Below are 72,089 nucleotides of genomic sequence, written 5' to 3'. Positions count from 1 at the left end.
ATAGCACACTACACAAGTGTTGGTGCACAACAGACCATGGGAACTATAGTCTTATAATCTGATGAAGTCTGATCTACAAGGCCATGGAGTCCACCATAATTGAAGTCATAAACAGAGCTATTGGAAGCCTATAAACACACAACCCTACCAACTTCGGACTGTTCATGGGCAGATCATGTTTCCCAAACCTGCTAGACTGTTTGCAGGGCAGCCACACAGGACATACATCAATGAAATGAGCTACACATGTCCCACATACACTTTGAATAGGCCTTTCCCAACATCCCAGACACATGTCGTATCCACAAAATCAACAACCTGTGCATAAATATGTATTGTCATTGGATGGATTGGCAACTGTGCCACAGATAGATCACACAAGGTAGGAATTGTGGAGCCCTGTTCAAGCTCGTAACACCTGCTGTCCCCCATGTTTCAGTCCTGGGATTGCATAAAACTAAGTGCACACACAGTACCATGTCTAGTCTGATGATGTCAGCATCTCACAAATATAGCAGTGGAAATGAAAGCTCCCAGTAAAGCATATAGCGCATCATGTTAATGCGTATCTCTCCAGTATCATAACATAGGTAGGGTTTTTTAATCCTGCAATTGCTGTGTGTGTGTGTGGGGCTATGTGTCTGTGTGGTTTCTTTTGAGAGTATTGCCCTTTTTGGAGACTAGACAAACACCTTAAAAGTGTTACATTCCTGTTTGGCAGGTCTGATGATGTTAGCATCCTACAAATATAGCAGTGGAAACTAAAACTCCCAGTAAAGCATATAGCGTGCCGTGTTAATGCGTATTTCTCCAGTATCATAGCATAGTTAGGTAGTGGTTTGAATCCTGCAATTGCTGTGTATGTTTCTGTGTGAATTCCTTTGAGTATTGCCCTTTTTGGAGACTAGGAAAACACCTTAAAAGTGTTATATTCCTGTTTGGCAAGTCTGATGATGTCATCATCCTACAAATATAGCAGTGGAAATGAAAACCCCAAATAAAACATATAGCTCATCGTGTTAATGCATATTTCTCTAGTATCACACCATAGTTAAGTAGGCGTTTGAATCCTGCAATTGCTGTGTGTGTATGTTTCTGTGTGAATTCCTTTGAGAGTATTGCCCTTTTTGGAGACTAGGCAAACGCCTTAAAAGTGTTATATTCCTGTTTGGCAAGTCTGGTGATGTCAGCATCCTACAAATACAGCAGTGGAAATGAAAACTCCCAGTAAAGCATATAGCGCGTTATGTTAATGCGTATCTCTCTAGTATCATAACATAGTTCCATAGGGGATTGAATCCTGCAATTGCTGAGTGTGTTTGTGTGATACTGTTGGGCAATGTGTTGTGTGTTTAGCTTTTACTACTGTATGACATATCAGTATAACAACAGTATGTGCATTGCACACTTCAGGTATCTGTGTGGCAAATACATATATGTACATGTGACCTCAATTAGTTCAAAGGTGTGAAGCCTGCTTTCTACATGAATACATCTGTTACCTATGACAGATTGTGCTGCTGCTTCTCAGACCTTCGGTCACATATGTATGTTTGTGACAAGGCCAGCCACTGTAGTGATCTGTGGCCTAGGTCATCTGTGCCACACACACCCATGACAGTTTCTATAGAATAGTGTGAGTGAGGATTCATGCCTTGGGTATATTTCAGACATGTTCAAACCCAACAAAGTCTGTCAATAATGGACATTCATTATAGGTGTACAACAACTTTGTGGATATGCATACAGACCCCTTATTGGTTATGTGATACACCAGTGGACTTCAGAATACCTATGGAAATGTGAATACCAAAGGACAGATGACATAACACTTGGTCATATGTACACATCTCGAACCCGTTCTACATGTTTGGGGCTACTACCTATGTGGTACTGTCGGGATACAATGTTCAATAAATGTGGATGACTATGCTATATTTGGCTTACAGCTTTACAGCATGGGTTGGACAACAGGTATCTGTCTGTATGATACCCTTGTGGAGGATAAGTGTCTCATCCAGAGAATGCATTGTAGGCCACTATATGCCTTTTCAGATGTGGATGGACATATCTCTAGTTTGTTTGCTTGTACCTAAGAGGGCTATATGCCAAACAGGAGTGGTCCCAGGAATGGGTGGCGGTCAATACCACTGGTTACTGGTATAGTATAGTACCGGATGGATCCAAATTCTACTGAGTTTCCTACATCTGTGTGTCAGTTGTCAAGACATCATCTAATGACTGGTTATAGTCAGGCTGTTGAGGTTGTGTACACTACCAGAATGCAAACCAATGGCAGATAGTAACAGTATCACCCACAGCACAGTGTCAAACCATGTCATACAAACATGTGTACCCAAGTTAAAACATATGTGTATTAAAATGCATACTGGCCACCAATAGAAACAATGAAGTCTTGACACTGTGTAATACAGGGCATGTCACCCTTCCCATGTGTCCACTATGCATGTACATGCAGACAGTGCACCTCCACCATGGTCACAAATGTACACCTGCAAATCTATACTGCACACATCACACACGTACTGTCCACTCACCAACACATGCTGCCAAAACTACACACATCAGCCAAGTGGCACATGGGCGGACAATACATTTTTGGAATTTGCACTGTTGTAAACAATACTACATTGATAATCATAGCTTTAATGCATCATGCCTGCTCAGATATACCTACAGGGATATCATTACACTGTACTGTTGACAACATGGTAACATTGCTACACTGTTATAAAGTCACCCTGTGCATCAGCACCATGTTAGCCTGTTCCTGCATCAATGTTACAGATGACAGGAGGTGGCACAGTTTCATAATATGCACAGGGTGTGTTGTTGGTTTGCCAGAGCCAGACATTGACCCATCCAATCGACATGTATTTGTGTGTGTGTGTGTGTGTGTGTGTGTGTGTGTGTGTGTGTGTGTGTGAGGGACAACAGTACAGCATGGGTCAATGTTGATGTAATGTGTGTGTGTATGTGTTAGCCCTAGGTGTTTGGATTATGTGTATGTGTCTGCATGCACACAGTTCCACCATGTGGCTGCCATATACGGGAGGTTGTGGAACAGCCACAGACTGTACCTGCCAGGCTGTACAAATCACCATCTCTGGGCATGGACACAGTACCTGTGCCTGGCAGGTGTGCAACGGACAGTATCGGGTACTAAGCCAGACTGGGTACTATCATAGAGGCAGAGGGATGTTGACTGGACCCATGTCCCTGCTGGGACTAGCCAGAGCCACATGCATGTGGTCTTCTATGACGGTCTATTGATAGCCCTGACCCAACATTGCTGGGGCTGGTACTGCCACTATGGGAGTGGCTGTGACTTGTGTGTCATCCGCGATGACTGCCAGCTGATGATGTTGCTGGCATACGTCCATGTCGACGTCTTGGCCATCCTGCAGTGTCCTGGCACATGGACATTACATTGCGGAGGACATCTAATGTCTCCTCCCAACGTCTATCAATGACCTCAGTGCAGTGACGCACTGCACCCGCAAGGTCACGGATACTGTCATTGATAGCGGTGTTATGGGCCTTCTGCACCCTCAGTCCCTGTCTGGTGTACCGTTCCATATGTGCCTGTGCCTGCATTACAGCCCAGAACATACCTGAGGTTGTAAGACCTGTGGGGGCACGTCTGCCAGGGGCATTATGACCAGCAGTGCTCCCACGAGAACCCCTGGACATCCGCCTATGTGGTACCATTCCAGGAATCTGGGTATGGCTGCTGTGAGGGGTTGCATGTGCCATAGATACCACACTATCCTGATCAATGCCTACTGTATGCTGTCCCTCAACTAAGGCCATTGGTAATGAGGGATGTATTGGCAGTATGAATGTGCACATAGATGGTGTGGAAAGCTGTGTACTGTCGATTGGTGGAACAATGACAGACCCTGTCAAACCTGCCTGTGCCACAACACATGTTTCATCATCTCCATTATCTGTGGCAGTGTCTTCAGGTTCCCTGCTGCACTCAACCAACACAACCTCAGCACCTGTGAGAGGGAGACAGGAAACACACTTTATAATCTGTACATGATGTTAGCACACATGCACACATGCACACATGCACACATGAACACATGCACACATGCACACATGCACACATGCACACTTGCACACATGAACACAAATACATTACTCACTAAAGTTGACACACACACACACACACACACACACGCACACACACACACACACACACACACACACACACACACACACACACACACACACACACCAACAGCAATCCAAAACATACCCATTAGTGGTTGATGGTGGAGTACAGTATAACAAGCCAAAGAGTCCTATCACACGTGTCAGCGTGCAAGATGTGTGTTGCTCAACAGCATGCAGTGCGAGTGTAAAGAGTCCTTGTTAATAGCAGTATACATGTGTTTGATGCATGTGTGTTGTTCAATGATTGGCCTCACCCTGGAACACAATGTATACATGGACACAACATTGCTGTGCAAGTATTAAATGCTTTTCAATGTCCTGTGCACCATCACTCATAGTTATACATACCATGGCTGGATGCACACAACTGTTAGGTGTATAGCAATGAATGCTATGTGTTGTACTGTAGTTACTGTAACTGAATGTAGTGTAGTACCATGAGCCATCATCAGGCAGCATCATATGGTCACTCAAGGCCACTAATGTGTGTCACACTGGCAACTATCTTGCTGTACCTGAACTGCAGCACTGTGGCTACATTAACCATTTCACAGGCAGTTGTTACATGGGTATGTAAGGTGTTCAATAGGGAGCATTGCCTAACATGAATGTCTTGTTTGTTGAAGAGTTTTGCAATGCCCCATGATAGGCCTCTACCTCTCAGGTATAATATGTGTGCTGTGTGGATGACATTTGGGATACTGGAGTCTGACCTTACAGCAGGTGTCTACATATGCCATGTGTATCATATTGACATGTAATGTGTATGACAAGGTGGTGTATGTTGTGTTCATGTGTATTGACTCTGCCTATACAATGTCCACTACAGTGTACCACAATTGTTTGGGATGTTCTGTGTATAACATGTGTTTGAGGCAGCCACTCATGCTACTGTGATGTGCATAGTCCCACATAAAACTTGCAGAGCATGCATTATGTGTAGGTGTTGTACATGTGTAAATGGCCTAAAACCCACCTATGACATGCACATGTTATTTGCCATATGAAATGTAGAACACTCACCAGCATGGGTCTGCTGTCTTGCTGTCACACCAGAGGGACCTACAAGGATATGAGACAGTTTGTCAGTGTCAACAACTGTGGCATTGCTGCTGTGACTTTGCTATTTTACAGTAGTACAATGGTTGACAGTCACAGGCATACAGATTATGTTCAAAATTATTAGTATTGCACAACACCAGGCTCCACATCTTCCAAATACACAGTACACATCTGACATATGCATGTTCTAACAATTGAGCTATTAGTAGTCTACAGATATGGCATGTTACCCGCACGCTCGGAGTCAACTTGCTGGGTGACTCCAGCCTCCATGATGACACATGTTTGTTGTAGTGGTTGGCCAGGAGCCACCACGCTGAGGAGCAGCTCTTCCACTCTGGTGAGGGGCGTGTGTGATGCTGCACCACCACCTGTGGCAAGCTGTTGTCTGCGGACATCAGAGGCATGCTGCCGGACATGTCTAATTAAATCACTGCAGTGATGGCGTCCGGTTATACATGCCTATGTCATTAACCCGACGGACAACATCCTGCCACAGTGCAGTGCACTCATGCTGGTCCTGGCTGGTTCTGGAGAACAGCAGGCTGTGATGTAATAGTGTGGATATGATTAATTCCTCCTCTTCAGGGGAATAGGCAGGGTTGTGATGATGAGACATGTCCCTGGAAGAAAATAAGACAATTATTGTGAGCAAGTCTTGTGGCACACTTAACATTCTAAAGTACAGATATCAATGAAATGCCATATATAGCAACATATTGGCTGTCAGTAGATACACACTTGTAATACCACACATCAGTGCTCAGCCCACAACTGCCTAACAGTGCCTGGCACGTTCTGTATATTAAACCATGTTCTGCACAGCAACAAAGTGAAACCAGTATGTAAGACTATACAACAGCACATGGCACACTGTATGTGACACAATGCACCACCTAGCCACAGGAGGTATATATGAAGCTAATGCATACAGAAATTTGTCATCCATTGAAATGATTGTAAAGTACAGTTGCAGTACTACCAGTACACCATACTACTTGTTGATAGCAAATCCCTAAGTAACATATGTGCACATTCATCAATATAGGTGGCATACTGCTGTACTACACTATACATGTTGCTAGATATGCACTTATATCCTGTAACACACATACGACCCAGGCCATGTTACAGGCATACCCACACACACATCATACATACCTACAAGACACAAAGGTATGGCAACCCAGATGAGCTTTACCTGTGTACCATACAGTACTGTGTGTCAGCACTTACAAAACCTTATGCCTGATGTATGTAATGTGTGGGGACTACAGGTAACAAACAAAATAGTGTTTCAAAGCAATGTGGATGTACAGGCCTACAGCTTCAGGTAGTACTACAGTTCATATGGGATTTGTATTCACTAGTGTCAACAATCAATGAGCATACATGTACTGCTTTAGCCTACAATGGCACACTTCAGTCAACACCATAGGACTATGTCACACCATATACCATACTGCTTATGCTGCCTAGCAATAGCATACATATCTTTTGCTGGGATCAGAGCTAGAACACTACATACCATGATATAAGCATTTACCCACTAGGCTATCACACATATACACAACGTTGACACATTCACCTACACATTCACCATCACACTCAGTCAACCTCACATAGCAATTAATGCAACATGTACATGTGTGTGTGTATATCAGGTCATAGGTAGCTCATAGGCTATTAGGTGTAAGGCCTATAGAAGCCTAGCCTTATGGTACCCTGCCCTTCAACACCCATGTAATTTAAGTTAATGTGCCCCTGTCATGCAGAGCCACAGAGGTGATTCCCGGGTTGTATTTCCTATGTCACATCCATTCATCATGATTATTAATGACGACTGCTAATGAGGACCTTTCTTTGCTATTGACAGGTAGTTAGTTCCAGGGTGTGGTATGTATCTGAGATGAGAATGTACCACTCCAGCATGTTCTGCTTTTTGACGTTACAAAGTTTAGATCAGTACAATGTGTAGCTTGTAGGGATTTTGATCTGATGACATGGAGCATGTCCAACATCTGTGGGTTTGGCATAGATTTGTATGTTAGGCAGAGGTTTGCTCTGGGTGTGCAATATGTGACACAGTGTAGCTGTGGTTTTGTAAGACAGTCTGCACAGGGCATCTGTTTGAGTCTGGTAATACTCTTTGTGGTGTTTGTGCCTGACGTCTACAGTTGCTGTAGATGTCTTCTGAGGTACATACCAAAAGGCCCATTGTACTCTATAATGGGTTTTATGACTGATGAGTAGAGTGGAACACGGACCTCTCATTCCATGTATGACACACCTTTTGTGATGACATGTGGACTGTACACAGTTTACATGACTAGTGTGGCACTGTGATTATCAAAAGGGACACTACTGTCCACCTGTGTCCCGTGGTCTGTTATCACACTTTTGGTGTTGCGTAGACTACCACCTATGTGGTAGTTCATGGGTACAGGGCTTTTAACAAAAGGGATGGCAATACATTTACAACATTGAGCTTGAGCGTACATATAAACATCCATTGATGTACATATAGATTTACATTTAGGCACATATATAGTCCACCTTTCATGGTGGGAATATTAATTATGCAAGGGTTGAGAGAGATACAGTTATGCAATAATTTGCACAGTCTTGTGCAGAATGCATTGAGGGTATTCTCAGGCCATGTATCTTTAGCAGGACTCCCTGTCTGGAAGACTATAAACTTAGCAAATCATACCCACAGCGTTTAAACACCACATGTCATATACCAGCACTGTATGCTGTCTTGTTTGCCACACACTACAACCTACATGAAAATATGCACATAACAACCTTCACCAACATATATATGTCCACCCTTCACAAACAGTTGAAGTATGTACTTGCTCTATGTACATGTTAAGATGTTAATATATCTGACACATAAATATCTCTACATATGTGTGTGCCATACACACACAAGGTACACACTGTTGTACGTCTGTAGACCTCACTGATGACCTGTTGGGCCTTGCTACAACATGAACAGTTGTCACACGTGTGCATGGCAGTAATATTACAGGGAGTATTTATAGCTGCTAATGCTACATTACTATACTAGCCTGGTACAGCAGTTGCCAATGCTAAGCTACAAATTATATGACTATCATGCATGTGTTACTCTGTCACATCCATGTTTATATAGCTGTTTTCACTACTCCACCAGACAGCCATTATACACAGTACTGTACAGAACATAGATGACATGATTGGATGTTTGACTTTAATGCTGAACTACATATGTCACAGTTATGTCCCACTGCACACAGCTACACACTAATTTGTCCATGGCAGTGGTCATGCATGGTATCAGTGCATACATACCTACTGCTGCCATATATGCATGTTTCAAAGTATTTACAGTACTCTTCATAAACATCTACTACTTGCCGGTAATCACATTTCTGTCACATACTTGTTTGTTACTTTCAGGTCCGTCTGTTTTTTTTTTTTGACAATTATTTTTTTTTTTTGGTGTTGTCTAAGTAGAGATTGCTTCTACTTAATTCCCTTTCTTATTAATTAAGTTTTTTTTTTACTTAATTAATATATTTGGTGGCTGATTCACTAGAGTATTTTTACTCATTTAAACTTTTGAGTTATTAAGTAATAGCTACTATTTACTCATCCACAAGTTCTGTGAAGCGTTATCAGGTGCAATGCAATGATTGCATGTGGGGATATCAAGTACAGTCTGCTTTTACAGGTATCTGCATATGTGCATGTGATGACCTCTGCACCAATTGGTGCCCAGCATTTGGTAAATGCATACAGCCTGCTGTGTAGTAATTGCAGTACTCACTGTCATAGCAACCCAATGCTATAAATTGCTAAGTTTTAGAGGCATAGCCCTTTCAGATTTTCAGAGTGGGGCCCATGCTTGTTTGCTGTGTACACTGTTGTTTAAGTCAGAAGGTTGGTATACTTCTTATATCTGAAGCTAGAGGTGTGGACAGTGATGTACATGTTGTACTCAGACCTGACTGTTGCCATTTCTAGTACAGAGCTATCAGTGTAGAGTTTAACTCACCCCTACAAATGCTTACACAAGATATATGTGAATATGTAGTTTCTTTTCTACTTATGTAATTGACTGCCATACAAAAGTAGTTATTGAGAAGTATTCTTTTGACACATGAACTGTTTGTGGACTGTCATACTGTGCTAACTGATGTATTCACTTCTGCAGGGGTTGTGTACTTTTTATTGTTGACATTAGCACAGGAGTCTCAGGTAAACTGGACAATTCCACTACTGAGTATGCCTTCCTACATCCTTGGTTGACCCTAAACACACGTATATTTAAAATATTGGGGGGGATGCAGATATACAGAGAGCATTACGTCTTATTGTGTGAGTGTTATCTTACTGGACTTAATGGATTGGTGTGTACCTGTTGGTTTATCAAGGCAGGTGGTCTGTCTGCACAGGTCCTAACTGTGAACCTATCCAGATGGTAGCCAGATGTTAGCCTGTTATTCTTTGTCTGTGCAACCCACAGGTGTTTTCAACACTGGTACAATGGCATTGTTACAGTCAGTTGCTACCAGTACATGGCTAGATCCTTTGGTATTTCTGTGTTGTACTCCTACATAAGGGTATGCTTGTGGAAGTCCACACAAAGCTGTTTGCAGAGTGTGTAACAGCAGATGAGCTGATATGCCTGTGTGTTTGTGCCTCTGCCAGGCCTATGAAACACTCAGATACATATTTGTTTGGAGTCAGGGATAGGTAGTTAAAAGTGAGGTACACCTTCCAACTAATAGAGACAGTAAGTGTAGACTTGAGTGAAGCAGTGCATATGGATTTGTACTCCTTTTATGAAGTACAAGTGGTGTCTACTGTTATTATTGTGATTATTCATTGTGTAATACAACACCTCTCTGACTAATGCCAGCACTTTTCAGAGGGATTCAGAGGGACAAAACTAAAATATGTTTCACAATCAGAAAGTATGGTCTTTGCCCTAATCAGATATGCCAGTGTTTACCCTGCTATGATACTGTGTGGGGGTTGTAAAGTTCCTCAATAACATTATTTGCTGCTAGAATTGCTGCTTTTCTTATCACATTCATGTAATGCAATTCCACAATAATTGCTGGTAAAGATCTACAGAACAAGGTTTGTGTTACGGCCTTCCTATTTTTCATTTACATTCACTCATTGTTTTGCATGATATATTTATTTCAGCACCAAATTATTGTATATCTGTTGTGGCTTAGTGGTACTTCATGCAGTCAAGTGTGTCCAAGGTCTGGGATTTGAGACTGACAGAGGTGTTTTATTTTGCTGCTGAACAGAACAAGGGCCCTGACATACATAGTGATTAAGGCACTTTTAAGCAGTTGTAAGCGGGTTTGCGCGAGTTTGCGTGACGCTTAGAGATGCTTAGCTAAGCGCACACATGCGCACACTCGCTCAAACCCACTAACTACTGCTTAAAAGTGCTCAATCCCGCTAACCCCCGTGCTAATTTCTTTGAAAGAAAAGAAAATGGGGAGATAGGAAACTGGTGAAAAAGGGGGCACAAAGAGGGAAAGACAGTAGGAAAACCAGCTCAGGATGTGCAGAACAGGTGTAGGGAAGGTCCATAGCTGCCCATTTCTTTACCAGCAACAACTGTGCATATGTTACAAATTTGGAGTGAAATTTAAAACCTTCCACCCCTGAGGGAGAGGTGAGGACAACAAAGTATGTTGTACTGCCAATTCTAATTATCAGTTTACATGTCCAGCAGACATGTGCGAAATGGGCAGCTATGTATGGGGCGTAATTTTTTAGTGGGTACAGATTGCCCTTTTTTTTCAGGTGAGAGTGGAATGTGAAATAGAGGAAGTAGGTATATTTGGGGAGGTAGGTTGGGGAGGTAAACAGACAAGACAAACAAGACGCATACAGGGGCGGAGTATGACACATGGGATGGGTGAACACAATTGACGGGGACGGATGTTTGGAAATCGCAAGCCCATGAGCCCACAGATGGTAACAGTGGGACTGAGATCCCCACCCATGGGCAGTCACCACTGAACCTTCACAGACCTGAGGGTGGCTGTGCTGGGGACTGGTTAGGAAGGGCAGGCTCACCCGTGAGTCGCGCCACTCTTGCCTCAAATTGGCGTAGGGGATCAGCGACTAAACACTGGATCTCCCTACGCACCACAACCCGGACCCTTCGGAGGGTGACAGGTGGCCCTTCCCCGCCCACGCTTGCAGGCGGGGGACAAGCCCCATCCCCTACAGCACTTCCACCTGAAGGTGGCACAGGACCAATGGAGGAGGGTATCCCGGGCTGGGCACCAGACCTGCTGGTGCCAGGTGCAATCACCAGCTTAGGAGGGACAGTGGGTCCGATGGGACCGGCCTTCCCATATGTTCTTTGATTAGGTGTGTTTAATTTCTACATAGACAACAGCATTCCAAATTAGTTGTAACAGCATGCAGTAATATTCCCTTTATCCCAACACACCAGGGTTACAACAGTTGAACAGCAAGCATAACACATGCATATATAGAATGACAGTGGACATTACAACAGCATGCAGAGATGATTGGTGGCAACAGGCCACCAAGATTGTGGTGTTTGAACAAGGCACATGCATCAAAGAAAATGCAGATTTGTATAGAACAATAGGACATATGTCCCAACAAATGTTTTGAGATTAGACATACTGATTGAGGTGTGGAATTGCATTGTTTATGCACATGGAGTAGGGTGTAAAAAGAAACCTCCATTAACATCTTATTAGTACTTTTACTCTACACTACATTCCTATTGACTGCAGGTGTATATCCCTTACATGTATTCATCCACTTTATATGGGACTGCACAACTGTGGGTTGACAGCACTTAATACAACAGTACTATTTATTTAATGCAAGGGTACAACAATATTTCAAAGTAAGTGACACAGACACATTCCAAGTATTACACCTTTATTAATTACATTAAACACTCTTTTCTACAGGCTCTCTCCTTTATTTGATATTACAGTGCATACGGAAGACCTATTCAGGACATATTATATCTTTATTGATAGGTTACAACACTCTTTTTCAGGCTCGCTCACTTATTTTATATGGCAGTACATGCAGAGATAGTATTCCAGACTTATTTTACCTTTATTAATGGGTTACTACACTCTATTTTTGGCTCTCTGACTTATGTTATATAACAGTACATGCAGAGAATTTATTCAGGGCATTTCATATCTGTATTATTGGGCTACAACACTTTTTTCATTGTCTCTCACATATATTATATAACAATACATGCAGAACAATTACTAACCTGCCTTGTGGCACAGCCTTAGCAGCCTATCTCCATAGGCTTACTGATTTGCAGCACGGACACCTGCAGCTGTGAAGTGAATGAAGGGATATTGAGACATACCTATCCATTATTTAGACTATATTAGCATGTCTTACATACTGCATTCCATGGCTACCTACTCAGTAGTGGGGCATCTTGCATATGACGGGCCTCCTGGATCCATTGGTTCAGTAGGTCCTGCTTCCGTCTCTTCAAGTCTGCATGGTGGTGATTGACATGCTCACCAGTCCGAGGGATGCCTGTGGCACTGGTGAGTTCATGAGCCAACCGGTTCCAAGCCTCTGCCTTATACTCTGTCCCTTGGAACTGGCCCTGCAGGAGTCGAGACTCATGACAATGGCCTAGGAGCCAAACCATGTATTTTGACTGCTTGATGCCCCAGCATTGCGCATGAAAGTGAGTACCCTCTCCAGCACCAGGCATTCTAACTGCAGATTGGAGCTACAATCAGTTATTGCGAGTATACCCATCTATGGAGCTTAAATATGCCGCATTTCCCACACTTTTTTGTGATTGGCCATTTTTGAAAATTCTCGGCTGACTGCAGACCTGCTTAGCAATGGTTAATCTACCATTTATAAGTATATCTATGTTAACAGTGGATGTTTATCCTAAGCTGTCATGGCTTAGTAGTTCAGTATTTTGATTATGGTGCACAGTGTCCCAGGTTCGGAACTTTTCATTGCATTTTATTTTACTACTGTGCAGACAGGCTAGGGGTGTGGCTGTGTTTAGGCAACTTTGCTCAACGTTGCTCCACGTTGCTCCATGTTGCCCGACGTTGCTCGACGTTGCTCCACGTTGCCCTACGGTGCACTGGTTAGCGTGGTGCGCAGCTCTGCGCAAACTTATTGCGCTGGGTAAAGTGCTGCTTAGCTGTGTGCAACTAGATTGCGCTGGGTAAAGTGCTGCTTAGCTGTGGGCAACTAGATTGCACTGTGTATAGTGCTGCTTAGCTGTGGGCAACTAGATTGTGCTGGGTAAAGTGCTGCTTAGCGACGGGCATTTATATGTCAAGATCCTTCTTACATTTCTATATATACATTTTGTTCACTGATACATAAGCCATTTCAATGCTTTTTAGTAACATTTTAGTCATATATATGTCAGAAATTATTTCATATGCTAATTTAAAACATAAAATTGAGAGGGGAGTTGTGGGACTCATACCATGAATGCCTCCTCTTTGTGCGAAGGCTCTACCACTAAGCTATTGCTATTTGGATTGATTTGCATAAGCATTTGTTATCATGCTCTTCAATGTCGACATTGCTAACTCTAGCTAAGCTATGGTCACACCCGTGCAAACACGCGCAAATACGGGCAGCTATATCAGGAATTAGAAAGAAAAAAAATTATATTTTACATTTTATAACTCTACTGGGGGTTTACAATGTGAGGGAGTGTAGTGTTGGGTATGTTGACATTTGAGCGGACTCGCTCATGTGTGTTGACATTTTACAATTCAGACACTTGCAGTGGCGTGGACCTTAGGACTGCTCGGCAGTCAGACATGCCCCCTACCTTCCTGCATGGTCTGTGTTAGACTTGGAGTGGAGTCAGCGTGCCCTCATGAATATGCATGGCATGCTGACGTCAGACCGTTCAACTGCAGTTTCCAAGTAAGACTTACTTAGTCTTACACGGAGGTTTCGTGAATCCGGGGGATTGTATACAGCTTCATGATTTTAGTTTATGCATACATAGTATATTACATTTAATTTTTCCTTTTGCATGTTTTTAGGGTACATGCAGTTTTCCTAATGCTTGTTATTAACCTGCAGTAGCTATGAATTCCCACTAGATGTCATGAGAGGGTTAGTTTGTGGCTTCTATGAGAGGTATCGTAAGCATGGATATACTTTATCCATGCAGAAGGTTATTAAAATATACAGTTTTATTTTCGAATTTAGAGTTTTTAAATTGTCCATAACAGTTTTAAAAAATATATTTGTCATAATGAATCAAGGAAAGCATTTTTCAATTTTACTTGCAAAAGCAGTCTCCATCAAAAGTTAATATTTAAAATTATATCTATTCTTGTCAATGGGTTGAACAACCCCATGAAAAAGAGTAATGTCAACAAATATTTAATGCTGCATAAAGCAGATTTTGCATTCATTCAGGAATCCTACTTAGTAACAGAAGATCTAAACAAATTAACCTTTAAGGATTATAAGATCTTGATAAGTTCAAACTAAAACCACAAATGAAGAGGTGTCCTAATTTTACACAGAGAATTAATGAGAATTCCAGAAATAGTTGACTCATGCTCAAGCAATGTTGGTATGCTTGCTTTAGTCATACTAAAACTAGATAAAAGCATGTACACCTTTGCAAACACCTACTGAATACTGGGCATTGGGAATAAAACTGTGAAATAAATAAATTTAGACACCATAACATTAAAGTTTAAAGGAGAGTTACTATTAGCAGCTGATTTTAATTGTATATTGTCCTCCACTGATACCACAAGTTCGAAGCCCTTCAAGATGTCCCCTGTTGCCAAGTACTTGAACAGCTGCATAAAAGACAGAAATCTTATTGACCTTGATGATATAAAAATATTATCCTCCCTGAAGTACTCTCACTACTCTTACAGATTTGGCACACAGACCAACATAAACAAAATCTTTGTAACCAGTTCTTTACTGGTCAAAACTGATAATGTAATCCTGACATCATACCGTAGGTCTGAAATAATGCTATCACCTTCAGTGTAACACTTAATGCTGACCCTTAAACTTCTGCCAAAGAATACCTGCTTATCTAGTAACAGTACAAGGATTTAAAAATGGTTTCTAGGTGAAAAAAAGCTATATCTATATGCCAATAATAATGAAGAGTTTTTAGATATTATCCTATGGGACACTTTAAAAGTAGTCTTACATGCTAAAGTCAAAAGATGGTATATAAATAAAGGAATGAGTGGGATACAAAAAAGACATTGATGAACTAAAACTAAGGGCAGGATTCACAAAGCCTCCGTGTAAGAGTTATAACTCATACACGGAGGCTGCAGTTAAACGGAGTGATGTCAGCATGCTTTGCATATTCATGAGAGCATGCTGAATCACACCTAAGGCTAACACGGTCCGTGTAAGACAGTAGGGGGCGTGTCCATAGGCCGAGCCCTGTAAGCGGACACACCCCCAGAAGAGGAAAAGTGCCCAAAGTAAGCACCCACGACAGAGTCCACGGAAATGTGAATAAACAGAACACAACACATGCCCCCACAGACTATGAACAGAAAACATATAAATAAACATGTTATATATTTTTTTAAATTGTAAAAATGTTTAACCGTGAGTGTGCTCATTTGCGCAGGCATGCCCGTAGCGCAGCTACAGTTAGCAGTCAGTGGGAAAGCATATAAGAACTAAATATGCAAAGTATGCCAGGAAGCAATAGCGTAGCGGTAGAGATGTTGACTGAAGAGCAGGCATTCATGGTTCGAGCACCCACAACACCAATTTTTATTTTTAGCAAAATAAGCACGAAACAAGTCCCTGACAAATATGTACACATAAAACCACATTTTATGTAAAATGTAATGAAATAGCCCATTTATATTGAAGAAATGTGAGGTAACAAAAGAATAAAAAATGACAGATGTGCCCATAGCTGAGCTACAGTTTAACAGGGTGAGTGCATCTGCCCGTAGGTGAGCAGTGGTTTAACTGGTGCAAAATGAGTGCCCGTAGCTGAGCAGTCGTTTAACATGCTAAATCTATGTGCACCTAACTGAGCTGAGCGTAATATGCGTGCTGATAGCCAAATGAGGCTTAAACCAGCGTACCCCGTTTGCGCGGAGCTGCGCACCGCGCAAACAAGCTAACCGACGGGCAACGTTGAGCAAGCCGTATCAAAACTGCCTTTACACAGACACACCCCTCAGCATGTCTAGAGAGTCATGAAAAATAAAAAGCAGTGGCCAGGGTCGAACCCAGGATACTATACACCATAGTCAAGGTACCAAACCACTAAGCCATGACAGCAGTACCTAGAAATGCAATAATAGCTAATATATAGGAATGAATACAAACTGGAGCATGACAATGCAGGTTTACTGAAGTTGATTCAATTCCAAAATGGCCAATCACAGATATGTGCGGGAAAAATGGACTATATAAGCCCCATAGGCGGGAATACACAGCATAAGCGATTGTAGAACTGAACTGCAGGCAAAATGACAGGAGTAGGAGAGGGTAGTTGCTTTCGAGCACAGAGGTGGGGCATTGAGGAGTCCAGGTACAAGGTCTGGCTCCTAGTCCACAATCATGAGGCCCAACTCATGCAGGGCCAGGTCCTCTGGGGAGCATACAGGGCTGAGGCGTGGGACCGGTTGGCTCATGATCTCACCAGTGCCACAGGGATTCCAAGGACTGGTGAGCAGGTCCGTCACTACTATGCGGACCTGAAGAGATGCAAGCAGGACCAACTGAACCTTTGGATCCAGGAGGCCCGGCAAACGCCCGACGCCCCACTACTGAGTAAGTTACATTTAATTATGTATGTAAGAAATTAAACTAGCTGATATTATGGAGATGTGTATTCCAATATTACTTCATTTATATTACAGCTGCAGGTGTCCGTTCTGCGAACCGCAGAGCCTATGGCGATAGGCTGGTGCGGTTGCGCCACCAGGCAGGTCAGTAATCCACTACCAGTAACTGTAAAGAAATATAAAAGTATGACAGTCAGCAAAAGAGTGCAGTGTAGCCACTAAGGAATAAAATGCGCAAGTAACAGTGTGAAAGTGTCTGCAAGTATTGCTTGATTACAAAAGTGTGTTTCAGCCTGTAAGTTAAACCAAAAAATGAAAATGTCTGACATAAATTCTGAAATAAAAATGCCCCACCTGTAAGAAAATAGTACACAACCTGCAGCAGGCTGAAAAGTATAGCTGCAGAAGATGATGAAACCACATGTGTGAAATATATCCCTGTTGAAATACTGAAACATGATAGAAGTGAGACTGCTGGAAAGGATTGTAATAACTACAGGTAAAACATGTCAATAAAGCCAAGAAGTAAGTTCCATCCTGAATAGTAAAATGAAAGCAAGTGAGAGAGTGTGAGAAAGTGTCATGAATCCAGCAATACAGTAGTAATAACCCCTGAATAAAGTATACTGCAGTCAAGACAGAATGAAATGCATGTGAGAATCAAAACCAAACAGCAAAATCTGTTCAAAGTGTTGCTGCATCTGGAATGTGTATCCCAAAATCTGGATATGTTGCTCTCAGTCTGCAATATGCAGATAGGATGATTGTCTGATATACCAAACACCCACACTTTTCTACAGCTATATAAAGCAAATGTAGCAGGATGATGTAGCTGAACAAAGCTAGATATGAATGTGTATGAAGAACAATAAAATGTATATTGATGTTGCAGTAACAGTCCTATCACCAAGTTGAAATAGTTATCATATAGGAAACTGCAGTTAGAACAGTAGTGTGTATATATCTGTAGCTATTAGAAATGTACAGCATATGTATTGGTATTTGAAGGTGTTAATATTATTTTCTTCACCCCACCCTATAACCACATATAACCCATTCCACGTGAAAATGGTATGTGCAATCACAATTAACACCCCTGGATGTTTGTCCTGTTGGGTCATATATATTTCCATGTCCGTTGATGCATCTGCCCTGTTCATACATCCAAACCTGATGGCCTGTTGCCATCAATCAACCCTGCATGTTGTTGGACTGTGTATTGCTGTTCAAATTATGCATGTGTTATGCACGCTGTTCAATGGTGTGAATATCTGGGTGTTTGGTTAATGGGAATACTAATGCATGCTGTTACAACTAATTGTGAATGGTATTATATGTCACTAACCCAAACTGTCATGACATAATGCAAAACATAGGACGACAGGGAAGGCGGGTTCCAGCGGACCCACCTCTCCCACCTCAGCTGGCGAGTGCACCTGGCACTAGTGCCAAGTCCGGACCCTCCTCCGGTGGCCCTGTGCCACCTGCGGGTGGAAGCACTGCAGGGGATGGGGCTTACCCCCCCTCTGCAAGTGTGGCCGGAGGAGAACCACCGCTCACCCTCCATAGCGTACGGACTGTGGTGCGTAGGGAGATTCGGGACTCTGTTCTCGAGCCCATATGCCAGCTTGAGGCATGGGTGGCACAACTAACGGGCATGCCTGTTGCCCGGCCTACACAGCCCCCAGCACATCCCCGTCCTGGGCAATGAAGGAACTGTGGCAACTGCCTATGGGTGGGGATATCAGTTCCACTGTTGCCATCTGTGGGCTCATGGGCTCTGGATATCCAAACCTCCGTCCCCGTCAATTGTGTAACCCCCCCACACGTGTCATACACCGCCCCTGTATGCGTCTTATTTGTCTTGTCTGTTTACCTACCCAACCTACCTCCCCAGCTGTACCGACTTCCTTCACCTGACATACCACTCTCACCTGAAAAAAAAAAAAAAAGGGCACTCTGTACCCACAAAAAAATCATGCCCCATACATAGCTGCCCATTCCGCACACATGTCTGCTGGACATGGAATCTATCAATTACAATTGGCTGTACACCAAGTATTATTGTTGTCCTGACACCTCTCTCAGGGGCGGAAGGTTTCAAATGTCACACAAAATTACATACATATGCACAGCTGTTGCTAATGAAGAAATGGGCAGCTATGGGCCTTACCTACATCCCTCCTGCAAATCCCAAGCTTGTTTCCCCACTGTCTTACCCTCTTTGTGAACCCTTTTTCACCACTTTCCTGTCTCCCCATTTTCTTTTCTTTCAAAGAAAATAGTGCGGGTGTGCGCCAGAGTAAGCACTGTTAAGCGGTTGTAAGCGGGTGTGCACTTGTGCGCGTGGAACTAACCGCCAGTGTGCATGTGTGAGCTCCGCGCAAACCAGCGCTAACCCGGTTACAACTGCTTAAAAGTGCCTTAGTCACTTTGATTGACAGGTCCTGTACTCAGTTCAAAAGCAAAATAAAATCCCACTGTCAGTCCCGAACCCAGGAAATACTAGTCTGTATGACCTACCACTAAGCCATGACTCTTATACAAGAACATTGTGCTAAAATAAATATAACATGTAATAGTAGGGATGAATGTAAAGGGAATATAGGATGTGTAGTACCCAAAGCATGTCATGTAGAATTACTGTCAAAACTACTGGATTCCCACAATAGTACTGTGTGAACACAAACAGCCATGCTAGTTGGTAGCTTGTAGGTAATAATGTCAGTTAAAGTACATATATAAATGTATGTATATGTACATATATATATATATATATATATATATATATATATATATATATATATATATATATATATATATAGTTGTAGGAGTCATTGTGCATACACACTTACTACAGGGAACATGAGAGAGGAATGGAGAAATGTGAATCTACAACACAGCCTGAATCATGAGAGAGATACTAACCTTTACACTCACAGAACACTGTCCACAGCATACCAGCATAGTCCCCGCCCTTACAATCTGAAAGGGCAACGCCTATCCCACATACCCTTTTATAGCACTGACCTGAAATCACAGTGAGAACTGCAATCAGTACACAACTGGCTGTATGCAATTAGCAAATGCTGGCTTACAATTGGTGCAGAGGCCATCACATGGACCTATGCAGATACCTACAAAAGCATCCAGTACTAACACTCCACACATGCAATACATTCATTGCACTGTCTGGAAGCAGACAGAGGGAGAGAGAAAAGTGAGAGAGAGAGAGAGAGAGAGCAAAAAAAAAAATTATACACTGTGACTGTGTCACCCGAAGCTGTCAGCAGTGACAGTAGCAGCAGCAAGCAGAAGCAGTGGTAACGCAACCAGCTGCGACAAACACAGGTAATGCAAAGTAGCAGGTTAATAGTGTGCATGCTGTGAACCCTCCAAATGTGTCATAGGTCTGTATCTATAGGTATGTCCATGTGATATGTTGTGTGTACGTAGTTCCACCAAAAGGGGATGACCATACATTACATGTCAATCAGTCTTAGGCCATGATCCTGGCAGCAGTTGTCTGTGCGTTGCCCCCAGCAATGGCTGTAGTGACTGCTTTGAAAGGTCAGCCAGGTTCAAAAGGCAGGATCAGCCCATCACAAAGGCAGACTGGCTGGGAACAAGTGTCTGTAGGTACCCGATATCACTGCATATGCATCCCATACTGCATAATTCCATAACTTAGCAGACCAGGATGGTTATGCATATGATGTGGTGGTTCCCAGGGTCAGTCGAGGTGCCTCCTTAGTGGTGTGGGACCACTGTCGCTGTATTCCACTGTCTAGGTACATATCCTGTAGTATGGCCAAGATAAATTATCAGTGTTATATGCGGTTGTATGCCCTCTCGGAGTGCAGGTAGCACACATCCAGGGATACCATGAGGTCACAATGATGCTGTGTGTTCTGCTCTGCTGAGGGCAGCCCTCACCTGGACATGTGAGATGATAGGGAGGTTACATACAGCTGTGATAAATATTTCAACTGGTGGGGGAGAAGGAGGGGGGATACGCGCACTGAACATGTCTGCAAGACTGTTGCCAATATCCGTGTGTTTGTTGAATGTTAAGTAGGTGTGTATTAACACAGAGCATATCTGAGGCATGTGGTCCATATGTGTAACATAACTGAAGAAGGCCTTGTGGTCATCCATAGTGTTTGTGGCCATTTCCCTCCCAGAGTAGGCCGTGGCCGTTGTTATGATGGACCGTAGCATAGTACCAGTGCTGACCACAGATGCCTTCCATTAATGTGAATGCGCTCTGTCCTGCAGTAGTCTCCTGCTATTGTTATACAATCTGCCTCTGTCTGGGGTCCACCATAACCTTTGTGCATAGGGTCTGGGTTAGAAATGTGTGTGCAAGTTCCATGCAATCTGTGGCATGTCCGTGGTAAGCATTTGCAAAGGGGTCAGCAGTGTGGGTTGTGGCTTCCACTGGAAGTGTGCTGCATGGATACCATCTCAGTCCCAGCAAGTGAATAACTGTCTAATCACATACATATCAAAGTAGTCTACTGTGCTGGTGGTGGTGGTGGGATATGTATATCCAGGCCGAGTAACTTCTGTCCACATCACAGTAGTGGATGGCGTCCCACATACAGTACCTTGGGATGAACCCCCAGAGTGAGGTTGTGCATTGGACCTGTCAGTGTGTGCTGACCGATGGGGCATGCTACTATGTTGTGTGGAATGTGGCAGGTATTGTTGCACAGGTGTTGGCTGAGCACTGATATCTGGCCATGTACCTGTGTATCCACCACGACACACACACATGCAACGTATGGGAATAGTAGTATATCACTACACATGATTATCATGTATAGTATGTGTGCCATATATTGCTGACATAGTCTGCTGATATCCTGTTTGTGTTCTCTTCCAGGGAGATGGTGCGTCAGTGTAATCCCGCCTACTCTGTAGCAGAAGACGAGGAGATCCACCAGAGCCTGGTGCGGGAGTATGACATCCTGTTTCCCCGCACCAGTCAGAATCAGCAGGAGAGGGCTGCACTGTGGCAAGACCTTATCCGTAGGGTAAATGATATTGGCATGCATAACAGGACATATGAGCAGGTACAACATCACTGCAGTGATTTAATCCGAAGTGTCCATCAGCGTGCATCAGATATCCACAGGCAACAGGTTGCCACAGGAGGTGGGGTGGCCACACATCCCCCCTCACCAGACTGGAGGGGCTACTCCTAAGTGTTGTGGCTCCAGCCCCGGAACAGCAACAGCAGTACACCTGCATTATGATGGAGGCTGGTTCCACACAGCAGCACGACATGGAGCGTGCAGGTAATATGCCATATGTACACTTGACTGTTCTGTACACTGTATCATATGCAATATCAATGGCACAGTTGTGCCCACTGACATTAATCTCATCATTTCTGCAGGTCCCTCCAGGGTTACAGCAAGGCAGGCCATCCATGCTGGTGAGTGTGTTTAACATAACCTATAATAGTCCTGATAATGCTAGTAACAGTAGTGTAACTCAGTAGTGCTCTGTGTGTATACTGCGGGGTGTGCGTGTGTGCATGTGTGCAGGTGTGCCTGTGCCCATGTGTGCATGTGTGCAGGTGTGCCTGTGTCCACGTGTGCATGTGTGCATGTGTGCCTGTGTCCACGTGTGCATGTGTGCATGTGTGCATGTGTGCCTGTGTCCACATGTGCATGTGTGCATGTGTGCATGTGTACACATGACCACGTGTGCATGTGTGCATGTGTGCATGTGTCCATGTGTGCATGTGACCACGTGTGCATGTGTGCATGTGTGCCGTGTCCATGTGTGCATGTGTGCATGTGTCCACGTGTGCATGTGTCCATGTGTGCATGTGTGCCTGTGTGCATGTGTGCATGTGTGCATGTGCGCCTGTGTGCATGTGTCCACGTGTGCATGTCTGCATGTGTGCCTGTGTCCATGTGTGCATGTGTGCCTGTGTCCATGTGTGCATGTGTGCATGTGTGTAGAAGTGCATCACTGGTAACAATGTCTGGAGGCTGTAAACTGTGTTTCCTGTCTTCCTTCCACAGGTTCTGGTGCTGCTCTGGTGACCTGCAGCAGGGAACCTGAATCTTGTGCCACGGGTACTGGTAATGATGATATTTGTGTAATGGTACAGGAAGGTGTGTCAGGGTCCGCCATTGGTCAGCCAATTGACAGTACACAGCTGTCAACCCCATCATTGCGCACAGTCATCCTGCCATTACATCCTTTGTCACCATTGTCCCTAGGTGATGGACAGGATACAGTGGGCATAGACCAGGGTAATGTGGTACCTGTGGCACATGCGTCCCCACACAGCAGCCATGGGCAGGGTCCTCCGATGGTACCACACAGACAGTTGCCCATGGGTTCTCGTGGGAGCATCCGTGGCCGTACTGCCTCTGGCCGATGTGCCCAAAGAGGTCTGTCAACCTCAGCTATGTTTCAGACTGTCATGCAGGCACAGTCGCGTATGGAAAGGTACACCAGACAGGGTCTGAGGGAGCTGAGAGCATGTCGCACAGACATGACAGACAGTATGCATGACATTGCGGATGCTATCCGTAATTTCACCGATGTCATAGACAGACGTTGTGGGGACATATTACAGCAGTTCCACAACCAGATGTCCATGAGCCAGGGCAATGGTGGGCGTTTGCGGCATCGACGTGGCCGTATGCCGGCAACAGCAGCAGCTGGCAGTCGGCGCGGACGACAGGCTCGTGCATGCCTCCATAGTGCCAGCAGCAGCCCCAGCAATGCTGGGTCTGTGCTGTCATTGGAACGCCCCAGGAGACCACGTGCACGTGGCTCTGGACAGTCCCAACAGGGACCTGTGTCCAGTCAACACACTCCCGCTTCTGATGACAGTACCCAGTCTGTCTTAGTACTGGATATGGTCCGTAGCACCCCTGCCAGGCACAGGTACTGTGTCCGTGCCCACAGACACTGATCTGTATGACCTGCCAGGTGCAGTCTGTGGCTGTCCACAAACCCCTGTATATGGCAGCCATGAGGTGGAACTGTGTGCGTGCATACACACATGCGAAATGTTAACACCTAGGGCAACCACATACATGCACACACTGCACCAACACTGCCCCACCCTGTACTGCTGCCCCTCACCAACACACATACACACACATGTCAATTGGTGGTATCAGTGGCTGACTCAGGCATACCTAATCCACACCCTGTGCATATGATGACACTGTGCCACCTCCTGCAATCTCCAACATCATTGCGGGAACAGGTAAACACGTTGCTGATGCACAGGGTGACTACATAGAAGTGTATTAGTAGTATCATGTTGGTAACAGTACAGTGTGCTGCTATGACTGTGTGTATATCCCAGCATGCCTGCTGCAGTAACTGTATGAATGTCCTGAATTGTTATCTGCACCCATAGTACATACCAAAGTGTAACAGCTGCACATAATTGCATGCCGGTGGTAAGGTTGTCAACAGATAGCCGCATACATGGGTAGCACAGGGGGAAGCTAACGCAAGTAGTGATATGCAATGGTGGACATGTACAGTAATGGTGTCAAGTTGCCCACAACGACTATGCAATGTGGATGTTCGCACATGTAGATATGTGTGCAGTACCAATGTAATCCAAATCACAAATAACTATGACATAATATCAGTTCTACCATGGGCATCTGCGCTGTGTATTCCTGGGTACATGTTGATAGTGCCTACATATTTGCATTGTTACTTACTGTTATTGTTACCCCTTCTTTGTTGTACAATGCACTACTTCCAGCCCTGTTTACTGTAGCTTTGTTTGCATGCATGTTCGCTTGGTGTTCCCTGGAACACTGCTTGCACCTGCAATGCAGAGTTACAGTGCTTCTGTAGACTCCTAGTGACATCTGCATAGCGTACGATACATATGTCAACTTTACACATGACAGAACGTCACTGTCTGTCCTGTATGCATGTACGTTGCCTGTGACACATTGCACATGTCTTACCTGGCATTTACCCACGTGTGCAGTCATATATGCCAGTGCTATGAAACAGTAGCGGTACACCCACACATACACACCTTCAGTATGTTGTTCCCCATTGGCCCTATGTGTTGGTACTCACCATGGCAATCACACTACTAGGGTAGCATGTGCAAAGGTAACCTGTGAATCACCTCTATGGTCCAGTTGTGGTTTATGTGAGTCATGTGGCAATGTCACAGCTGCCACATGTATGCAGTCAGCCATCATCCTTGGCCAGGAACGTACAGCACATGTGTGGGATGCCACCACACAGCCAATCTGGGGACTGGGCTCTCTGAACCCAGTAATGCCATACTCTGTCAGGTGGCATGTCATATATACTACATCCTGGACAAACTTCAACCCCAATCCCTGCTGCTACTATTGATAAAACCCCTGAAGATGTTTCTGATAGTTTTGACCAATTCTTTACTGAGACATTTCAGGCCCTAGCTAGCCATCTACCTCCTAGCTCCCCTGGTCTTGAAAGTAGCACCCCTAGAAACCTACTTGCGTTCAGCTGCCAACCAGTCACCACTTCACTTCTCCGTACCTTGATTGAAACAGTGAAACCCACTACACTTTCTGCTGATCAACTCCCTGCCGAATACCTATCAAAATCAGATGATGCTATTGCTTACCCCGTCTCAAAAGTAATCAAACCAACCATGGTAGAATCTAAATTTCCCACCATCTGGAATATATCATATGTAATCCCACTTCACAAAGGAGGCAGCTCTACTGAATTCTCCAGTTATAGGCCAATAGCTATACTCTCTCCACTTGCAAAGATTATGGAAACTTTATTCATAGACAATTCATGCACCACCTAATCCAAAATCGCCTTATGGCAGACACTCAGCATGGCTTCAGTCCTCATCACAGCACTACTTCAGGCCTCCTAGCCTTTACTAACACCATAAACCATACTTGCAACACTAATTATATATCCTCAGCCCTCTTTTTGGATCTTTCCAAGGCATACGATATGGTTGATCACCAACTTGTAATCCACACCCTGCAAACATTCTGTCTAGATACTGGAGCCTTCCAATGGTTTCAATCCTACCTGCATGGTCGACAGCAGGCTGGCCTCTGTCAGAACAAACTCTCTAACCTTCTACCTAACACCCTCAGAGTACCACAAGGCTCTATACTAGGGCCCTTGCTGTTCTCCATCTTCATTAACGACCTTTATACTGTCATCCCAAAAGTCAGCTGTATCCAATATGCTGAAGACTCTACTCTGATCTGCTCAGCCACATCTCCAGTAGAGTTATGGTCGGCTACCCAGACCACCTTTAATACAATAGAAAACTGGCTTTCTGAACATCATCTGATCCTAAATCCCAAATAAACTAAACTGCTGTTATTTCACCAACACATAGGTCTACCGCTTTCACCTTTACCATAACATCAACTGATGGCACAATAATCTCCCCTGACCCATCTACTAAACTATTAGGTGTCATCATAGACAATAATCTCAAATGTGATCTACATGTTAACCAAATTATCAAAGCCATCAATAAAAAACTAGGGTCACTTTACAGAATAAAAGCCTTCCTAGCCCCTCCAGCTAAAGGTGCCATAGCTCGCTCACACCTTCTTTCAACCCTTCTGTTTGCATCCCCTCTACTCTTGAATATGAACAAGACTGTCCTTAACAAACACTCAATTTGCTACAACCACATTGCCAGGTTTGCCACTGGGCTGCCTTTTAGGACACATCATTGCATCAATCTAAATCATCTTGGTTGGCTTGCAATACCCAGCCCAATACAGTATAACCAACTGATTATGGCCTATAAAATCCTCTATAATACGGACAATACTCCTGCACTTCAAATAGTATCACCCCCTATAACAATCCTAGACCGCTTCAATCCTCTAACAAACTACTAATTCAGACTAGCTAATTTAATAACACAGCCGGTGATTCGCTCTTTGCAAACTCTGTAAGTAGATCCTGGAACTCACTTCCAGCTGATATTACCTTACTTTCCACCTTAGGTCAATTTAACACTAGACTCAAACAACATTTGTCACTTAACTGGCTATGTCAATGTATCAAGCCTGGCTAACTCGAATGTGCAAAATCTGTGAACCAGTTTACTGTGTAATTTAATTTAATCCTGACTTGTGATCAGGACTAACATTAACCTGTGGAACATGTTTAACTTGCTTACTTATGTAATCTCTGTAAATAATCTGTTTGTAATATGTAATGCTGGTATTATGTAATGCTGTATCTGCTTACCCTTGTAGCTTTTCTCCCCGGCCCTCCCCTGGAAATGGACATGCATCCAGTCGGACTATCCCGGTCAACAAATGTAGGATAAATAAATAAATAAATAAATAAAATATATTACAGTGTCTACAATACAAGTCAGACATTGACACACACTGACAGCATGCTGAACACACTGGGGCATACGTGGGGACTCAGAATAGCATCCTGCCTGAGCATCACACACCTCCGCAGCTGGCACACAGGCATATGTTCCGTCGGAACAGAGCACATGCCACACATGGCACACACATCCCCTGTGCCACACACTCACAGCCTGTAGGGCTACACAACACACCTGCTACAGAAGTGTCAGGTACCTGTCTTGGGTGCTGCACTGGGGTCCAGCTCAACAGGCTGTATCTGGTGAAGGTCACAGTGATATGCCTCAGGGGCACTATGGTCCAACACAGAACACATGCATACAGGTCAGTCAGAGGCATGGACACAAATGACTCACTCATTGACCATACCAGTATGGCTGACCTGAGACATACCTCCCTGGACTACATGATAGGGAACATAGAATGGATCTCTCAGCATGTGGCACAGGCCAGTATGAGCCTGATCTTGGTTGCCAACATACCCTCACCAGGTATGCTACCACTATATGTGGGAAGGGTGTTGTATGTCTACATTATGCTCAGTCTCCACTGTCATTCATAGGGTATCCGCTGGCTGTCAACGTGTGCTTACATGCTAGGGAAGCCACAATGATGTGCAAGGGTCATCTTGCACGTGACACCCATGGCCCGATGTATAATGGCAAAGCTCCTTGGTACACACATACTGCCTTATGCTGCAGGACATGGTTTACATAGCCACCTCCGTGGGTATCACACAGGTTAGGAGACTAACAGTGCTGCTACACAACAACAGCAGTGTACACCGGAAGATGCATGCACCAGACACTGTCCTCAGCACGGTGAACTGCAATGTCTGTGCAGTACCAGATTCCTGATTCATGACTCACAGGTGTTACCCATCACTGACAGGTTATGCCCCATACCATGCCTGTCGTCCCCTACACATGTAACACACATGGACAGGGGGGTGGTATCCCAAGGTACCACAGATACACACACCTCCAGGTTGTTGGCACAGCACAAAGCATCAGGGCCTAATCATGTGCAGCTAACAGTGTGTCGGACTGCCATCTGGTTCATAGCCTGGCACACACAACCCTCCCATACACAGGAAGACCACCTATCCTCCATAACAACACTGGCAATATGACAGTCTCAAGAACTGTGTTTATATGGCTGGACTGCATCCAGCCAAACATTGTGCGTGAGCATTACTGTAGCTACAACACACTAGTTGAAGGGTTCACAGCATGTGGTCACTGAATTGCAGTAGAATGACATGTTACCACTACCACAACAGGTGGGAACATGCAGCACCTGTACATCGACTACATGTACACTATATGGCCCAGACCAGATGTGTATCCCCTGCTGTAGGTATTTTACAATATACACCCACACTGTATAGAGACATACCACTTGCGGACCCTGCACAGTAAGACACAGTCATATTGGTATACATTGCAAATACCATTTATCCACTCGAGGCATGTGTCAGACATGGTAACTACTGCAGGTCACAGGTATTTATGTGTATGTGTCACACACATACATCATGTGTGCAATGCCATTGCTGGTTTAGGCAATGGCATGCATTGTTATGTACAAAGACCCACACAAGGTCATACTGTGTGACACAACCACACGTGGCAGTTGTGGGTTACCAAAACATACCTATCTGTACTCTGACAATGGTAATAGACACAGTAGCAGAGCGCACTATTGGCATTACTAGCCAACTAGCCCTGTTTGGCTGTGCTGATAGTGTGGTGACATCCCCTGTGTTTACTGGGGGAATATGCAGCATCTGGTGTATTGTAGTATTTGCCAAAAGGATCTGTTCTCTCACACTTGCATTTACACACACCCTACTACCCCCACACACATGCAGGATTCATTCCCCTTCCTAACTAAGTCATGACACATGAGAGAGACGCATTAGCAAAGCGCACTATTTGGATTACTAGATAGTTCCTCTTTTCTAGCTATACTTATAGGGTGCTGACAACATCAGTATTTTGACAGGGTAATGCGCATCAGATAGTGTGATCTCTTGATTGCCAAAGCTAACATGTTTTTCATACAGAAATGCACACACACAAACTCCCCACATCCAAACACACACACATGCCATTTACAGGTTTCAAACTCTTACCTAGCTACATTACGACACTCGGGAGAGACGCATTAGCAGAGTGTGCTATTCACATTACTGGGAGTCTTTCTTTCTCCTGCTGTACATATAGGGTGCTGACATCATCGGTGTTTATAAAGGGGAATGTGCATCCTGTAGTGTGTTCTCCCAGTTGCCAAAAGGGACATTTCCCTCACACAAGATTACACACACACTAACCCCCCTCATCCAAACACACACACTTGCCATTGGCAGGATTCAAACCACTACCTAACTATGTTATGACACTTGAGACAGATGCATTAGCAGAGCACGCTATTCGCATTACTGGGAGGCTTCCCTTCTCCTGCTGTACTTATAGGGTGCTAACATCATCTGTGTTTAGAAAGGGGAATGTGCATCCTGTAGTGTGTTCTCCCAGTTGCCAAAAGGGACATTTCCCTCACACAAAATTGCACAAACACTAACCCCCCTCATCCAAACACACACACTTGCCATTTGCAGGATTCAAACCACTATCTAACTATGTTATGACACTCAAAACGGACGCATTAGCGGAGCGCGCTATTCGCATTACTAGGAGGCTTCCCTTCTCCTGCTATACTTATAGGATGCTGACATCATCTGTGTTTAGAAAGGGGAATGTGCATCCTGTAGTGTGTTCTCCCAGTTGCCAAAAGGGACATTTCCCGCACACAAGATTGCACACACACTAACCCCTCTCATCCAAACACACACACTTGCTATTTGCAGGATTCAAACCACTAGTTAACTATGTTATGTCACTCGAGACGGACGCATTAGCAGAGCGCACTATTTACATTACTGAGAGGCTTTCCTTCTCCTGCTGTACTTATAGGGTGCTGACATCATCAGTGTTTAGAAAGGGGAATGTGCATCCTGTAGTGTATTCTCCTAGTTGGCAAAAGGGATACTTCTTTCAAACAGCCTTGAACACACACTAACCCCCACACACACTGAGCATGTACAGGATTCAAACCCCTACCTAACTATGTTATGACACTCGAGACGGACGCATTAGCAGAGCGCGTTATTCGCATTACTGGGAGGCTTCCCTTCTCCTGCTGTACTTATAGGGTGCTGACATCATCTGTGTTTAGAAAGGGGAACGTGCATCCTGTAGTGTGTTCTCCCAGTTGCCAAAAGGGACATTTCCCTCACACAAGATTGCACACACACTAACCCCCCTCATCCAAACACACACACTTGCCGGATTTGAACCCCTACCTAACTATATTATGACACTTGAGGGAGACACATTAGCAGAGCGCACTATCCGAATTACTGGGCATCTGTTCTGCACCTGCAGTATTTATAGGGTGCTGACATCTTTATTTCTACAGAGGTATGTACATGTAGTACTACCTGTCAGGTGGGGGATAGCATATATATGCATTTTCAGCCACCTACGTCAGGGTCAGATATACACATCACACTGGCAGGTTATGTTCTATACCATGCTTTGGGACCACAGGACCTGTAACACACAACACTGCCAGTCCAGAACACCACACCCACATCGAGGACGCACACTTAGCTTCCCTGGGAACAGTGCCAGGATATGCAGGTGTTCACATACACCATTCCAGTTGTTAACATCAGGTACAGGCATATTGTGTGTGAGAACTACTCAGGCCTCTATTACTTTACCCTACAGCCACTACAATGTGTGGGTCCATGTGCTATGGCAGAACCACACACCACAGCCACATGGGGGAATACATATTGCACCTGTCCATCTGCAACGTGGGTACTCACTGTTCCACACCAGAGGTAGATCACCATTGTTGATATCCGACCATACCCATCTTTCCCTGGACATCCATATGTACGGTTTGCATTGGTCATGCTATCCCACATATACCCATGGCTGCTCCACAACAAGACACCTGTCAGCTGTGCACCAGCCATATATGCGCCGTACAACAGACAGAGTGACCTAATACATTGCAGAGCTGTAGCCCACAGAGGGAGGACATCTGTGAACAGTTCCGGCACGGCACTTCATTCACACTTACTCATTACAACACAGTGTTGACAGTGGTATCGTCCCGAGAATGCAGATAGGGCTCCCCTCAGTCTGTTATTGATGGACACCTGCTGTCAGAGATCCTCAGCAACCCTCTCACAGCACACACCGACAACATGGCTGTGGCTTAGCACATTCAATCCCTGGGACTTCCACGGTGCCCCTGCTTGACAGAGACACAGCTCACTAGCCTCACATGTTGCCTTCTGTGACCTACTTTCCAGTGGCACAGTAGCCTACTATCCTGGGGATGCAGATGCCAAGCACACTCTGGCTGAGCTGTCATTCCCTAGGGCAACAAGCCTAGTATTGACCTCTACACCCATATGTTCAATTGTCGGATGCACAATATTTGTTGTGCTGTTCTACTATTTGCAGGTCTTTATTGCCATAGCATTCCCTGTTCCTATGACCAACTTGCGTATCTGTGGAAGATGTTTGCATATGATGGCGATCCACTATATCACTTATGTCTCTGTAGTCATTTACTGTGCGCACTGGGCTGATTGCTGTGTTGTGGTTGGTTCCTGGACTAACACGTACAAATACCAGATATGTGTGGCCAACTGCTAAACGGAGATATGGCCTAAGTGTGTGAGCATGCCCAGTTCAGCCTTTCCATGGCATGTTGTCTGACATATGCCTGATTTATCAAAGTGTGCGAGCATGCCCAGTGTGAGCTTTCCATATGTTGCACTCTGAAGTCCACCACATATTTGGGTGTGTGTGAACTTCAACAATATCTCATGTTTATGGTTGTGTGTTGGGTGTCATGTTGTGTACTAACTGGCCAACTGCTTCATGTCTGCCACAACAGGGATTATACAGTGCCTGCAGGGATTGCATGGGGTACTTTGCAGACAGTTCTCAACATACTTTCATAATGACCTAACACTGTAGTACCGTATAGTGTACTGGTTCAGTACTTTCACTGTGGTGGACAGTATCCTGGGCTTTAGTCCTATGACTGCTTGACATCTTCATAGTGAGCACAACAGACTGTGTAGGGGCCAGTTGTGCACATATGACCATGTTGCAATATGTTCAGATATGGACTATCTACACCAGGCTCGTCCAACATTGCTAGTGTATTCCACAACATGGGTGGACATTGGCAAACACTAGCGATGTTCCCTAGGCCATTTCTGATGCTAGTCACAGGGTGTGTTTGTCCTTCGACACACATTGTAACTGGAGTTTGCCATGACATATGTCATGGTTAGTATACTGTGCCTTCGTCTACCTCTGACATAACAGTGATACCCAGGGTTAGCCTACCATCTCCCATACACTCATCAGGATTCCTCTTGAGGGGTGTCGATATGTGACTCTCTGGCTGACCTGTACCAGGAGTTTACTGAAGAGTGGGGTGCCTTCTGTGTTATGGATCATTCTGTACAGCTTGTCCTATGTATGTCAGTGCTGGGGTTCAGGTCTCTCATGTGCATAGCTCAATGCCATTCAGATTGTACAAGGTGCAACATGTTCATTCATTCCAGGTTGGACATGGCTTCATACATCAGGCACAGCTTTCCTGTAGCTGGGAAGGATGGCGGTGTGTGGGGCTGCAGTTTGTTTACTCAGGCAACACATGGCATCTGTTCATGCTCTTTGCTACCCTTGGTGGGGTACTGTTGTGGACTTTACAGTTGATGGAGGTGTCTGCTGCGGTATATCCCACAGGGGCTATTGTAGTCAGTTGTGACACTGATGGAGGATGGCTGCAGAGCCACAGTGAGTTCCCCTTATCTACATCTGCCAACCTTCATGTTTGGGTGGGTATATGGTACATGTTTCTGCGAACACTACAGCCACATGTTTGTCCAGTGCAGGGTATTTATCACCTTTTGTACCCAGGTCTCACATTACATGTTAGGTACCTCATGGGTTAACACCTGTGTGGTAATTTGTGGGCACTTACTGTATATCCACGGTGGTTGTCTATACACAGTTCTGCAATTAGCTTGCTGACATGGCTATGGCTACAGTTGTCTGTTTGTAGGTGGCCCTTTTGTGGGTTGCTTGTGTCAGCTGGGGGTCGGATATGGTGGGCTGTTTGTACTCCTCTGCATACATGTTCAGTCACAGTCCTTCCATGTTGGCCTATACCTATGGGACATATATACAGAACGGGGGTGGGGGGGCCAAGACCAGGCCTTGTGGGATGCCACTCATATCCGCTTTGTAGTCTGACATGGATGCGGCATGTCTGACCGTGTCAGTTCTGTCCTTGGCCTGGTTTGCAACCCCTCTACTGCCATAGGGGTATATATTTAAGCTGGTGAACATATCCATACTGAACTCGTACGGTATTATCTAGAAGCATGTGCACGGTCCAGCTACACTGTGTGGACCACATTGCCCTCATCAATGACCTTAATGACTGCTTCAAATGGGTCAGACATGTTTAGGGGCAGGTTCTGCAGTTATGTCAGCCACACTGTGTAGGGTCCAGTATCAGTAGGTCCACAATAGCCTTCTGTCTGAGGTACATACTGATCCTTTCCATAGCTGTACAGAACAAGCTTGTCAGGATCATGGGGTGGTAGTTTGGAGTATCCATTCAGGCAACACCTTTGTTGTGATGGACCACTGTTGTTGTACACTGCTCTTTGGGTACATATCCTGTGGTAAGGCTGACATTGGGCAGTAGTGTGATTTGGCATTCCATTATTCTTGGAGTCCATGTTGGCCTCAGCACAGGACACCATCACATACCTTTGCTGCTGTGTGTTCTGCTTTGCAGATGATGGCTGTTACCTCAGCATCTGCAATGTCAGGGGACCATCAGTCTGCTGGGATAGGTATTTTGCACTTGGGGGGTGGTGTTTGCACTACACATGACAGGTTGTATGTTAGCAATATGTGTGTGTGTTTGGTATGTTGTTTGTAATATCTGTGTGATTCGGAGCATATCTGTGGATGCCCAACATGGTTCCTACCATCAGTTGGGTAACCCTTGTGATTATCCTTAGTGTCCTGTACGTTTTGTATCTTCATAGGTTCATGGGTTCATACTAGGCTATACACCCTAGGCCACTAGTAAGCCTAGCCAGAGTGTGTGTGTCTTTCGCCACCCCTTGCTATGTTCAATTATGGCCATTTATGAAGTTCTTCACTGTGCCTCTGTCTGGTCGTGACACAGTGAGGACCCCAGTATACATGTACGGTCATCCATCCACTTGGCAATATTCCTGTTGAGGGGTGTCAGTGAGGGGCTCTGCCTACCATGGATTGGGATCCTGTTTCTGGGTGTGGGGAGCCTCTGGGTTATGTATCTGTCCCTCCAGCACATCTTATTTCATTATGTGTTGAGGCTGACATCTGTGACTCTCACAGCTCCAATGGCTTTGATTTCCTGTGGTGGAGCATGTCCATTACTCCTGTGTTGGACATGGCCTTGTACAACAGACATACAATGCCTCTGTGTAGGCAGTGTGTGACTGCAGTCAGCTGGGGTGTCTAGAGCCAGGCAGCATATGACATATATTTCACACCCTTTATCCTGTTGGTGTGGTAACTATGAGGTCTTCCGAACCGCTGCAGGTGTCATGTATGGTACATCCCATATGAGTCATTGTACTAGATTATGGGTCTGATAAGGGAACAGTACAGCGCACAGTGACCTCTGTTGATGTTGATGTGAATCCTTTCATGATACGGTGTCCAGTATCGACAATCTTCATAGCCACATTGGCATTGTGGGTGTCACATGACAGATTAATGTCGACCTGTGTCCCTAGGTCCCTGATTACTCCTTGCATATATAATGGTTTGACACCTATGTGGTAATTTGTGTGTACCTTGTCTGGTATTTGGTGGGACATTCATACTGTCCAGTGTCTTCGGATGTCTGGATGGAGTTCTTTTGTGTGAGAGTGTGGTCTTTCGCATGTTACAGACTGTACAGCAGTTTTGACTACAGTTATGTGCACATGGGTGGTCTCCGCTGCTTTGTGCATTGTCAGTTACCTGGCAATATGGGTGTCTGTGCTGCATATGGATACTCCTCCTCCTTTGATGTTTTGGTGCAGGTGTTGGGGCCATAACACATGATATGTGGTATAACCTAGTAGTGCTGGTGTGCTATCACTAGGCTTGCAGCAGGCTTCTGTCACTGCACAGACATCAATGTTCTCCATAATGGGAAGTGCCTCAGGGGCATGCATATTGCAGTTTACACATCTGTCATTGGTCAGCATTACCCTTATGTTTCCTACCACTTATGTTTTCTAGGGTGGTGGGTAGTCTTTTTGGCCTTGCCTACATACCGCTCTATGGAGGCGGCAAAGGCCTTATCCAGTATCCAGACGCACACGGTAACAGCTGCAAGCCATCCCTGGAACAGCAGCATGGCTTGTCATGCTTGACATCTCAAGCAGACAGACATTAGACCCTCTTGGACTGACAGCTGTAACTGTGCCAGCTGTTAAACATGAGCATTCTGTGTTTGTACTGTGGCATCATTCTTGGTGGGGGTTGGATGCTGTACACAGCCAATGTCATACCGCCCTGGGGTACATACTCAGAGGGACCATCCATGTCTCTTTTGATGTTGACCAGGGAGGTACATCTCAGGTAATTCACACCAGCATGAACATTGAGTGCATCATATTTCTGCTTGCTTTGGGGTGACCTGCGTACTTGTGTTATGTGGCATTTTGTGGCAGCCTACAGGCAGCTTACTCTACCCTTTCCCTTGTTCAGTCTGGTGAGTGGGACAGCAGTGTGTCTGCCTATACGGACACCTATTACGACTGTATCAGGCATGCTGTTTCTCCTTCTGGCCTGTGACTGTTTGACACACCAGCTTTGCGTACTATTCGTTGCATGTGCTATGTTTGAAGGTTGTGGTTGCTTGTGATCTGCTTTGGAGGCTTCTGTTGGTGTGGTGTGTTTGTAATTAAGGCCTCTGGGAATATTTGTCTGTGTTTATGTGTTTGGTTTACAGTTGTGGTAGGTCTATGTGGGACTGGGTTTGTGGTGTATGTGGTTACCTTCTCCTCCTGACTAGTTTTGACAGTACTGAGTTGGTGGAGCTCAACCTCTGGTTTGGATACATGGATGCATCTATCACATATATTTGTATTTATTGGGGGGTGCTGTGGTTTTCTGTGTACTTGGGACTAGTGTCACATTACCTCTGGATTCACAGATTCTACTTGTTGTGGCTGGACTTAGTGGATTGTATGTGTGGACATATGTTATTGCCATACTACTGGTCAGTGATTACTTCCCTTTTTATGTTTGCTCTATCATGTGGTAGCTTCCTCATTCTCTTGCATGGTTTGGTAATGGCTGGAGTCCAGCATGCCAGATGCCTGCGTGTATGGCATTGTGTGTTGTTGTTATTTGTAATTGCATACTCCAAGCATTCCTGGCTGTGTTCATGGAATGCCTGTATAACATGTTCTGTGGTGTGTCCCATATTCTGCACTTGCACAGGGCCTTTCGTGGATACAACATCGGTTTTGAGGGCTGCAACCTATGCTTTACACATGTTTTTCACTGTGGTATTCTGGCCAGGGACTGGGGTCAGGATGTGTATATCCAGTGTGATTACTCTATGGTCTGGTCTTACCAGTGAGGGGTACACTTCTCATCTTGCCATCCAGTACACATGTTGCTGATTATCACATCCAGTATGCTTACCCCTCTTGTGGGAGTGGTACATTGTTCCTGGGCATTTTGGTTTATGGAATCTGGGTAATTTTCTCCTACTGTGTTGGTGCTAGTATAATGCTTCCGGTGTATGTCTGGGTATTTTCAGTCAAGCAATATAATGTGGTTTGGGGGGCTTGATATATTCATGTATTCCGACATAGGCCAGGTGCAGTTCCTGGTATTAGGACAGTAGTCTGCAGGCTATATACTGGGAGGCGGTTTTAGCCATTGGTATTTGACCATGGCTAATCCATGCTGCTTCTTGTTGTGGTACCAACATGGGGGTGTGGTTATCCTTGCCATTTCTTGCTAGTCACCCTCCTTTTGTAGCTTGTTCCATGTTTTGCGGCTGTACAGCACAGTATGAGGTGTGACCTGGTAGTGTTAGGGTGTTGATGTGAGCCTTGACCCAGTTCTCTATTACAGGACTGGTATCTACATTCTCCATACTGTGTGCGTTTACACTGCACACATCTTGCTGTTTATACATCTGTCATTGGGTAGCATTACATCTAGGTTCCTATCCGTTGTAGAACCTATGAAGGTGGGTTTGTATTTTGAGACTTACCTATTCAGGGCATGCTGTGGGTACTGACAGCCTTTGCCAGTATCCATGGGGCATGGCATGATAGGTGCACGCCACCCCTAGCAAGTGGTGCATCATGTCAAGCTCTGCATGTCTTCCCAGCCTGAAACACATTGGCTCCCCTTTGACTAACTGCATTACTTCAGTCAGTTATTGCACTTGATCATCCCATCGTCATTTTATGGCTACATGCTTGGTGAGGGTGGATGTTAGTCAGGGTGCTCAGGTGTGCATATAGTACATGGTGTTACATTACTTAACACATAGCATTCATGCCTCAGGTGGTGCTGCAGGGCTGCCTCTGTCGGATGCGCATATTACACTTCCCTGTACATGTTTGTGAGCAGGTCATGTCATTTTAGGCATCCATGTTATTATTTGAGTGAGTCAGAGGGGGTATCATTCCCAGGGTTCCTACTGAGCCAGTGTATGTGCTATGCGTTGCCTCTTTGCCAAGGCCAGGGCATACTGGGCACGCCTCCTTCTGCCTACTGGGGCAGGCTCAGGTTGTTCCTCCTCCGAGTCACGCCCTGCCTGTGATGGCCTTGGCAATGGTGGGGGGCTGTTTGGCCCGGCCCTATGCTGGTCCTGCTGCAGCTGTTTTCGCAAGATCATATTATGTAGCATAGCACATACCATGACAATTTGGGTACATGTAGTTGGTGTGTACTCAAGGCTCCACCAGATGTGTCCAGACACCAGAACCGTGACTTGAGCAGCCCAAACACACGCTCTATTACATTACGTGTTTGTGCGTGTGCCTCATGATGACGTTCCTGTTCAGGTGTGTGTGCATTTCTGATGGGTGTCATCAGCCACGGCTCCAGTGCATAACCTGCATCCCCCACTAGGTGTCCGTGTGGGATGTCCCCATTGGCAAATGTCTGGTACAGCTGCATCAAATGCCAGATGTGGGAATCGTGGTAACTCCCAGGGCAGCCAGCACACACATTCATTATTATGCCCTGGGCATCACACACGACCTGGCAGTTGATGGAGGGAAGCCCTTGCGGTTAATGTAGGCCCTACCCCGCTCACCGGCTGGTGCTTTGATGCGTATGTGCGTGCAGTCTATTGCACCCAGTACCTCAGGGTATTCCGCTATTTGCTGGAAGAGACACATATTGCTGGCCAATACCTCACGGGCATTGGGGAAATATACATGATCACCGACATGTGCTGACATGGCATCCAGGAACTGGTGCAGTACCCTGGAGGCTGATGCCTGTGATATCCCCATCATATCGCCAGTTGGTCTCTGGAAGGTACCTGTTGCTAGTATTCTTAGGCCAACACATACCTTGGTTTCCACTGGGATGGGTTCCCCTCTGTTGGTTCTGTGTGTGAGGCATGGCCTGCACAGCTCAACAAATTGCTGCAGGAGCTCTCTGTCCACTCTATAGCGCTCTACTATCTCCAGCTCATGTAACCCATGGTAGGTGACCCTGGGCCTGTACACTCTTCTCCGTCTCCTCACTGTGGGTTGTCTGGCACCATCTGCATTGTCACCACCCTCAGCAAGTCGCATATGTCTCATTATAACAGCTATGGCAGCCCCTAACATTTCTGCTCTGAGTTAAGCTTTTTCAGTTTTCACTTCTATTAGCTTACTCCTGTCTTGCAGTGTCTCTTAAGGGAAACATCCTGCACTACTGTTTGCAGAGTTTTATATGCTGGGCTGGGCTACTATTCTGCCTGTGTAATTGCCTGCTTCTAATTGTTTTCACCTGCTAGCTTCAGCAGTTATCCCTGCTAGCTTCCTATTAATTCTGTTGCTTCCTTTTTCCTCTCTGTTTCCTCAGGGGGGAGCAACGTGCATACCATCAGAAACACGCTCATAGTGGCTTACACGCGCGCACACGTGCTTACACGGTTCAGAATCTACTTATTTGGGTTAAAACGCGCGTACACCCGCGCAAACAATATTACACGTCTGCCAACAGCCTCCAACATACTCAGCCTGCCCTACACGCGTGCACACCCACGCAAACAGTGTTAAACATCTCCCAACACGCTCCCACATGCTCAGTCTGCCTTACACGCGCGCACACTGTCCTACTCGTGCTTCATGGCGCGCACACGTGCGCATGCACGCCCAGCAAGAAACATTGGTGTAAGTAACAGTGTACACCTTCTATTTCTTGACTTTCCCTGACTTATCTAGTGGCACACCTCTTTCCATGATCTGTGCCTGTATCATCTGTCATGTTACACTGGCCTCCAATGAACTGCATTTCTTTCTACCATTCCCCCCTGTGATGTCACCTATTTCCTACTCTATTCCTCCCCCTTATGTATCTCTTACACTACTCAGACTGTGCTCATGTGCTATGTGACTGTGAGATTCAGTATCCTAACCCTCATTTACATGAGATTGCCTACTAATGCTTAGTTACATGTCTTAGACTCAGCTTCCCCCCTTAGCAACCACTACACGGTGGCCATGTTGTTTTTGGTCTGCTGGTCCCTGCATTGACATTCCATGTATTGCATGAAACCCACATTTGTGGGTTTATAACCTTCTTTTTTATGGTTTTATACAGCGCAGCCCGTTTTATATTTTTATTATTTTGGCATCGGGTTATATTGCCAATGGCCACATATTTGGCCATTAGCATGCTGCCTGAGTCATATGCACCCTTTTTTTGGAGCTGACATGGCTCCGTTGTGGAATTTGCAGAAACTTACTCAGTTGTCAACTGAGTACATTTCTGCAGCTAAAACGTCTCTTACACGGACTGGTTTCTGCTTCGTGGATCGCTAATATACCTCATTTGCATACCTTTCGGCTGCGAGTGAGGTATTTAGCATGTCCACGCCCAGTCCGTGTAAGAGACGTTTTAGCTGGTCTCTTACATGGAGTTTAGGGCTGTTCCTGGATCGCGAGGCTTGCATGGAGTGTTGCACGTCTCTTACACTCCGTGCAAGCCTTCGTGAATCCTGCCCTAAAACTTCAATTCAAATCTGCATTAGCTGACATATGTAAACTGAACAAGGAATATCATGGTATCATGCAGCATAACATATCAATAAATCTGGAAAAAAATCAGATTACTATTCTACTCAATTAATCCCAAGAGTATGCACAGGATTGCAATTAAATCTCAATATTTAAATGAAAAAAGTTCTAGAAAAATAATATACACTAGAAATAATCAGACTATCAAAGTTACAGATCTAAAATATCTTATTATGTTTTAAAAACCATTACAAGAATATTAATAATAACTCATCTACAAGTGATAACAAAAGTATAGATAACTTTCTTGCTAGTAATATTCAAAAGACGGTATCCAAACACAATATTAATAACATAAACAAACCCTTTTCCTTTAAAGAATTAAAGGAACAAATAAAAAATCTTAAGACAAAAAAGGCACCAGAGGCGGATGGTCTAATTCCAGAATTTATAAATTCTTACTTAATAACATCTTGAAAATCTTACTCAGTGCATTCCAAGTAGTTAAAACTACAGCAAACATTCCTCCCTCATGGAAATATTTTATCATCTCTCCCACATTAAAACCAAATAAAGAGCCCAACCTTTGCACATCATACAGGCCAATTTCTTTGCTTAACATTGATTACAAGATATTCATGTCTGTCTTAGCAGACAGATTAAATAATATTCTTTCAATATGAACTTATGAAAACCAAACCAGGTTTATCAAAAACAGAAATGTGCAAGACAATGTAATTAGATTACTATCCTTAATAGACTTAGCAAACAAGAAAAAAATGAGCTTTCTATTGTAAGCCTTGATCTAAATAAACATTTTACTCCCTAAGTTGGCCATATCTATTTAAAGCTCTGCAAAAATGCAATTTCTCTCCAAACTTCATAGGATTGATTTAAAAAAAAACTATATGAAAATTCCATAGCCTTTGTAAAGATTGGATCTTCTCTATCTATCCCATTTGAAATTTTAAAATATTAAGTACTAAATAGGGGTGACCCTCTCCCCATTACTCTTTGCCCTGCCTACTGAGCCTCTTGCATATTATGCCAGATATAATGACAATGTTAAAGGATATAAAGTGTCAGACAAATTATCCCCCAAGATACAGCTGTTTGCTGATGATCTACTAATAACTTCTAATGTTATTGAAAATGCAGTAGATCACCTATTACATACGCTAGACTTCTTTGCAAATATCTCTGATCTAAACTTCAATCACAACAAAACTCAGACACTTCTAGTGAATAAAAATGTTACTATGAAAGTTAGATCAAAAAGACTCATAAACTGGGAGGGCATGCATATTAAATATCTAGGTATCATTATTGAATGCAATTATAAAAAATCACTCACATCTAATTATCAACAACCTATAAACTCAATTAATAGTCTAACTAACAGTTGGAAAAGACTCTTCGTCACATTTGAAGACAGATTAACTTTAATCAAAACGATACTGTTCCCTAAAATTTTATTTATTGGTCAAGCTCTAACAGTTTTTCCACCTGTCAAAATTACACAGAAAATTATTAACTTATTACTCAACTTCCTTTGGTATCCCCCACAAAAAAAGAATTTCACTTATCCGGCACACCACAAACTGGGATGAAGGAGGTATAGGATGTCCAAATATGGATTTTTATTTAAATTCCACATTTATTAACATAGGGTTGCTTTGGAATAATATTTCTTATACTTCATATTGGAAATCAATACATGAAACCTTACTTATTAATAATAATAGGACATTGCTTGAACCATATACTCAAATACATACAAACATCTTTATATGGATTTAAAAAATATATATACATTCAAAGTGAAAGGCCAAAACTTGTTCTCACACCAGATATTGCTGTTGTTTAAAAAGCTTATGTTTTCTAATCAATTAATTAATAATTTATTAATAACTATGTTTTCTATTGCTTACACAACTGAATATTTGATATCTTTTGATACTCAGAAAATGTTAGAATTTAAGAACGGTGAACTATTATATTGGAATAATTTTCTCTCAGCTAATAGAATGAGTTCTGCAGATAATTTGATCAGCAGACATAGTTTGCAAAATTGCAACTGGCTGGACATCCAAACTTGTAAGGATTTTATACATACTAAGCTTGTACCATCATTAGAGTAATACAATAAGAGTAACTTAAAAAATATTGGATTTTATCTCAACAATTATTAATAGCTCACCCAAGAACACTGCATGCCTATCTGTTATTTATAAAATTCTCAGAAATTATTTGAGCAAAACAGATGTATCTTTTTTGGAATTATTCAAGTGAGGTTAATAGACAATTATTCTCAGAAAAAGATAAAAAAAATCTGTTTGCAGTCAGTGAAGAAATCCACATCTTCCTTGTTCTGGCATGTATACATATGGACATTTTTATATAGATGTTTTTTCACCCCACATAGACTAGCAATAATGTATAAGAAAGATGAAATGAAATTCTGGAGATGTGGATGCCCTGATGCTGACTGGATACATATGGTTGTTAAATGCATTTTGGTTAGACTTTAAACATCTTTGTAAAGCTCTATGGAATGACAACTGTATAACTTCTGACTCCCTTATCCTTTTCAATGTTCTTGTTCATGAAGCCATTCCTCAAAAACAAACATTTTTACTATGGTCTATCTCCTCTATAGCAAGGAAAATTGTTACTAAAAAATTGCAAATCCGAGTCTACTCCTGTCTTTAAAGTTGAGTTTATTCATCTTGTGAAATACATTTGTAAGAATGAGATTGCTACTATAAAAGCAAGGACTAACATTACAACTCAGGACTGTATGTAAGGTTCTGAGCCCCCAAGCCTTTCTGTGTTGGAGGGAAGCCTTCTAGCTTATCAGTGGGAGTGGTAAGCACGAGGTAGCCTATCTACCACAAGAGGAGTGGTTTTGGGCATGGAAAATATAGTTTATTGGCTGTTTGGGAGTTTTTTCCATCTCTTTCAACATTCTGGTTTAAAAGCCAGTGTTGTGCTTGTTTCCCACCTTTCCTGCAACTAGTCAAGTCCAGATTCAGATTTACTATATCCAGGACTGTTTTTAAGCTTCTGAGAGGTTATTTTTTCCTTAGATCTGCTAGTTCCCTCCTCTCCTGCACTTTTACAAGCTTATTAGTCTAGCACTTTACCATACCAGACTTTTTGTAGCAATTATTGTAGCACATAAAAGTGCTACCAGCACTAAATATTCTACAAGGAAACAGCTCCAGTACTTGGTATTAATGCCCACCCCTCCAGGTATGTCTAAAGGTTAGTTCCCTGTGCTTTCTCCTGTTAACCTGGTGAACTTGGGCATCCTGAGGCAATGTAGCAACTGCCTCATGTACACCGACAACCCTCTCCTCTTACCTCCCAACACTCAGACTTGCAAGAAATGCACTTATATATCCAGCTTGGAAGCCATGCACTCTCCAGCCAAGACTGGAATTGCTGGTCAAGAAGAGAAAGTCAACACTTGCACCACACCGCATGGAACATATAGCCCTGCAGAACACACACCAGCACTGCCTTCAGAAAAAAACACAAACCACACACTCACCTTCGCAAAGGCTCTCAATAAAAATCTACCCAAACAGCAGAGACCTCCAAGGCAGAAATGCACTTGACCACCACAACACAACATTAATCATGAGACGCATAACTCTCCTAACCAGTGTGCCACTCAAACAAAGCCCCTAAGGTAAAACAGCATGCCCAGCACACTAGTCATAGGTGACTCTATAGTGAGGCACACTGATGTTCCACTCACTAGGTTGAATAAGTAGAAAGTAACAGTCAGCAGCCTGTCAGCTGCCAGGATCCACACACTCAGGTCCCTCAACAACAGGTACAAATATGACTTTTTAATTGAACATGTGGGTGTGAATGACCTGAGACGTACCTCCCTGGACTACATGAAAAGAGACATGGAGGAGCTCTCAGATTATGTAGCCCAGGCGGGTACGACCCTAGTCCTGAGCAGCATCCTACCATTACCCAGAATGATACCACAATACAAGCAGAAAATGATTGATTTCAACAATTGGCTAAGTTTCTGGTGTCATTTTACGGGGTTCCAGTATCTGTCTGCCTGGGATGACATGATTGACAGACCTCAATGTTTTGCCAGAGATGGCCTGCATCTGTCACCCGTGGGCTTCCGGATACTGGCCAAGGCTCTAGCCACCCCTATAGCGTCTTTTTAGGCGGTGTTCCAAAGACCAAATTATCACCATAACAGCTACAAACAAATGCAATCTGAGGGTCATGCTGCTCAAGGCTAGAAGTCTAAATCGCAAAATGCACTCACCCGAAGCACTCTTTAAAATGTTAAACATTGACCTGGTTCAGGGCAGCAGAAAGCATCCCTGCACTACCAGGCTGTAACTCATTTCACACCTTTCGGCCCCAGAACTTGGACCAAAGCTCCAAAGGTGGTGGTGTTTCCATATTCATAAAGGATGCACACACCTCCAGACTGGTAGCCAACATAATGCATCTGAAATACTTCAGATGTAGCTAACATTGGTAAGTCAGTGATTCAGGTCATAGCCTGTTATAGGTCCTCAACCATGTCCCAAGGCTCTCACTCCACTTTCCTAAGCACCCTGGAGAATATTAGGGTCCAGCCTAACACACTCATACTGGATGACTTCAACTACCCCTCCATTAACTGGGAAAACTACTCATGTACCAATATACTTGCCCAATGTTTCCTGGAATTCATTAATTCTAATGCCCTGGGCCAACTCATTCTTACCCCCACTAGAGGTAGCAACATCCTTGACCTGGTCATTACTAAAAGGGGTGACCATTGCTCTGCACCGATAGTCAACTCCTCCCTCATTAGATCTGACCACAAACTAATCACCTTGGAAATCCCCTCCCAAAGGTAACCACCATTAAAAACTTCTCCAAAGCTAACTTTAGGCTCCTATGAACAGAGATGGCTAACTTCACGACACCCATGTAAATAGAGAATAGTTGCATGACCACCGAATCATACACCAATACACTGTACGAACAAATACACAAATGCATGGATTTCGCCATACCCAATAGAACCAAGATGCTCTCCACCAAATAAAGGAAGCCAATCTGGTGGTCCTCTGCTATAAACAAACTCTCCAACAGAAGGAAGAAACTGATGCATAATAAGGTGTAGTCCCATGACTGGAAAAACTCCCTTATCAGCCTCAACAAAAAGTTGAGATCCCTCATCAAATCCTCTAAAGCTATCTATGAAAACAGAATTGCAGCAGATAGTAAAGACAGCCACAGGGCATTATATAGTTATGGAAAGAACCACCACCACAATACCCAGATTTGCTCTGAGCTACTGCACAATGGTACCTCCTATAGTGATCCAACAGATATTGCCAATATACTAGCCGACAGATTCAGTGCCAACTTTACCCCTCTCACCCCCCCAAAGGACCGATCACAATACCAGTAGATTGCCAGTCACCCAGTATTACTGCTGCACAGGTTAAAACAGCACTATCCAAGGCCAGGAATACACCTTCTATGGGACCTGACAATATCCCTGGCTGTGTTCTACATGAACTATAGTGAACTGGCACCTCACCTTTGTGCCCTATTCAATCACAGCCTCACCTCAGGGTTTGTCCCTACCAAATGGCGCACTGCTAAAGTCATCCCTCTCCACAAAGGTTGTGGAGCAACTACAGACCTTGGGAAATATCATCCCATTAGCCTGACAAGTCTGATTATCAAAGCTATGGAATGCATCATCATGGACCTAATAAACAAGGATATAGGGAATCTCCAAACTCTGGATCCCACACAGTTTGGTTTTGTGAAGGGTAGATCATGCCTGCTCAACTTGGTCGACTTCTTTGAGTCAGTCACCAGAGCTGTGGATGAAGGCAAGGTGGTTTATACAGCCTACCTTGATCTGGCCAAGGCCTTTGATATCATTCCCCACTCAGGAATCATAGAAAAACTCACTAAGCTAGGCATCAACCCCTATATCACTAAGTGGGTTGCAAACTGGCTCACAGATATAACCTACAGTGTGAAAGCAGTTGACTGCAAGTCAGACTGCTGACCAGTCATGACTGGAGTCGCACAGGGATCAGTCCTGGGTCCTCTCTTGTTTGGTATCTAAAACACTAAACTGTTCCAGAAGGATAAAGCACACAGTACAAAGCAATAATACGTCCTGTTTTAATTGAAATAGCTCAACACAACAGACAAAAATTTTAAAAATCACTGATTGAAAAAAAAAAAAAATGAACAGATCTAGCACTTTCATCCACCAGCATGTGGACTTCATCAGAATCCTGATGAAGATGAAGTCCACATGCTGGTGGATGAAAGCGCTAGATCCATTCATTTCCTTTTTGAATCAGTGATTTTTTTAATTTTTGTCTGTTGTGTTGAGCTATTTCAATTAAAACAGGATGTATTATTGTTTCGTACTGTGTGCTTTATCCTTCTGGATCAGTTTAGTGTTTGAGATTCATTGTGGACTACACACTATTCTTTTATTTGAATTGTTTGGTATCTACTTCTCAGAAGTCCAGTCCAACACGAAGGGACTCTGGCTGACAAAGTTCACAGACGATTGCAAATTGGGAGCCATTATGAACTCCCCAAGTGATGTTGACATCCTACAGAAAGGTCTCACTGAGACCAACAACTGGTGTCAGAACCGTGGCCTTAAGCAAAATACCAAAAAATGTGTTATCATCCCCTTTGGGAAAAACCCAGTTCTCATGAACTACCACATCGATGGTAGTCCACTGAACACAGAAGGTGTTATAAGAGATCTGGGAACACAGGTTGACAGCAACCTCTCTTCTGACCACCACACTGCCACTGTGGTCAGAAATTCCTTCTGTGTGGCACATCTCATTACTTAGGGTTTTGCATCCAGGAAGAAAGAGGTCATTGTCTCCCTCTACTCTTTCCTCATTAGGCCATTCATCGAGTACAATGCCCCATTTGGCATGTACCTCACTAGACACCTGCAACAACTGGAGAGTCTGCAAAAGTACCTCACAAAGAGGATTCTAGGCCTTAAACAAATGTCCTATATGGACAGACTTAAAAAAACTCCAACTATTCTCTGTCTCATATCGCCTACTTAGAGGCGATCTCTGCTTGACTTACAAAGCCATGTCTGACCCAGCTCTGTTAGAAATGCTACATCTAAAGAAATCCCAATCCCTCCGCACCACATGCTCCTGAGACCTCAACCACATTACCACAATCAATAGAGCATGCTGGAGCGACAGGTTCATAACCCAGAGACTGCCCATGCTATGGAATAGACTTCCCATACATGTTAAACAGAGCACCTCACTGGACCTCTTCAAGAGAAATCTTCAGTGGATGGGAAATAGATGCACTGAAAACTAAGGTTGGGTGACACGATACCAGGGTAAACCTATGGGCTAGGCTTGTAAAGGCCCAGGACCATTAGCCTAGTACACACCTATGAACCTATGAACCTATGAACCTATGAATTGCTTGGACAAAATTGTCTAATCTGTTAGAGGAATATTAAGGGTTCTACTATGTATATTGCTTTTTTAGTTGTTATGGACATTGTACATAGTTTATTTGTTTATTCTTGTTACTACACTGTTACGTTATTGTGTTATAAAATGAATAAAAGCATTCACCATCTGTGGTATGCTTCACAGCATTATCCTGAGAAAACAGCTTCTGCAGGAACATGAAGGGGAAAGGCCACACATCCCACCACTACTGGCAAAGTCAACACAACCACACACTGGTGAGTAGTTAGAGGGGGATCCAGCAGGCATCATGGGTGTAGGCAGATGTAGGCATACATAATATGCCCTCAAACTCGCCAAGAGGCAATGGATAGCACAAACGCTCACCAATTAATGGACTAAAACCTTCATCCTATGCACATACATATAGTAACATTGATGGCATCAATGCTCACAACCTTTATTTACCCATGGAGTGGCTGTGTGCTACTAGCATCAAACAGAGTCAGCCCTGAACTAAAACTCTTGCAAATGCCAGATTTCCAAGGTAAGTGTTGAACTTGGAATAGAAAAATAAATATCTAAGAATACAAAGGAATGGCATATTCTTGCATAGTGTTACTTGGTAATAAAAGTAAGTATAGGGTGGGTGATTTTTACATGTGGCAGCAGTGACTTATGTGAATACTTGTGTCCTCTGTCAACTAATACACCTCATGCATCAAAGATTCACACATTCATACCTCTGAAGTGCACAGATTTTCAGACAATGCCCACAGTTTGGCCTCATTGTTTTGTACTGGCAAAATTAAAGAGTGACATTAGAAAATAATGACACACATTTTAGTTTCGGACTTCATGTCCCTCAGAAAAAAACATAAAAATAGTAATACAAAACCTGTTATTCTATCAACTAAGTTTGTAACACCACAATTTTAAAAAACTCTCCCCATTGTTGGGCCTTTGTCCCACTTTTATTTATGGCTTGGTCCAGCTTTGTTGGTCCAAGATGTTAGGAGGGATGTACACATTACAAAAACCCATAAGAAAGCAGTACAGTTTGCAAAACACCATCACAAACACACATATACTAAGCACTAAGTCAGCTATGCATCCTGAGCATCAGATGAAAGACTTATGTATCCGTGAATACAAAAGAAAATAAGGATATGATACAGTTATCATCATTTGCACAGGGTGTTGTGTGTGGGAGGCAGGAGGCTTAGGCTGACACAAAAGGAAGTGAGTGCGTGTGAGTAAGAAAGAGAAACAGGCAGACATCTGGATTAAGTATCAAATTGCCAGTGTGACAGAATAAGCTGTAAGCCTCACAAATGACCCAGGTAACTCTTACATGTGTGTGTCTGTATGGGCACTCCGGGTGAAATTTGTGTGTGAGTGTCTGAAAGAACACAGCCAAGCTCTGTGCTAGCTCTACATCCTGGTATGTTGGACAGGTGTGAGACATGCATAGTAGAGGTGAGATTTCATCATCATCATTGCCAACCCAGAGAATTGCCTCTGCCAGATGTTGCACAAGTACATCTATGGCCATGGACAGATACATTGATGCTACCTGAACTTGACTGATGTCTGGTGAATGAGCTTTCCTCATGAGTATTCCCAGGACCATGACCTCATAGCATGCAATGTCTGGGTGTGGACACCTCAACCACTGATGGTGCATTGCAAGTAGTGCCACTACAGGAGTGTGATCAGGCATGACCACGTCAGCTAACATCAGATGATGAGGCTGACTTACATCCACGTGGATGCGGTCCCCCTCCCAGAAGATGCTCCATCGTAGTCACTGTCCATTCCAACTTGTCATTAATCCACTCCATTGAATCAGCAATATAGTGGAGGCAGTTATGCATTTCAGCCCATGCCTCATCTACATCCCTAAAGATTTCCTCAGGGGACCTATTGGAATGTGCCTGCACCTCCATGATGGCCCTAAATGTATATCGAGTGGCAAGGAAATACATATGAGGATCAAGTGGAAGATGGACAGCAGGCCTTCTCTGAGCACCCCTAACCACCCTCCTGTGTGGCACCTAACCCACACTTTGGCTATGGCCAGAGTCAACAGGCAATGAAGCTGCAGTAACCATACTACCCTGATCAAGTGTTGCACCCTCCACCTGTCCAGTATTGGAGAGCTCATTGGAATGTGGTTGCATAGGCCTACTGGCTGTGTTCTTTGAAATTACAGAGGATGGCTGAATGTCAACCTCAGTGTCAGAGTCAACCTCTGCACCACTTGACTGTGCCTGTGTTTGCCCACCATCAACATCACACTCTGCTAATACTCTGACATCTGGTTGGAAAAGTCCTACACTTTCACTGTCACGATCAGCTGTGATAATAAGCAACAAACAAAGAACAGAAATGTATACCTAAACTACTACAATTAAATATATACTAACAAACTAACAGTGGTGCCACTATCTAAGATGGTAAAGCAATACACATATACAGTCCTGAGACCCACCTCACACATACTGATAAATTCATACTTCTGTCAAATGCTCATCATTACTGAAATAAAAATGTCTGACTTAACATGTGCAAATGACTCCACACCTGCTATGGAGAATGATCATGGAAGTAGTTAAGGAAAATGTAAGGAAACCATCAACACAATAACAATAACACAGGAGGAAAAATGTTTTGCCTTTATATATCCATTAACAATACACTTAACTGAAACTTGGATAATACGTATACCCCTAAGCCCATGTGTAATGAACCAGAATGTGTTGTTAACTGTACCATTCTATAAATAGGCCCCCCCCAAAAAAAATTATTAAACCAACTTAACTATTACTTTCAGTATTTTACTATTCAAGAAATCATTAAAAACTGACACATGTAAGCTTAACTGGAAGCTCCTCCTGGGACATACTTGTCCTCCCTAAATCAGCAGCAGCAACATCAATCACATGCCATTGTGCACTATCCACTGAGCTCTGCGGATCCCTCACAGTGGACAGAAACTCTTCATTTGGTGTCTGTGGTGGTTCTGTAGCAGGGGCCCCAGATAGCTAGCTGTTCATGGGCCACTGCAGATGCTCTCCTCCAGACTGATGAAAGCAAATCAGTGCCCCTATGATGTACCTGATCATATGTCCTGCTGTGCCCCCCAACAGCATTGACATTGTTCACTATCTAGTTCCAAATTTGCATTCTTCCAGACATATCTCCATGTCCTCTCTCAAGCTGAAAAGCACCATGTTGACTAAAGGCTTGTACAATCATGTCATTCTCTAAGTAACTGAAGGGATGTTTGGCTGCCATAGTCCTAGGTGACATAAAAGAAACAAAAAGATTTGCATGTACCAGAGGCACATTTTTTATGTCGGCAAAACCTCTACGGTCAAGGCTCAGTATAGTCACTTCACTGACTCCTCATAAAACATGCAAATACAAATGGTGGTAATTATGCTAGAACTAAGTTCTTCTAGGACAGAAAACACTTAGATAGAACAAGTTCTTCACTCTTATGAAACAATAGTTCAGTTAATTCATCGGATCCAACGTACCGTACTTATAAAAATGGATTTGAAGGTTGCAGGTTTTTCAAAGGTGTAATATTTTAAAAAATTAAAAATAACAGGATAACTTTGTAGTAATAGCAAGTCAAGGCTTTAGTCAAACAAATAAACAAAAATATTAATAAACTGTGGGCAGATGAACACTGGTAATGTGTTCTAAACAGTATGTTTATATTTGCTTAAAGTTTTACATTTGTATACAGTAATTCATATCAGGAAGACGTCCAAACCCTGAATAGTAGTTGTGGTTTTTCATCGATTAAAGGAGGAAGAGGAGACCAATCAGATGATTTAGGGGGCAATGTCCTTACAGAAGGGGTGAATTGATTTCATTTAGTATAAAGGATAGCCATACTGCTATTCATGAGTGCCTTAGTTAGGTAAAAGTTGGTTAGCCTATGATATTCATGGCGTGGTGGGAAATGGGTGGGGGCTGGCCAGTAAGGCAACAGAGAGGGGTAAGGTGGACCAAGAAATAAATGATCAATCATAAACCAGAGAGTGATAAGGCAGCCTCATAACAGATGTAGTACTTCAAAGGGGGGGGGGGAGTGGAGTTGTGGAAAGTGGTTAGCTATTTGCTTCATGAAGACACAGTTTCCTTTATTATTTTTAATTTTGTTTAAATATTACACCTTTGAAAAACCCACAACCTTTGAGTCCATTTTTATAAAAATGGCATATTGAATCTTATGAATTAACTGACCTATTGCTTAATAAGAGTGAGGAACTTGTTCTATCTAAGGATTTTATTTATTTATTTATTTATTTATTTATTTGACATTTGTTCTGGGTTAGTCCAGCTGGGCCTGAGCCCTTTTTGAGTGGACTCGAGGAGAAAAACTCCACAAAAACATCATAGTTGCATAAACTACATAACTACATAAACATAATATATAGCTACATAAACATAGTTACAAGGAATAACAATAAACTGAGTTAAAATAATAGACAATTAGATTCTAAATGATATAAGTACACCTGGTACAATACAGAATAAAAAATCCAATAGAAAATTCTTCATCATCAGTTTAATACATGTTTTCTGTCCTAGACGAACTTGGTTCTAGCATAATTACCACCATTTGTATTCAGAGGTGACATATAACACAAAAGAAGGACACTACACATAAATAACACATAAATAAAAGTCCTGCTTAAATATAGTACATATTATTATTTTTTCAATATTACCCATTGGAGAAACAAAAAAATTCAGTTATTCAAATATAAAAAAGGGTTATGTGGTTGTAACATACCACAGTCACACACAAATCAAGGACTAACAAAAGCAAAGCGTACATCTGTAAAAACATTTTGTGGTTGTGGCATTATAGAAATGGATCCTGGCTCTCCCACCCCCAAAACAACAGGTAAATTACATTTTTTACCAAACTATATATATATATATATATATATATATATATATATATATATATATATATATATATATATATATATATATGGATCAGTGTCATTTCGCCGAAAATCCATTTTGCCGAAAATACTAATGACAGTGTATATGCCCTTTTCCCCAACTGTAGTGCAATATCGGAGTGAGAATATTAAAGTAGGGGGGTGTGGGAGGTGTAGCCACCCACCCAGTACAGTTTAAGATTGTCTAGTATTGTTTTATATTGTCCAGTCCCTATTAAAACAGTAAGTAAGTAGTTTATAAACTGAGTGGGAGGGGGACTATGCCCCACCCCCCCTACATTAATATTCTCACTCTGAGATTGCACTACAGTTGGGGAAAAGGGCAGTAGTATTTTCGATTTGGACACTATGTCAGGATTTTCTGCGAGATGGCTTTTCGGCGAAATGTCATAGACATATATATATATATATATATATATATATATATATATCTATATATATATATATATATATATATATATATACATTCACACACACACACACACACACACACACACACACACACACACACACACACACACACACACACACACACATACTATTTTGTCTAGTTATATGTGAGCAAATCCATTATATAATTGAAAACTTCAATCATACTATATCAAGATCAGTCGTCTTCTGTGCAGATAATTCCAAAATAATATCAATCTTCTTCTACATTATCCACATACACAACTGTTCTCACCTTCAGGTTCCCTAGCCACTCCATTATCTTTTTATACCATAAATTCAGGTCTGTGAGCACACTGTAGATGTAAATAATGTGTGAACTCATTAGAACTGCTGAGTCCCAAATTCTTGGTTCTGTGCAGCAGATGTAAACATATTGCGGCCACTCACTCAGTGTTTATTGCTAATGGATTGCAACTGTGAATGATTACTAATAGGGCAAAGGAAAACTCAACAGCAGGTCAGACTCCCTAACCTCCAGTGAGTGTGTCAGCCAGGTGACACTTACAAGGTGTAGAAGTAATTGTATCAAGGTTTTAAATGTAAGTAAGCAGCACACATTTATCAGTTTCTGTTCAGTAATATAAAACTCCCCTGCCCTTGCCTAAGTCTATGGGCAGTGGCAGGATGCAATGCAATCCAACAAATATACATATGCAAACAATAGTCTTACTATCTTCCATAATAGGCATATAGGGATTGTTATTTACATGGTATAATAATAATGTCTATTATTCCATGCAATGTTGGCCATTAGACTAATGATGTCCTATGACCCTATGAGCAGTTAACATATCAATGTTGCAGTCATTGACATGTGCTATGTTGAGGTGTGGATGTACAGTATGGCTACTAAGGGTATTACAATCTGTGATGTGAGGTAATGTATTGATAATCATTGATACCATTGCATAACATGCTCCTTGTATAACAGTTGTAGTAATATGCCTCCTGAGAACTGTTGACATGATATGATACACTGTTATGTATATTGTTGGCATATTATGACATGTGTTGTTGTAGTGGAGAAAATCACCCATCTACACAGTTCACATTCTGCCATCACATTGACACTTTCAGCATGGCACAGGTGTGCATATGTCTACATACCATCATTACATGCTCTGCGACACACATTAAAATATAAATTCATATTAATTACATGGCCACATAAGTCTTGTCTCATATTCATGTTGTTATGTTGTGATATACTCATTCAGCATATCACATGTTTTGATACAATTGCAACCCTGTGGAATTCATTGTATGTGCAGTTGTGTTGCTATACCCAAGGATTATTGAGGTGGTCAGCAGCACCATTGTGTGACTATTACCATTTGTGTCAGGAAATGTTCTGCATGAACCACAAACAACTGATCTGTAATGTGTCCTGATATGACAACAGGCTGCTCAGACACAGTTTGCCCACAAAACACATATAGACATATGTTGAGCAAGTAATGTAAGTACATGTCATTGGTACAGTTGTATGTATAAGTGCATAGTACCAGTTTGTGGAATGTGATAAATGACCAAAGTTGTATTTGTAGGTCTTTTCACAAATCATTTATTCCAATAAATTTGAAATGTTAAGTTGAATGCACAACTAAGCTCAGATCTGCATGTGGATGCCACTAGACATACCCAACCAAAGGAAATAGACAATCTTCTGGCTGAAACGTCACCGCCCTGTTGCCACTGGCCATCAGGTACAGTATATATGCAAACATTACTTAGTTACTATTCTAAGGAGGGCAGCATATCTGTGCACTCTCTATGGCTAATAACACAGAATCAATTGGCCCTGACCACATCACAGGTTGCCTATAGGGTGACTCAGAGTATGGGCCTACCACACATGGTTGGATCCATGCTTCAACACAGCCTCCAGATGGAATATGTTCCTGTAGAAAGGTGTACATCGACAAGCATCCTTTTGACTGTGGGGAGAACATCACCAGATGCATGCATGACTAAACACATCCTGATTGTCATTATCTGTGACGTAGACCAACAAGTCATCATGGACCTTTTCTAAAATGACGCAGGTAATATCCCGACTATGTGTAAAAGACATGTGTGATTTGTTCAGGCTACATCATGTCTGTTACATCTGTTAGATCTCCTCAAGAAGGTCAACAAGGGCATGCATGATGACAACACCATCATCATACGTAACTTGACCTGGCCAAGGCATTTGACACAAATCCACTTTGAGGTATTACTGGGACACTGTCACAAGTGGCCATAAAAGCCTATATCACCAAGTGGGTAGACCACTGGATCACATATGTGACAGATAAATATGTTGAAATGTGAGAAGTTACCTATATCTAGAGTCTAGTGATCAGGTCAGTACATCAGGGCTTTGTGCTAGGTCCTTTCCTGTTCATTATTTAAGACATCAAGAATAACTTGCACATCCTTTCTCCAAACAGCTTTGTGGAAGATTGCAGACTGTGGACAATCATTGAATCCAAGTGTGATATTAGTATAATACAGGCAGTATCAACACACACAAAGGATTGCTGCCACAGCCATGGAAACATAGGAGATGAACAAAAATCATGGGGGGATTTAAACAAATACACAACCTAATTATAATATAGGCAGCACACCCCCCCATGAGCAGACCAGTTGGTATGTGACCTGTGTAATCAGGTAGATGGTATGCAGAATGTCCAACAGCATGGGTCCATAGTGGTAACTACTCTCTTGTATGTAACACAACTCCTGAGTATGTGTGGAACATCCACATCAAAGGACATTATAGTGTCAATAGTTCTCAGCCCTCATCACACCAATAACTAAGTACAATGCACCCTTTTTCATGAACCTCACAACACATCTTCCAGGAATGAGGTACTCAAGTGTATCTCATTTGCCAGAGTGACCTCACATACATGTTATTGACCATATCAAAGTATTGTTTTTGTTGCATACACATTACTGGTTGCTGGTGCAGAACCCCATCAAGGTATTATACAAGATGCATGTATGATATGTGTTCTTGTGATGCACACAGTAAATACATAGTTGACTGACAACATTGACGGCATGAGTTACATTCCTGGCAGTGGCCATATATGTGGCATGCACACTTATTCACTAGCCAGGATTGCTTGTAATTGCAAATACAGGTGAGACAGTGTCCCTCCTAACACCTCTGGCAGATGTTAAATTTTGAGAAAGGTATGCTTGATTCCGCTCAAAGATTGCTGACAAATCATAATAGCTGTACAAGTGTGTTCTTGCAAAGCCATCTATGATCATTCACAGTGATAGATGTTATGTCAAAAATGTGGGATTACTGGTGGTATTACTCTGATATTGTCCCTGATTGTGCATGCTTCTGTCTACTGTTGTCCATGAGCCTGTTACTATGTGTCTCCTTGGTTGAGACCTGTGCTGACATTGCATTCATATTCAGGCAGCTCAGTTTGCACAGCCACACAATATTCACCTAACCAATACCTCTGATATATATGTCCTCTCCTTTGTTAATGTCAGGATCCTTATATCACAAGAATCTTCTAAACTGATATGTCACCTTGTGTGACAGTCAAATAATATACAATAAATGTGCAGTCCATACTATATCATGTCAATATGTGATTAGTTTTCATGCTACCACTGTTTTCATTGACATGCCCTCATCTGTTGTACATTGCCGATTTTCACCTGTGCCCTTCCTTCAGTTCATCTGTGTGCCCCTTTTCAATGTACACACTTCCCCTGACTATTTATTTAATTATAGTGCAGTATATGTACTCTTACTGATCACTTACACACATTTTATTCAGTATGCCTGACACAGGTTTCCACAATACTCTACACCATATATACTTTCATGTAATGTGCCTTTTTGATAACCCTGGTAGTCACTGTGGCTTTCCACACAATACTGCAGACTTAGTTTGCCTGTAGGTAAACAAGTTTACATGTCTTGTAACCTCAAACTGGAACAGCTGCAGTGGTTGAACCTGTTTATTCACAATACAAAGGTACAAAAGATAAATGTTGTTGTATCTTTCAGCTTTTCCCGGTTATGGGTCGCCACAGCGGAACTCAGGTCTGCTAATGATTGGCAGTAGATTTTTACGTACCGAGTTGCCAGCCCTGACGCACAACCTTCAATGAAGGTATGCCCATTCACGCATGTCTCCACACAGAAAACGCTTTTTCTGAGAATCGAACAGGACAACGTCTTACTGTGAGGCGACAACGCTACCGCACGTTACAAATAAAAACTTCAAGAAATATACTTCATGTGTTAAGCACTTTCTTCCCATAAAATATGGGACTTCTTCAGAATAAACTGAACTACAAACCCAGCCAATTAAATACATATTCCTTCCACCCTTAATTACATTCCATTATCCATCATTTAATTAATGTTTTAAAGGGATACAGACTCTCATACATACTTCAAAAAATTAAAATCACAATGTAAGTTAAAAAACAATGAAACATGAATATATGAATAAATCAAGCATAACAATGCTATAATATCTATATATTTTTATATTTTAATGTGTTTCTTGGTCTTTCTATTATATATCCTATTACATTCCTTATTTTTAACACACTGGAAATGCTTACATTTTCATTAATACCTGGATAGCATGTAGCATCCAACTGCAACTGCCATTTTAACTCACATAAATCCAGCATTCTTCCTTGTACATCTTTAACTAGATGTAAAACTAAAAATTTAAATTCATGACTAGGGAATTCCTTCTGATGCCTGCTAAGTGCATTAGTTATTTTACATTTTTTTTCATATCTGTTAAATGTTTATACAACCTAACCCTTAAGCGACTACAGGTTTTCCCTATATAAAATGTAATACAGCCATGGCACTTAGCCATATAGGCCACATTGGTACTATTATAATTCAAATGTTCCTTAAAAAATATTCTTTTCCCATTTAAAAAGGAAACATTTCTCCTGTCTCCAAAATATAAGGACAGTATGGGCACATACCACATTTACAGTTGCCTAACTTTCTGTTTCCATATCTACTATTGTGAAAATATTCCAGTATGTTTTTTAAAGATCTATCCTTCCTATACACTACCACAGGTTCATTCCCTACCCTGTTACTCACCAGTTGATCAAACTGCAATATTTCCCAGTTGTTCCTTATAATGTCAGCCATATAAAATGAATCTAAATTATAAGTTGTGATGAAACTAACTCCTTCCCTCATCTTGCTCTCTTTTCCACATGGTTGTACCTCCATTTTCATTTCCTCCTAATAATAGTTGATACACACCCTCCTGTCGTTTTTTCACAACCTCATCTTTGATTTTAATTAAAAGTGTTTCAGGATAACCTCACTTTATAAGCATTCCCATAATGTATTCTAGTTCCATCACAAAATCACTATCTCTGGTGACCATTCTGGCTGCCTGTACCATTTGTCCCGTAACAATGGACTTTTTCTGATGGTATGGGTGCCAGCTTTCAAATTCCAAATAGGAATTCAAAACTGTAGGTTTCCTATAGAACATAGAATACAATCTTGTTCCATCACTTATTCTCAGATCTACATCCAAATATGATATATTATTTTTACTGTAAGTGTGCGTAAACTTCAAAAGATCCTCAGTCAAGTTTATATAATCTAAGAAACTTTTCAACTGGGCCTCTGTCCCTTTCCACAATAAAAAGACATCATCCAAAAACCTGGTGTAATACTCAGTACATTGCCAGTATTCGCTTACCATCACTATCTCTTGCTCCCAGTATGACATAACATAATTAGCAAAAATGGGGGCACATGCGGCCCCCATTGCCACACCAGTGACTTGTTTGTAGTATTGGCCCTCAAAATACACAAAGTTATTTTTTAACCCTACTTTTATTAGGACAATGTATTTGTTAATTTGATCCTGATCATAAATTCCAGTTTTGAATAATTGCACCTCTAACCAGCTAAGACCTTGCTCATAGGGTATCACAGAGAACAAATTACATACATAAATAGTGACTAAAAACACTTCTTCCCTTACCTGAATTTTATTTAGATTTTCCAAAAACTGCCATGAGTCTTTACATATGTATGAAAATACTTTCAACCTTTTTTGCATTTGTGTATCCAAATACTTGCTAATAAAACATGTTTTAGAGCTCTTTCCATCTACTATGGGCCTGAATTTTACATCTGTTAGCCCCTTATGTATCTTGGGTATTTAAAAAATATTGGATACCATTGGGTAGTCATTCCTCATGTATTCATATTTTTCCTCATTTATTTGCCCTGATACAACATGTCTTCAAGCATTACACCCACTTTTTTATTCATTATATATATTTCATTAATAGAACTTTCTACATATGACCCATCTAATAGCAAAATATTAATTCCACTGGAATACTCCCCCCTATACATTATTACCATGCCATTCCCTTTGTCGGGCTTCATTATACGTATACCCTTGTCATTTATTAAGTCATTCCACACTATTTGTTCATCTTTACTCATATTCATGCTAATAGTTCCTGATCCCATTCTAAATGCCTTTCTGATATCCCTCTCACATTTTTCTCATACATTCCTATCATGTTGTTAATGGGTGGGTTAAAAGTGCTTGGTTTTCTTAACTTAAAATTATTATTGTTGTAATTAGACATCCCATTTGTATCATTAAACAATACCTGCAGATTCAATTTATGGGTGAACATTTTTAAGTCAATTATTGCATTGGCTATATTACCCCTCCTACTTGGAACAAATGTAAGGTCTTTGGCCAACAGGTTTGCATGCTTACAAGCAATATTTTTACTGGAATAATTGCACACCTTAAAGTCTCCTGCTGAATTTGTGACTACACATAGTTCATCAGACCTTTTACTCATTGCTCTGTCAATTTCACCCAATGTGGCATCAAAACTATTTGAACTTAGTTGGTTGACCAGTACACTTATTTCATCATTCACATCCTCAAATACCTCACTGTTAAAGTATACACTCATATTGTGCAGGTTTTCACTGTTGTCATATACATCCTCTATTTCATTAAGTGTTACATTGTTTGAGGTAATGTTTTGTGTAATGTCCACATTTGTTAAATAATGGCTACTTATTCCATCTATATCATTGATTTTAACCACATTCCTATCTAAATTACTATTCATTACTGTATAAACATCTTCATTAAGGAGACCTGTTTGTATTTGTAATATTACACTATGGTCTCCAACATTTCGTGCTTCAACATCCCTATGGAAGCAACTGTCTGTTACCCCTGAAAATTCAGTATTTGAACAATCCATTTGCACTGGTGAATTAACATAAGCCGCTTTAACATTTTTAACATTTTTAACATTTTGTGTTTCCTCAGCACCTGTTTTAAGCATTTCACACATTGCGTTGACAATAGAACATTCCAAATAACAATTTGTTCATTAATATCAAAAATGTCCATTAGGGGTAATATAGCCAATGCAATAATCGATTAAAAGTGTGCACCCATAAATTGAATCTGCAGGTATTGTTTAATGATACAAATGGGATGTCTAATTACAACAATAATAATTTTAAGTTAAGAAAACCAAGCACGTTTAACCCACCCATTAACAACATAATAGGAATGTATGAGAAAAAATGTGAGAGGGATATCAGAAAGGCATTTAGAATGGGATCAGGAACTATTAGCATGAATATGAGTAAAGATGAACAAATAGTGTGGAATGACTTAATAAATTACAGGGATATACATATAATGAAGCTTGACAAAGAGAATGACATTGTAATAATGTATAAGAGGGATTATTCCAATGGAATTAATATTTTGCTATTAGATGGGTCATATGTAGAAATTTCTGTTAATGAAATATATATAATGAACAAAAAAGTGGGCTTAATGCTTGAAGGCATGTTGTATCAGGGGCAAATAAATGAGGAAGAATATGAATACATGAGGAATGACAACCCGATGGTATCTAATATTTTTGAAATACCCAAGATACATAAGGAGCTAAGAGATGGGCGGCCATGGTGCTGCAGCAGTTAGCGTTGCTGCCTCACAGCAAGAGCTTCTCTGGTTCGATTCTTGGCTGGGGTGCCTTCTGTGCGGAGTCTGCATGTCCTCGCTGAGGTCGCGTGGGTTTACTCTGGGTGCTCTGGTTTCCTCCCACATCCCAAAGACATGCTGTAGGTGGATTGGACACTCTAAATTGGATGTGTGTGCCTTCTGTAGAAGGTTGGGTGCCAGGCTGGCAACTCAACACCATAAAACTCCACTGCCAATCATAAGCAGACAGGTGATCCGCTGTGGCATCCCCTAACTGGGAAAAACCAAAAGAAGAAGAAGAAGACATAAGGAGCTAAGAGATGCAAAATTTAAGCCCATAGTAGATGGAAAGAGCTCTAAAACATGTTTTATTAGCAAGTATTTGGATACACAAATGCAAAAAGGGTTGAAAGTATTTTCATACATATGTAAAGACTCATGGCATTTATTGGAAAACCTAAATAAAATTCAGGTAAGGGAAGAAGTGTTTTTAGTCACTATTGATGTATGTAATTTGTTCTCTGTGATACCCTATGAGCAAGGTCTTAGCTGGTTAGAGGTGCAACTATTCAAAACTGGAATTTATGATTAGGATCAGATTAACAAATACATTGGCCTAATTGAAGTAGTATTAACAATCAACTTTGTGCCACATGCACCCCCATTTTTGCAAATTATGTTATGTCATACTGGGAGCAAGAGATAGTGATGGTAAGCGAATACTGGCAATGTACTGAGTATTACACCAGGTTTTTGGATGATGTCTTTTTATTGTGGAAAGGGACAGAGGCCCAGATGAAAAGTTTCTTAGATTATATAAACTTGACTGAGGACTTTTTGAAGTTTACGCACACTTACAGTAAAAATAATATATCATATCTGGATGTAGATCTGCGAATAAGTGATGGAACTAGATTGTATTTTATGGTCTATAGGAAACCTAGCGTTTCGAATTCCTATTTGAAATTTAAAAGCTGGCACCCATACCATCAGAAAAAGTCCATTGTTACGGGACAAATGGTACAGGCAGCCAGAATGGTCACCAGAGACAGTGATTTTGTGATAGAACTAGAATACATTATGGGAATGCTTATAAAGAGAGGTTATCCTGAAACACTTTTAATTAAATTCAAAGATGAGGTTGTGAAAAAACGACAGGAGGGTGTGTATCAACCATTATTAGGAGGAAATGAAAATGGAGGTACAACCATGTGGAAAAGAGAGCAAGATGAGGGAAGGTATTAGTTTCATCACAACTTATAATTTAGATTCATTTTATATGGCTGACATTATAAGGAACAACTGGGAAATATTGCAGTTTGATCAACTGGTGGGTAACAGGGTAGGGAAAGAACCTGCGGTAGTGTATAGGAAGGATAGATCTTTAAAAAATATGCTGGAATATTTTCACAATAGTAGATATGGAAACAGAAAGTTAGGCAACTGTAAATGTGGTATGTGCCCATACTGTCCTTATATTTTGGAGACAGGAGAAATGTTTCCTTTTTAAATGGGAAAAGAATATTTTTAAGGGACATTTCAATTGTAATAGTACCAATGTGGCCTATATGGCTATCCTTCACTGATTGCATCAACAGGCATTGCAACAATAATAGGCTCTCTACTGCTCTGTTTATAGACCTATCAAATGCCTTTGATATGGTGAGCCATCAATTACTACTACAAATTCTAGAACAATACTCACTCAACACAAAGACATTACAGTGGTTTAAGTCCTACCTAGAAAACAGACAGCAAGCTGTTCTCTGGGACAATAACCTTTCTACTCTCCTTCCCATTTCTCTTGGGGTCCCACAAGGCTCCATTCTGGGACCTCTCCTCTTCTCTATCTTTATCAACAACCTACAGCTAAATATTCCACAATTCACCTGCATACAATATGCACATGATTCCACACTAGTGTGCTCTGCTACCTCATCTGCTGAGCTTCAAGCTATCACCCAGACAGTATTTAACTCAGTTGAAAAATGTTTTTTGCAATGTTGCCTCCTACTAAACACCAAAAAAAAAACAAACTACTTGTTTTTACTCCTACACAGAAGTCCCCTCCAATATATTTGACTGTCAAATCCAGCAATGGTACAACAATTACACCTCATCCAACCACCAAGCTGATAGGAGTAACAGTAGATCACAATCTCAACTTTGATACATATATTAATACTACAATTAAAGCTGTTAACAGAAAACTGGGCTCACTCTATAAGATTAAGTCATTCCGCACCCCTGATGCCAGAACCACCATTGCTCATACCCACCTGATCTCTACTCTCCTCTATGCTTCATCTATCTATACAAATCTTTCCAAAACTAACCTAAACAAACTAGCAACCTCCTACAACAACATTGCCAAATTTGCCACATGTTCACCATATAAAACCCATCACTGCTTAAATCTCAAACAACTAGGCTGGCTTGAACTCCAAAACCAACTACTATTTCAGCAACTTACAATTACCCATAAGATTCTCTTTCACACCGATAGGACTCCTATTCTTAATAGCATTGTCACTCCTTGTAGAAATCTTGCTACCTTACGCTCAGCAAATAAATTACAAGTAACCACCCAGAAATCCCTTAATAAAGCCAGGGACTCCCTCTTTTCTAATTCCATGGGTAAGAGTTGGAACAAACTCCCCTGCAACTTACAATTACTTTCATCCTTATCACTTTTCAAACACCAACTAAAACTACACCTTAAAGTACATTGGTCATGCCCATGTATCAACCCAGATTAACATCAACCATCTAGCATACTTCCTTTTCCCCCGTCTATTTCCCACTATGGTGCAAACACACCCTCTTCTTCACCAATATTGTAATTTTCTTATTTCCTTCTTACTTCATGAAACTTACTCTTCACTTTTCTATTACCCCCTCCTCCTCCTCCTGATATTTTCTGTGTCAGTGTTAGTACTTATGACACCTATGTCATTTCACACAAAGCCCTACAGCATAATAACTAGATAGAAACCTTCACCACTTCCTCACTATTTTTGTCTAACTATTGTCTAACGTTATACCTCTTGTATATACTACTCATACTACCACTTAACCAACACCCTCATTGATCCTTCTCTTTTGTTGTTTGTTCCTTCTATGCTAACCTAAACCTACTTTGTATTTAATAATTACTTACCATTTTGAATATTTGCCATTTGAAGCTATTTTATAACTAAATTAGACTATACCTTTTGCTGTAACTGCATTTTCTTTTAACATGCATTATTTTTTATGTAATAATTATACTGCTTTGATTTATTTTCATTTGTACTCTTGTTACATATTAGCTTAATTATGGAGCTTATCTCCCCGGGCCTCTACTGAAAATGGACATGTATCCAATTAGACTAGCCTGGTCAACAAATGTAAAAAAAAATAAATAAATAAATAAATAAAGTGCCAGGGCTGTACTACATTTTATATAGGGAAAACCTGTAGACGCTTAAGGGACAGGATGTATGAACATTTAACAGATATGAAAAAATGTAAAATGACTAATGCACTTAGCAGGTATCAGAAGGAATTCCCTAGTGATGAATTTAAGTTTTTAGTTTTACAACAACTAGTTAAAGATGCACAAGGAAGCATGCTAGATTTATTCCTGGATTTATATGAGTTAAAATGGGAGATGCAGTTGGATGCTACTTGCTATCCAGGTATTAATGAAAATGTAAGCATTTCCAGTGTGTTAAAAATAAGGAAAATAATGGGATAAATAATAGAAAGACCAACTAATGCATTAAAACATAAAAATATGTAGATATTATAGCATTGCTATGCCTGATTTATTCATATATTCATGCTTCATTGTTTTTTAACTTACATTGTGTTTTTAAGTTTTTGAAGTATGTATGAGAGTCTGTATCCCTTTAAAACATTAATTAAATGATGGATAAAGGAATGTAATTAAGGGCGGAGGGAATATGTATTTAAGTGGCTGGGTTTGTAGTTCAGTTTGTTCTGAAGAAGTCCCATAGTTTATGGGAAGAATGCACTTAACACATGAAGTATATTTCTTGAAGTTTTTATTTGTAACGTTTTAATCTTTTGTACCTTTGCATTGTGAATAAACGGGTTCAACCTCTGCAGCTGTTCCAGTTTGTGGTTACAAGTTTGGATAGCTCAGCATCTTTAGGTTTACATGTCTGCTGCTACCTTTGCTGCCTTACACAGTTTCCTGACTGGCAACACTGTTGCTTGCCATGAAACCATACTTGTTTACGTTTAAATGAATTGCAGGGCATGCATATCTAATTAGCTCTGCTGCTCACCATGCAAACATGTAAACTTTGTGTAGGCTTCACACTAAGCCTACATGGAGATGATTGAATCCCCAGGAATGTCTATTAATAAAATTGGACAGTTTTGCTGATGATTTCTGTTTTTTTTTTGTTTTTTGGTTGAAGTATTAGGATGCCCTTGTTTGTCTATTGGATTACTAGGTAATTAGATACATTTTTTTTTATTCAGTTGTGTTGGTGGATGTGTAGTGTATGTAGGAATATCTGGAGCAGTGGTAGTGTTATGGATTTTTTTTCAGAAGGTAATATGCTGAATGTTAAACCCTCTGTGTAACCTTAGTCATGTATACTAACCCTAACCATATCTAGGCCACTGCCCCTAACCCCAATCCTGCTCAATGCCTTGAGGAAAAAAAAACATTATTCAACAATAGCACTTTTCAATGTAATTGATAGTGTGATGTAATTTCATAAGAAGACTGATTATTTTTCTTTTGCCATGAGTTCAAAGTGGGATCTGGGTGTTTTTTGTTTTCCTTGATTTTGGTGTTGTGAGGTTTGGGGATTCTGTTTTTCAGGCAAGAAAAGTGTCAGTATGTGATTTTTGGGTGTTTGGGAAATTGTGAGTCAAGACTGATGAATACAGTCAAATAGTGTATACAAATTTTTGTGTAGAATATGAATCCACGATGTGTAAGGAAAATAAAGCTTCTATATTTATATTTTCCATTTACCCACTAGTGACTCCATGTATCATAACATCCCCAAAAATGTAGGTGTGCTCTGCACAGATATACAGATGTATTTGGAAAAAAATCATAATTGAGGCAGAGATCTGTCTAATCATAAAATGTAAAGGTCTAAAAAGCATTTGTAAGAATAATTACCAAATTCACTAAAAATAGGCATATAATTTGAAAAGGAAACACGGCAGATATGACAGTGAAATTCCAACAAAGTTAGAGGAATAAAGAATATCAAGTACTGCCCATCTCTGTTCCTGTTAAAAGGTAAAAAGGTGCCTATTCTACACAAAAGCAATGCAAATGCTAAGTATTCAACAGCATTTCATCCTTGGGATTCAGAAATATTACCTCCAGTGCTAAGTCCTCTTTGCTGCTGGGGGTAGCTGCTTCCATTTGGGAGACAGATGCACCTTGAAATCTGTCCCTATTTTTGGGCCTTTGTCCCACCATTATTTTAGCTTTGTCCATATTTCTGGCCTTAAGAGGTTGAGAGGTATGGTGCAGTGCCAAGGAAGTCTGTCTCACTGGCATATCACAAATGTAAATGAATCATTCTGGTGTAGAGGCATATGATAAGGAGTTATGAGCTCTCCCCCAGAAATGACTGATGTGAGTTATGCAGCAGAGTGACTCATAGACCTCTTGACTGTATAAATTACCAGCTTCTGCCACATAATTTAACATGACCAAAAGCTGACATTTACTCATTACTTTCAATGGATGAGATCACATTAGAGGTAAATGCTGGGGAGTTAAATCAGACAAGTAGTGCTGTGGGTTGCATGCTTATGTGTATGTGTAAGGCTGCATGAGTGAGTGTATGCAGAAGTATGAGTTGGTCTGGGTGAGTGTGCATATGTGTGTGTGTGTGTGTGTGTGTGTGTGTGTGTGTGTGTGTGTGTGTGTGTGTGTGTGTGTGTGTGTGTGTGTGTGTGTGTGTATCAGTATGAGTGAATGGGTGAGTGCTTCACTGAGTTTGGTTGGGTGAGGGTTATGTGTATTCAATGTATATTGAGTGCATAGCTCTCAACTATCCAGATTTTCTCAGAATGTCCAGATTTTAGCCTTATACATTGTTCCCTGTAAAATTTGTGTTATTCTGGCAAATCAAAGAGGGTTGAATTTACTAAATAATGATGGACATTTGGGTTCCAGACTTTATATCCTTCAGAAAATGCATGCTAGCACAAATAATATTATTCTAGCAACTTTCTAAGTTTGTAACAGAAATATTTAAAATATGTCCCTATTGTTTACTCTTTTGTCCCCCCTTAATTAAGCTCTGTCCATATTTCTTGCTCTAAAATGTTGAGAGTTATAACTGAGCATATGTGCGTGTGTGTGTGTGTGTGTGTGTGTGTGTGTGTGTGTGTGTGTGTGTGTGTGTGTGTGTGTGTGTGTGTGTATGTGTGTGTGTTTGTTGTAATGTCTGTGGCCAGGGATAATTCTGCCATACCTGTAAACTTTAAGCCAATTCAAATAGGTTCATAGGTAGGTACTAGGCTATTTGCCCAAAGACATTTATAAGCCTAGTTGGAATGGGTTGGCTTTCTCTGCCCCCTTAGATTAGTTCCCTGTGCCTCTGTCCAGCAGAGCCATTGAAGTGATCCCTGGGGTAAACTTTCTGTTTCCCATCCACTCATCAAGTTTTCTCTTGAAGAGGGTTAGCAAAGACCTCTGCCTAATGTAGATTGGAATCTTGTTCCAGAGCATGGGAAGTCTCTGAGACAGGAATCTGTCCCTCCAGGATGTCCTATTTATTGTTGTGGTGAGGTTTAGATCCCTGGAGCGTGTGGCTCGAGGGGATATGGTTTTCTTTAGGTGGATCATGTCCATCAGTTCTGGGTTGGACATGGCCTTGTATGTCAGGCAGAGATCACCTCTGAGTTGGCAGTCTGCAACAGAGTACAGCTGGAGTTTCTTCAGTCGAGCTGCATAGGGCATCTGCTTGAGGCCAGTGATCCTCTTGGTGAGGAACTTCAGTGGTCTTTCCAGTTGTTGTAGGTGTCTTGTAAGGTACATCCCAAATGGGGCATTGTACTCTATGATGGGTCTGATGAGTGATGCGTACAGGGGCCCAATGACCTCTTTCAATCTGGATGCAAACCCTTTTGTGATTAGGGGGGCCACATAGAAGGATTTTCTAACCACTTTGGCAATGTGATTATCAAAGGAGAGGTTACTATCTACTTGGGTTCCCAGATCCTTTATTACGTCTTCTGTATTTAGGGGGCTACCACCTATGTGGTAGTTTGTGGGTACTTTGTTTTTTCCAAAGGGGATGACTATGCACTTTTTGGCATTTAGCTTGAGGGCATGGTTTTGACACAAGGTATCTTGTCTCAGTGAGACCCTTTTGGGGGATGTCTGTGTCAACTGGAGAGTCAATTATAGCCCTTAGTTTGCAGTCGTTTGTGAACTTGGTCAGCCATAGTCCTCCTGTGCTTGCCTGTACCTCTGAGAAGTATATGCTGAACAGGAGGGGTCCTAGGACTGAGTCCTGGGGAATGCCACTTGTAACCAGTTTAGAGTCAGACCTAGCTCCTGCAACTCTTACCATGTGGGTTCTGTCTGTGAGCCAGTTGGCAACCCATCTCGTGACATTTGGGTTTATATTCAGACTGGTGAGCTTGTCTATAATACCTGAGTGGGGAATGGTGTTGAAGGCCTTTGCGAGGTCTAGGTAGGCTGTGTGGACCACCTTTCCCTCATCTATAGCCTTGGTAACTGTCTCAAAGAAGTCCACCAGGTTTAGGGGGCATGATCTGCCCTTAACAAAGCTGAACTGGGTAGGGTCCAGTGTTTGGAGGTTTCCAATATCTCTGTTAATGAGATCCATGATGATGTGCTCCATAGCTTTGCAGACCAAGCTAGGCAGGCTTATAGGGTGATAGTTCCCGGGGTCCATTGTGGCTCCACCATTGTGGAGCGGAATAACCATTGCTGTGCACCAATCTGTGGGCACATAGCCTGTGGAGAGGCTGAATTTAAACAGTGTGTTTAGGTGAGGGGTTAGTTCATCTTTGAGCTCATGTAGGATGCAGCCTGGGACATCGTCCGGTCCCATTGATGGTGTGCTTTTGGCTTTGGAGAGGGTTGTTTTAACCTGAGTATCTGTGATTTCAGGGGCACTACATTCTTCTGGTATAGTTATGGGCCATTCTGGGGGTGAGAGGGGGGTGAGGTTTGCAGTGAACCTGTCTGCCAGGATGTTGGCTATATCGGTCGGTTCAGTGTATTTTGTGCCATTCTGCACTAACTCCAAGCAGATCTGAGAATTGCCACTTAGATTCTTGATGTAGTTAAAGAATGCCTTGTGGTTATCTTTGGAGTCCATGGCAATTTTTCTTTCGAAGCTAGCCTTGGTTGATTTTATGAGGGAATGTAGTTTCTTGCTGATACTGAGCAGGGATGTCTTCCCTTCTTGGGATTTTACTCTTTTCTGTACTAGTTTCCTCCTTCTATTGTATAGCTTGTTTATGGCAGGGGACCACCAGACTGGTTTTCTTTTCTTGGAGGAGTGAGTCTTGGTTTTGTTTGGGATAGCATGAGCCAGGCATTGTTGTGGGTGCCCGTAGAGTGCATTAGTAAAAGATTTTCATGGGGGCTTTGAAACTTCCCACCTCAGTCTTAAATAACGTGAAGTTTGCTTTTGAAAAGTTTTTCATGGTGGTTTCTTTGACCGGGGATGGTGGCGGAATGTGGATATCCAGACTGATTAGTTTATGGTCAGATCTAACCAGCGAGGGGTTGACCTCCGGTTTGGAGCACTGGTTGCCCATGTTGGAGATGACCAGGTCCAATATGTTGTCACCTCTGGTGGAGGTGTTGACCAGTTGATCCAGGGCATTTGATTTTATAAATTCTAGTAAATGTTGGGCAAGGGAGTTCGTACTTGAGTAGTTCTCCCAGTTAATGTTTGGGTAATTGAAATCACCCAATATCAGGGTGTTTGGTAGGGCCATTATGTTTCCCAGTGTTTCCAGGAATGGGGAGTGGGAGTTCTGGGACATGGTGGCTGATCTGTAGCAAGCTATAATTTGAATAGCAGTTTTGCCCATTGTTAGTTGCACGTGGATGATCTCTGAAGCATCGTGCTGTGCCATTGACCTGGAGGTGTGGGTATCCCTGATAAATATGGATACTCCCCCGCCTTTTGTATTTTGGTCCGGGTTTTGTGGCCAAAATGTATGGTATGAGTTGTAGCCTGGTAGTGCCGGGGTGCTCTCTGGAGTCTTAAACCAGGTTTCTGTTACTGCACATATATCAATTTTCTCCATACTGAGGAGTGCCTCGAGTGCGTGCATTTTGAGGTTTAGCCTTCTGGCATTGAGCAGCATTACCCTCAGTTTTTTGTTACTTGTGCTATTTATGGCAGTGGATTTGTCTTTTGAGCATTCCCTAAAGCACGCAGTATGGGGGTGACAAGATCCTTGGCCAGTATTTGAAAGCCTAAGGGTGACAGGTGCAAGCCGTCTTTAACAAAGCAGCGTGGCTTGTCAAACATGTCATCCCAGGCTGACAGACACTGGATCCCCTTTGAATGACACCAGAAGCTTAGCCAACTGTTGAAATTGATCATTTTTTCTCTATATCCTGGTATAATTCTTGGTGAGGGCAGGATGCTACTCAGGGTAGGGTCATACTGGCCTGGGCTATGTGATCAGAGAGCTCCTCCATGTCACTTTTCATGTAGTCCAGGGAGGCACGGCTCAGGTCATTCACACCAACATGGACAATGACAGCATCATATTTGTACTTGTTCTGGAGTGACTTGAGTGCTTGTGTTATGTGGCAGATCCTGGCACCTGACAGGCAACTAACAGAACCTTCTCCTTGTTCAGCCTAGTGAGTGGGACGTCAGTGTGCCTGACTATAGAGTCACCTATTACTAGTGTGTTGGGTATGTTATTTTGCCTTAAGGGCTGTGATTGTGTGGCACACCGGTTTTGTGAAGTATGTGTTTCATGGTTTGTGTTGGGGGGTGGAGGTTGCTTGGATGTCTGCTTTGGAGGTCTCTGTTGCTTTTGCAGATTTTTATTTAGAGCCTCAGAGTATGTTTTTATGTATTTATGTGTGTTTTTTGCCAGTGTTGGTTTCATAGGTCTATGTGAGACTGGTGGTGTGATGCAAGTAATTCCCTTCTCCTTTTGACTGCCTGGTCCAGTCTTGGGTTGAGAGAGCTTTGCCTCCAGTTTGGCAGTATAATTGCATCTCTCGCATGTATTAGTGTTTGGTGGAAGGAGGAT

Source organism: Protopterus annectens, chromosome 2.part0 (genome assembly GCF_019279795.1).
Source record: "Protopterus annectens isolate FY-2018-M chromosome 2.part0, PAN1.0, whole genome shotgun sequence".
Taxonomy (NCBI): Eukaryota; Metazoa; Chordata; order Ceratodontiformes; family Protopteridae; genus Protopterus; species Protopterus annectens.
Note: the sequence above shows the minus strand (reverse complement) of the source record.